The 63,599-nt window shown below is 38.4% G+C and overlaps 1 protein-coding gene across 1 annotated transcript; it reads right to left on the minus strand.

The window, feature by feature from the left end:
- Window positions 1-6,452: 6,452 nt before the first annotated feature.
- DCDC2 (doublecortin domain containing 2) lies at window positions 6,453-60,438 on the minus strand. The gene is made up of 10 exons (XM_005525247.3): window positions 60,109-60,438; window positions 55,825-55,876; window positions 43,404-43,480; window positions 43,153-43,284; window positions 38,447-38,590; window positions 37,555-37,609; window positions 35,857-36,052; window positions 21,868-21,968; window positions 9,884-10,228; window positions 6,453-8,972 (listed from the first exon to the last, which is right to left on the minus strand). The coding sequence occupies exons 1-10, from the start codon at window positions 60,399-60,401 to the stop codon at window positions 8,865-8,867; spliced, it is 1,503 nt and encodes a 500-aa protein (XP_005525304.1). The 5' UTR covers window positions 60,402-60,438; the 3' UTR covers window positions 6,453-8,864.
- Window positions 60,439-63,599: the final 3,161 nt, after the last annotated feature.

Below are 63,599 nucleotides of genomic sequence, written 5' to 3' on the forward strand. Positions count from 1 at the left end.
CACTGCTGTCAGGCTATCAGTGTGTGGGCAGCAGAGTCAAGCTGTTCTGGCCTTTTCAATTGAGTCTTTTTAATTGTGCATGGAGGAAATGTGACATTTTAAGTTTTACAGTGAAGTTCACAGGAGATGAGAGTGAGGGCTTCTGTAACTGAGTCCCTTCTCTTCACCTGCATTTTGTTAATACTGTACTGGAAGCTTGACTGAAATTCCAGCCGGAAAAGAATGCAGAGATTGGGGTAGTTCACCCAAGCTAGTTATATGGGTATATAATTATCTTTAAAACACACTCCACCACACATGCAAGTGTCACTAAATTTTCATCCAGAGGACAACTGACCAATCAGGTAATTGACAGAGTGGATCCAAACATCAGGTGCTCAGTCACATTGCACAGAGCTGAACATGCTTTGACAGTACAAAAGGAGATGAGTCATGGCATGGCATTACCCAGGTGCTAGGGGAAAAGAAATGCCCTTGAGGATTTTACTGAAGCTTGCTGGGATAGGAAATGCACTTGGGATTTATCAACAGCAGCAAAGCTGATAATGCTGTCATGGCTAACGTTGCCACACACGTTTCATCTCATTAAACCCTTGTTTCGGTTGCTTGGAGCTTTTCTGGAACTGAGACCTCCAGAGGCTGCAATCCTTCACAGCAGAAAATCAGTGCCACACACAGCTTTTGTAGAAATACTGAACAGAAAATTGCTCTCTTAAGAAGCCCCATACTGGAAAGATTAGGACACCTCAGGATCATTTTTAAGATCCGTTTTCTTGTAATGTTTTAACACCTTCACCCTTTGGTGCAAGAACTGAAGCATTAGCAAAAGGCAGTGGAAATGTACTGTGTGCTGTTCTTATGGAAAATGTCTGTGACATGGCCTCCAGATGGGGACCAGCAAGAGGAAGCCACGCTCCCTGGGAAATTTCTATTGAGGTTGAGGGCAATCTGTACCTGCACATATCAATTTCCCTACCATGTAACTTTTTCACTTTTCCCATCCCCACTAAATTGCAGCGCACACTCGACTATGGGACTGCCTGGGACTTCCCCTCCAAGCACTGACTGCCATCAGCTTTCTAAAGGACACATAAATGGAGACCCCAATGCAAAGGAAATGGCTTAAGCAGCCAAGCTCTTCTTTTTTCAACCCTTTGACCTCCCTGCTCCAGAGGCTCCTTTCAGTTTCTTCCTGCTCACCTTATTTCTTGCCCCTCTTCTAGACTCATTTGGCTTGAAATTACAGTGCAATGCCTCCCAACCCAACACCATTTTCTCTGCAATTTCAGTGAAAGAAGGCACAATTTTCATCTGAGTGGTAATTACTGGCTTCGTTTTGGTTAATAGAAGCTAACCTGAAGGTTAGCTCTGCTTCCCCAGCACACTGTGATGGAAAGGCTTCTGTTAGCATCTGCTCTGTCCTCCACTCTCCAGGCCGTCTCGACCCCTTTATTTTCCAATTTTTCCTGGTGCATGGTGAATCACAGGCAAAAGGCAGAGATGGAAACATTCCTCCTCTTGAGCTGCCTGTAAGCAGATTTAATTCCCAGTTTCAGCTACAGCCTCAGCCTGCCATTTCCAAGAGACTTTTAATCACGCACAAGTACAAGCAAACAGCTCTTCATGAAAGCAGAAGCAGCAGAATAGGGATACTGCAGAGAGAGTTTGGCAGGGGGAGAGGAGCAGCACAAGCTGCACACTAGGGAGGCCACTCAGAGGACATGAAATGCAAAGGAGTCAGCAAAAGACTGCAAGTACCTTAGCTGGATGCACTTTCCCAGCAGCTTTCTCAAAAGGGCTAAGAGTGGAACAATTTTGGTAAAATAAAGGAATTAGCACTTGGGATTATTCAGCAGTGCCCGGTCATCCTGCCATTACACAGCAGGCTGCCCTCTCAGGTCACTGCATGTCAGGGGTAGAGAGACAAAAAAAACACAAACTGCGTGAGCAGGATGTAGAGGCACAGCCTCACCCCTTCCCTGTCCTACCCCTTACACAGCTGAAGGAAGCAACATCTCTACAGAGCATTACCCTGTACCAGTCATTTGGGGTTAATGCCCATGCACCTCTTAAGAGAAACAACACTTGAGTTTTGTCAGTTCATCCCCATGGGACAGTTTATCCCAGAGGAAAACCTTTGCAAATGGGAAGACCCACCTAGTTTCCTCCTATTTCAAATATTTAGAGACCATGTGTGATTCTTCTGGAGCCTTCTGGTCTCTGGGCAAACAATCCATCCACCTCCTCATTTTTCTTCAGTTCTTATCTGGACATGTGGCAGACCACACAGTGTGCATTTCCTGCATCAGTTCACTTGATGCACATTAAGCAGGCCAAAGCTCAGTTTTACTGTCAGATAATTTACAGAGGTATTGGGATGAAAATAATCTCTGCATATTGACAGTAGGTGAAGCAAATACTTCTAACAGCCCTTCAGAGAAAAGAGCCAGCATCAAATAACCTCTTCTATTGTTTTTTCCTAATTATTTACAGCTGATTTTTGAAGGCACACTTTTTTTTCCATAATTTTCCATTCGGGGACTTTTGCAAATACAGATGGGAGGTCAGTTTTTAACAGTGCTAATAAGCTAGTCAATTTAACAATGTATGTTATGCTACTCAAGCAATTTCAGCCTCAAAAATTATGGCACTCATCTCTTTAGGCCATTTCCCAGCAAAAGGCACCCTTCAGCCTGAGGCTAAAAGGATGTGTTGGTGATGGTGGTGTTGTGGTCGTCTGTCAGTGAGTATCAGGAGACACAGTCAGTGAATATTGAAAGCATAGAAAAACTTGCTGCAGGTCTAAAACCTGTGACCAGAACAATGTATGTACAGCAGCTGAAATCTTCATGGAAACAGACATTAAAAAAAAAAAAAAGAAAGGAAAAAAAAAAGAAAGAAAAAAAAAAAGAAAAACCCTAACAAAAAACAAAACACATCAACTTTTGACATCAATATTCTGGCCCCCCATAGATGGCTGGACAAGCTTGAGGATCTTATTGTTGGACAAGTGCATTATCTCTAATGTGAGGACACATTTTTTCCCTTTGGATACTATGATTAAAGAAAAAATCTTCAGATAACTGTTGCTCAGAATAGATCCGGCTCTCGAATAACCCCTTGTAAAGGCACTTCTGAAACTGGAGCAAGTTTGTACCCAGACAAAAATCCTCACTTCAAAGACTGATAAACAGAGCCACTATCTCTGAGGAGCACAAATCGGAGGGTGCCCCAGTATCCCTCATGTACAGGCTGACTGGGTTTCTGGCTCCCTGCTTTGTAAGGTCAGAAATTAGTGGGTTCATCTGCATCTTCTCCAGCATATCAGAGGTGACTGAGAAAGCCCTGAGTAAGGCACACATCAGTGCAAATCAGAGCAGAGGTATTCACTGAAACCCAGGACAAGCCACAGAAGCCAGTGACAGCTTTTAGCTCTGGCCTATAGCTGAGCTTTTAAGGCAGAGGCAGCTCCAGCACTCTTCCAAAATTCACCATAGCAGCCATGTGAACTCCTTTGTGCCCTAAGAGCCAAGGTCCCAGATTTGCCCAGAGAGAGACATCACCATTTTAGGCCACAGGAAGAGTAGCAAGAGCTTGGTCCCTTGAAGTAAACACCAGATAAAGAGAGATGATTGCAGCACATGCAGCCAGCCTGTCTTTAGCTTAAAATCACAACAGAGTGAATGGCAAAAAGCTTGTTCTGATCTCCAGGTGACCATGTAACTGGAAAGTGATAAATTGAGTTTGTTGGTTTAAACGTGTCTTGTGTTTGACATAAGTCTACATGATATATAGACAAATCTTTGCCCTGACATGTCTGAGTCCTCTGCCCTTCCTCTGCCCCTCCAGCAGCAATGACTGCCCTCTGAGGAGTGCCTCAGCATTGCTCTCTGAACTAAACTGCTTGCTCTTGTGGCACCATGTGCTTAGCCAAAGGTATGACGGGAAAATATTCTCCAGGTCACACACAAGTTCACCTGCCTGGATCACTGGCATAAACCTTGAAGGCCTCAGCTCAAAAGCAACTCCAGACCCTATAGCCAAATGGTTTTGTCTCTGCAGATGCACTCATGGCACCCGTGTTGAGAAGGCTCTGGCCTCTAGTTGTCTGGTGTGCTGCCAAGTCTCCTCAAGCAGCCTCTCTGTGAGTAATCCAGAAACCAGGCATACACAAGGCAGGTCCCAAATCTCTCTCCAGCAGCGATGCAGACCAACCCATCAAGTCCTTATCTTTAAAACACCCAGCTGTGGATCACACAGATGTTGGATTAGAAGAAACTCAAAGTGTACACCAAAGTATCTCCAGATCTGCTTTGTAAGGAGGCTGCTGGTCATGTTTCCTGTGAATGCCAGGTCTGTACTGAGGCACACTCACAGCAAAGTGCAGAGAACGGAGGTGCCAAGGACTGCAGTCTGCATCCCATGTGTAAGGGAACTAATCTAGCACTGGCTCACTGCTTGTATGCAGGGCTGAGTAGTTAAAAAAGCAAAGCTGCTGGGAGCACCACATGGAGCCAAATATCCACAGACACACACACTGCTGACACGTGCATCACTTCTTTTGGTACAGGAGCCCTCGTAAGGCAGTGTTGTGTAGTTTTTTCACCTACTGGAAGCTTCTGGAGGAGTAGGCATTTGTCTGGGAGCAGTGGCAAACACCACTGGGTCAGTCAGCACCGTGATCTGCTTCCCACATGCACCAGCCATGGCACTGCCCAGCACCTGCAGCAGCCACGCTCAGGGGCCCTTTGCAGCACCAGGGCTCTCCCTCCTGTGGAACAGCAGTGGAACATCCAAGTGTAGGGAGGTGCTAGTGAGTGAAAAAAGCCTTAACACCACTATTAAAGCCTTTGAGATTAACTACCCATCCCCACTCTTGCCAAAAACAAACAAACAAACAAACACACAAACAACGCACACTTTTTATGCAAAAAAAACCTCTGCTTCAGTTTCCCCACAGAAAATCATACTTGGGAAGGTTCTTCCAGGGAAAGGCTCTAATCCCAATGAGCAAGTACAAAGCTTCTACGACAGTTGTCTGCCTGCCTTTGCACACACACAGGACCATGTGCAAGCATCAGATGTGCCTGAGGGTGAGGCCCCCAGCCAGAGGCACCCAAGAGGTTTAGCTACCTTACCTTCCTTGTCCTGGGAGAAGCCACCTACAGTCATGGGGTCAGGGTACTTTGAACTATGAACCCTTTGTTCATTTTGAACTAGGCCTTGTGCTGAATGAAAAGGAGAAAAATAGTCTTTACCTCTTTCTCTGCAGAATCTTGTACAATTATAGAAAATTGCAGTTACAACCAATAATATTTTCCCATCACTAACATCATAAGAAGATTAAACTATTAATATGCACATGACTTATGAGTGCAGTGTGTGTGAGCACACAGCAAATGCCTTCAGTTTCAGCACTCACACACATCTATAAGTTAATGGATACAAACGTGCACACAGAGAATAATCTACAAAGAGCAGATGGCTCCACTGTCTATTGCCGTGTCCACAGCACTTCTTTTGATTAAAACTTAGATTGAAAGCTGTCAGGCACCCAAAACAGAACCTCCTTGTGTGCATCCCATTCAATCATTCTGATTGAACTACTTAATAAAAACACCCTTCCTGGAGATACTTCATTTGGTATTTACATCTATTATCTAATGGTTATTTTAATGTACATTTGGGGTAGTCAATCAAAATATCCCAGCAACAATCCTTTCCCTGTATTTTCAAGTGATCAGAATACTCACTCTTTTATTCTTCCGCACACAGGTTTATTTCACTGTACTTTAGATGAAACTGAGAGGGGATTATATTCTCCTTATTTTCACCCATTTTTTCCCACAAACTAACTTTATTTTGACTCTGACATGTCAAGGCACCAAAGCTGTAGTTAAAATTCAATGAAAACTGCAGTCCCATGGGATTTAAGCCTATGCTTTAATGCTTGGCTGAAATTAGGAGTCTCTGCAGGGAGACATGTAGAAGTTTGGTAATTTTCCCAGGAATTGCCAGTGAACAGCTAAAACTCGTGTCATTTGCTGAGTACTGCCTGGACAGTACACACATACCAATAACCCAGGCCTAACCTGAACTTTGGCATTAAAAAACTCCCTGAGCAAGTTTAACTGCGCCACTAGTCTTGCATTTATAACTGTGTAACAGCTCAATTGTCAATGTATTTTCTTTCACAGTTGCAATACAAAAACTGCCAAATCCATTTTTTGTTGGTTTTTTGATTTTTTTTTTAAAGTACTGGTTATGGGAGAATCCTGTCAGCTGCAAAATCACCAAATTTATAAAGTCAGTAATCCAAAGACAGATTTAACAACAAACAGGCCTTGATATGAGAGAAAACACAGGAATGTCTGAACTAGTTCTCTTTAATAGCAAATTATTTTTAAAAACAAAAGCAAAACAAGAAAACAATTATTACAAAAACCCTCAGAATTGTTGCACATAAGTGTAATAAAATAACATTATATAAACTTTACAAAATTATGTATTTCTCAGGTAAAACTGAGTTAAGCAATCACACACAGCAGACCAAGACAGAAAAACTATTAGCAAGACCAAGGCTGTATCAGTTTTGTTTAATTTCTACTAGAATTATTTGTTAGGTATAAACTAGTTTCCCTAAATAAAAGAACCTGATAGACATTCATGTTGCCAGTGTAGCAAGGTGAATGATAAAATGGTTATATTTCTAATTCCAAAGTCAGATTTGCTTTTCTGAAGAAAGATATCCTTTCTTACAAGAGAACAGAGGGGGAAACATTTTCAAAGTCGAGTAACACTCACAGGAATTTCATGCTCCTATGAAGGAAAATGGTAATATTACATTTCCCTAGAATTTAGTTTAATCCTTTAAATTATTCTTATTGATATCTGTAAGTCTTTTAAGCATGGAAAATACCAAACTTTTGGGGAAAGAAAAGAAATTACAGAAGCTGGCACTCAGAAGCTATAAATAGAAACCAACAATAAAGGTACCTTTGTCATTTTACCTCACTGTCACTCACAGTTATTTTTATCCATTCTGATTCAGGTTTGTTTTGTTGTTGTTGTTTTTTGTTGAGGAGAAGAGCTTGTTGGTTTTTACTTCTGCTTAACTATAAATGCCTTTTAAATCCCAGAGAAATCAAATATATTTGAATATAGGTTTAATTGCCATTACAAAAAAAAGGAAGTGTGCATACTTTGCTTAAGAGCTTGGCTAAATTAGGAGTTATTTTGAACTGATCACAAATGCAATATTCCCTTCAATCTTAGACAGCTCAACAGAAGCTACAGGTTTCATAGAAGGTTTCAAGGTTTCACAGACAATTCAGAGATTCCACAGGGCAAACTGTTCTAACCCTGTTCATATGTTTTTTTAACATGTCTTTTATAGTTAATATTGCCAAAGCAGCAGAAATATGCTGAAGGATCTCCACATTTTCTACTACAGTGGAAAAATACACTTAATAATCAGTAGAAGAAGGGAAGATGTTTGAGTTTCAGTTATAGCAAGTGGATCTTCACATTCCTTAAACAGTGCTTCAAGTTCAATTTGTTCATAAATGTAATTCTTGTCTTAATGGCATGAAATCAACAAAAATGACATTAAGTTTAGTATAGTAATAATTTACTAGCATTAACGATAAGGAAACCCACTATTTCTTTTGTATAATTAATAAAATTATGCTCAGGGCTGTATTTCTATGAACAACAAATTATTCCCATAACTAACAGAGAAATGATAAGACCAATGGAATCACTGTCATTAAGTGAACTAATACTGTGGATCAATGCCTTATTTACTAATGCATATTAAGCCACAGCCTATCGGGAGATAGCTTGCTCAAAAGGATGATGACACACTTCCAACCATTAAGGCTATGCAAAGGGTTCATAAAGGCGATAATTGTTCCTGACTTTTACAGAAAGCTGGTGGGCTTATCCTGATGTCTCACATATTAAAATGGCTCCATCAACTGCAATGGTGTCATGGCAATTTCAGTCTGAATCTAGGCACATTCTTTTTTTTAGTTCATTAATAAATTAAGTTTCTCTTAGACTGAATTACAAATCCATCCAAATTCAACTTTTTAAACTAATCTACTACATACTCTTCCTTTGTTCATGATGACAATAACTCACTATTGCAGGACAATCAACAAAATTTTCTGTTTTAAATGGAAATAAGCTGCAATATTGTAGGCTGTCCACATGTATTAATAGTGTTAAGTAAGTGCTATTTATGTATGCAAAACCTAATAATTCTAATTAATATACTGAAAATAGACTATTTAGTAATATTGAACTGGCCCCTCATTATACTAAATCATTTTCTGTGGGCATAAATCCATTAGGTGAGGAACATATTGTAGTTATATCTTAATTTTATACCTCAAGATTATACCTTATACCTATGTGGAATTGTAGAGGAAAAAATACACATGTCCTAGTTAAAAGGTAAAAAATAGTTTCTTTTCCTGAACAAATCAACAAAGGAATTTTGACATTGAATATGGGTGGGTCTCTTTTCCTTTCCCTGGAACAGTGTTGTTTTTCTGGTTATTCTATTGCTGCTAACTATCTCGTACCACAAAATGGTTAGTTTATTTCTAATACTACTATAAAGTACTCCTGCATTTTCCCCCTCAAATCCTATGAGAAAATCTCACCTCCTAAAACTAATTCTATATTCTTCTAGTAGATATAAATGCTTGTTTTTCATCAGTCCATAGAGCATCATCATCGCATTACGTGGGTACTCAACCTGCCTCCCTAATTTAAGTTGCCAACGACAAAAAATAACATGGTTTATATTTAAAGTGTTTTCCGTTCTCATTTTCTGCTCATTACATTTTTCCTGTTTATGCAACTGCTGCATAGTCATTGCTCTGGTCGTTCTTTTCACTTTCCTGTGGGCTGGTGATTGTCACCCTTGGATTTGTTGATGTTTTTTCAAGACTGGGATCAACCTCAAGAAAAAGGACAGGCACTGTTAACGTCATTGGGTATCAAAGATTTCACTTAATTTCAATACAGCATTAAGCACCTCATATTAAAATTTCCACAAGGTATTCTAAATGTGAAAAAAATGTCTTCAAAGAGTGATGGTGTTAAAATTTTCATTTATTTTATACTTATATATCTTCCAAATGAGAAAGCACTCACATTAGAGGTCCCCCCTACAGCTCTTTCATCAAGCATCCAGTTACCCACATATGCATTTAAAGCGAATGCTCATTCACTTTCTCCATTTCCATAAATAACTTCAGCTTTTCTAAAACAAAAAAAAATTCAAATATATGAAGCACAGAATAAATTCAGAGCCCAAGAAAATGTCATGTTACTCAGCTCTCTCAATTGAAAAATATACTTGTGTGTCATACAGGAACTGTATTTTTCAATTTCTAAGAACAAGATGAAACTTCCACAACACAATGGCAAAATGCATTTATGAAATGCAACTTTTGTGAAAGTCAGTTCATTGAAATAATGAGGCACTGTGGGGTCATGAACACACCCATCTGCTCTGTCCTAAAAGAAAAAGTAATGTAGAAATATATAATGATTCTGGTTTTCTGGAAATTGCAAGAATTTTTTTCATTACTTTTTTTTCAAAATTTAGCACACTAAGGAAAGTAGAAGATGCAGATCCATCAAATAGTGAGAAACATCTGCTTTCTCAGTTGGAGGGTATATAATGTAATTACTGATGAAACTGATCTATACAGACAGAAAACAACTTTTCCACAAACTGAAGTTCTCATAAATGGTCTCAGGACTTTATCAGAAATTAACTACTTAGAGACCAGATGAGAAGCATAAGGCTGAGATTAATGAGGAGCAATAACAAGAAAAACAGTTTAAAAGAATTTACACTCACCTGGTTCTGACTGCCAGAATCCTCTTTTATTTCTTCTTCAGACTGAAGATCACCTTGGTAGTTCAAATGCTCCATTCCCTCACAATTTCCTTCATTGGTTTTGCCATTTAAATGGATAGGTTCCTTTCCCTCTGCTTGGTCAACATTCTGTGTTTCTCCTGCTTCATCTTCATAATTTTCATTTAATTTCTTTTTGTTTTCTTCCACTTCAATTCTTTCTTTAACAGTTTCCTCACTTTCCTCTCTATTCACTTCTGGATATTCTTCCTCTCCTTTATATGCCTCCTCTCCCCTGTCATTCTCCTCTTCTACATTTTCTTCTTCATCTACAGTTTCTGCTGGCCTCTGGTGAAAGGAAAAGCAGCAGCATTATGAGGCATTTTAAATCAGAATGCTCCATGCAATTCTGAAATGTGACAGACATCAAATTCACAATTACATCATTACTGAGGAATAAGTATGCTAATTTGAGGTTTGTCTACATGGACAGAAAATTATGCTCCCGTACTTACACCCCATAATGCCCTTTTATTCTTCATTTACAACAATTGTTGGTGAGATTTAAATTTATTACATGGGTTTTAATCCATTTGGCCACACTCAAAACAACTGGAATGAGCTAGATTTAATGGGCACAGTAACAGCTTAATCTGTTCCATCTACTCCAGGTTCTCTAACTTTCTAGCATTTAGTACATACTTGTTTATAAATCCTGTCACAAGAAAATATCATGTATTACTAGCCCACAAGCTGTTCCCCAAGAAGCATTTTACCTATGGACCAGGTCATGCCACGACCATCAGTATTGTCTTCTTTGAATACACAGAGAAGTAGCCAGAGAGATGAGGTAGACCTACCACTGGTCACTTCCAAGACATCATTCCCCTTTCCAAAGATCCCTGTATAGGGTGCCTTGGCTAGGTTTTGCTGGACATTTGGTAGCAATTTTTTCCTACACAGAATTGGACTAGCAGCCAGAAGGAACAAGATCTTGCCTGACCTTGTAGAAGAGTTATATGTATGGATAAAACTGCTGGCAGCATCATCTCACGACAGCCTGGGAGACAGTTGCACAAATTGTCTGGTCTTTGTCCTTTGCCTTCCAGTTTCAGTTTTGAAGGCACACCTTACTATTCAGTCAACCAATGCTCCCACCTGCCAAGATTACTTACATACTTCTGCTGAGGTATGAATCAAAATAAAGTGAAAAAAATCCCACAGGAGTGACAGGGATGACTCCCACCCATCTTTATCAGACTTTAAATCTAAAGCAAACAAGCTGAGAGCAATAGATTATCTCTTAATCAAAACTGCTTGGAATTTTACTGTCCTCAATAGCTCCTTTATGCAAGCTGCTATCTGCTACAGAGAAGCAAGTTGTCTTCTAAAAATTTATTTTCCTCACTAACCCTAACATTTCAAAAGAATTTTCTCATCACCTTCAACATATTAATAAGAGCCAGTTCAGTAAGATCAAGAATTTATTGAAGCCTCTTGATGAAACATCTTGATTTTCCTTTGATATCCAAGTTGCAACTTTATTATGCCAGTACACAATGCCACATTGGCACGGCTGCAAAAAGGACAAGTCATTGTGTTGCAATAATCCACAGAATATGGAATTACCAGAAATACTACGTGGCTACATGACCAGATAAATAATGGCTCCATAAGTGATTTTTGAAGTACGGTCATTTCTATGTGTTTTATTCAAGCCTTTCATCTAGTAACATCAAACTGGCCTTATTACCACTAAAATAAAACTTTAACAAGCCAGGTCTTTACAGAAACCTTCAAAGAAGGCACCATCCAAAGCAAATTTGATCCAACCTTTGTAACCTGCAGCACATAAAGACAGCGAAGAATCTGTAGATCCATAAATTCTCAGAAGTTACCCTCTACTCTTAGGCATGTTATCTCCTAATTTGCTTTCAGTCTACTAAGGAAATTAGCAGCCCTGGATTATGACCAGAAACAGGGTAAGGTGGGACAAATTACACCAGATGCCAGTAGCTAAAAATGTGTTCGATTTTTACTTAATGGCCCCTGCTTGCTACGACATTACACACACTAAATGAAGAGAGGATAAGAAAAGTCAACACAGACCTTCTCAGTTAACTGTTGTAGTCATCCAAGACATTACAATTTCCAGCTTTTTGGTAGTGGCTTTAGTATGGTGGCTTATTGTGGAGTGCAGAAGAAAGTGTGTAGGCTTTATGCCATGGTGTAAACATATGTATCCCAATGCTTTAACTGGTTTCACTGCTGTGGAAGCAGTCTTTGGCATAGAAGCACAGTGGACATGTGAGGGACAGTGACTTCCTGAAGTGCTATTCTATCTGGACTTATTTGACCTTATCTGTCTAAAATAGGTGTGGATGAAAATTTTTGAAGAGTTAAATCTGAGAAACGTAGAATAAAAACATAGCATTACTGAACTGTACCCAGAAACTCACTGAAAGCTCACAGAGCATAGAACTAGCATGAAATAACATTCAAATTCCAACTAATTTAACATGACCAATCAAGCTAAATTGCAAGAAAAATAATAGTAGAGAACAAGATGAGTAGAACAACTCCCATAAGTGCAAGTATAATGTTTTTATTGTAACTGAAAATTTCAAGATAGCTGAGCCTATTACTACAATGTCATTACTATTATAGACAAAAATAAAAAGCCACGTTTTCAGCTAATAACTGGAAAGCAAAATGCATTCTTCATTTAATCTCCTTTCAAGCTATGCTACGTAAGAATGGACGTTTCAAACAAGTTAAAAATACACATTGATCCAGAGGAAAAGACCTTTCACAAGGTAATCTAAAATGTAGTACGGTTCCCTCTGCATGTAGAGTCAAAGGTAGCCTTTAAAATGTGGGTATGACCACTGACTGTGCATTTCAGATTGCACAGCAGACCTAAGACAGGACTGGAGGGAGGAAATTGAAGGCCAAAACCACCCACCAAATAGTACATTGCTCTTTACATAAAAAAGTGTGATACTTCCTACTGAGATCTCATTGACCTACTCACCGTGCATAAATTAGCGTTCTCTATTTTAAGTACACCTTCTTCACTAAGAAAGAAGTATACTTAGCAAATTTTAGCTAGGGAACATTTAGGGAAGGAGAATGTTTATCTGCATATATAGATGCAGGGAAGAAAACAGAAAAAGGGAGAAAACCAGCGGTCTTAATAGTCCAAAGCCTGTAAATGCTGTACATGCTTAACTTTACCTTTTTGAACAGTTTCATTGATAGCAGTGATCCTGAAATAATGAACTGAAGCCTACATTAAAGTACTTGGTGGCTCAGAGTGTAATTTAAAGTCCCCTGGAGTCATTGGGAACCTTTCCATCGAATTTGATGCAGTCCAGCCATACCTCCACCTACCACTGTACAAATTGTCTATTATATATGCACCAAAATTACCACAAACTGTGCTTTCTCAGTCAGAATAAATCAGGATGGGCACACTGAAAGCAAAACAGGAATGCTGACTAAGACCCACCTATCCTTGCAGAAATTATCAGACTCAAGTCAGCAATGATCTTGTATACTGACATGGAAGCAGTGACACTTCCCATCTTAGTTTTTATCTTTTCATCAGTCACCTTTTAAATAACCAAAATATTCTCAGTCAGAATTTCCTGTATGGAATAAATTGGATGGATAGCCAAGACAGATGGGGGACTGCTCTTCCTGTTGTTCGGAAGTCAAGAGTTCAGCCTTTGGCCATTGTGATGGTTCACAGGAAGTTGTCCCTCACATTTGTGATTCTTATAAAAGCTCACGGCATCTCAAATCCAGAGAAACAGCTCTGGATGTATCTCCAGGCCTGAGTGCCTGAGGTCTATCACCTCTATTGCAACACAGTTATCATAAGGATATCAAAGATCGTAACAGAGAACAAAAGGCACATCAAAAATTCATGTTGGAAGCAAAAACAACTGTACAATTTCAACTTGGACTGGAGAAGCATTCCTATTCCTTAAGATAACTTTCACAATCAAGTGAGTTCTAGAGCAGAGAGCTTTTCCAGCCACTGTGCTAGATTATCCCCATTCCTCCTACAGCCAGAACTAATCATAATAAGGTTTGTAATTTTGCCTTTTGAATGGTTGAAATAAAATAGGAAGTAACCTTCCTTTTTGCATTGCTGGCTGCATCTTTTAAGTGAAGGTGATGCTTTTTCAGTTTCATGCTTGAAAGCACATTACTTAAAGTAACTAATTTTCAAACCATACCTTTGTGAATGTGAGAACAGTTCTTTGCTTGTCATGGACTAGCAACAAAAAGACTCACTGACAAAAGACTTGTATATGTACATTGAAAAGCATAGTCAACCAAAGGCACACAGTAAAACTGGAGCAATTCTCAGCTTCTTGCTGCAAACATGGACCCAGCTCGCCTTCTGGAAACCTCCTGACTTAACTAACAGGATGATGAGGAACAGAGCCAATTTCATTTTGCATTCAAGAAGTATGATTGCTTGACAGTATTTTTAATCTCAGCAAAAACAGAGCATTTAAAAAAGAAAGATGTATTCTAATTACACTCATCATGCTAACATTCATTAAGAGCTACATTGCCAAATGCCATCATCACTCAAAAGCAGTAAGTCAGGAAATCTTCAGACATTGAAGCATTTGGCTTCTTTTCCTCTAGGGATGCTAATGTAAACCTCTCAGTAGGTTTGTCCATGACTGATACTTAAAAGTGCAGTATCACAAATCATTTAAGGCAGAAATTATTTTGTACCATTAATATAAAACATAATTTTTCTTTATTGAAGTCATTTGGAAATGTTTACTTGGCTAATGGTCACGGCAGACAAACAATGAGATAGACAACAAAAATCTTAAAGGTCATGAAAAACAGCATAAATACATCTCACAAATGCACCAACAGGAACACTTGACTTCAATTGCACCAAAGCTCTCCAGAACAGAGCTCCCCTGCTCCTACCCGGGAATGTTTTGTAGCAGCGCTGCACAGATTCCAACAGCGAAACATTTTGTTCCTGAACCAGAAAGTGTTGCTAAGTGACAACAGCCCTCTTCTCTTTCACATCATTTACAAAACCCAGGCTCTTAAAAACAAGCAAATGAATGGTTAAGGTTCAACTGTCTTACACTTCCCACATAGTTCCCACCTTTGCACAAAATGCACTGTTGTTACTGAAGGCAAAAAGTCTTTATCGCCACAACATTTAAACCTCAACTTTTTTATTACATGGGTGCCATTTATTTATTTATTTTTACAACACTGTAAAATACAGTACCTGAATCCACAGAGTCTAATCTTTCATAAAATCACAGCACCCAGAAGTCCAGCTAGAATGAATGGAAACTAAAGAGCTTGAAGTGTAGAAGAAACAGCTTTTCAAACTCCCTTCATTGGTTTCATTGTCCAATAACTGGAAGCATACTTCATTCCTTAATCACAATGCAGCCATGGTAGAGAAGCCAACATCTTTGAGCACTGCCCTCTGGGGCCCCCAGAATAAGAGGGACATAGACCTCTCCTACGAAGACAGACACAGAGAGTTGAGGGTATTCAGTCTGGAGAAGAGAAGGCTGCAGAGAGATCTCCTAGCACTTCCCAAGGCCTGAAGAGAGCCTTTGTGAAATCCAGAGAGGATCTTCTTACCAGGGCATGTGGTGACAACACCAAGGCAAATGACTTCAAACTGACAGAAGACAGGGTTGTATTGACTATTGGGAAGAAATTCTTTACTATGAGGATGGTGGGGCACTGGAACAGATTGCCAAGAGAAGCCATGGATGCCCCATCCTTGGAAGTGCTCCAGACCAGGATAACAAGGCTCTCAGCAACCTGGTCTGGTGAAAGGTGTCCCTGCCTGTGGTAGAGGGGTTGAAATGAGACAATTTTTAAAGTCCTTTTCAACCCAAACCATTCAATGGCTTTATGACCTTATCAGATCTTTACTTTTCTAATATGTACCTAAGTCAAAAATACCTTTTTCTATCTACTTCAGACATCTATGTTTGTTTTTTCCCCAAAGCATTTTGCACGTGTTCAATAAAATTTGCCTAAACTTCCTACAATACAGTATGATCTGCTGAGCATACCTGTAGATAATGAGAAAATTGTTAAGCATTTAGAAATAAGTCTTACTGAGACTGCAAAAATACAAAAATAATTTTATAAGTTCTTCCATAATTAATTAAAAATGCCCTTTAAGTTAAGCAGTTTTAGAAACTGCCTGCTCAAGGGTTCCTGAAATTTTTGAAAACAGGGTTACACAGAGAAAACTTTTTTCAAAGTGGTATCAAACTAGTTTTACAAGAGCTTTTAATTTCCAGGCTTCACTCAGAAGTGAAGGCCTTTCAACTGTTGGCCACACAGGCCTCTAAAGACAAGATCAGCTACTGCTACTACAACTTCAGAAATCAGTCACCCAATGTAGAAACCACAGAAAGATCTCCCTTCTCATTCTGAACTGCAAGGAGCCAATCAGAGTAAGTTTCCCTATCTCACACAGACAAACAATAACAACATTAAGTGTAAATCAATGGAGCTGAAAGAAGAATATACAGTGGAAAATATTATCTGCTGGCTTGTCAGCACTCAAAATTCATAAGGCTTAAATTACAGCTGCATCATTTGTAGTGAAATTTGAGCATAGGAAGTCCTGCATGTGTTCTTTCCAAATGCCATTTTGAAATCCTTAATGATGTAGTGCAAAATGTTTTCTTGTGAAAAGCCGTAGCCTTTTTAATCAAAGCATGTCTCTTAAAGCAGTCTGCCTGTTGTAGTGTTGAATCAACATAAACTTTAACATTTTGCCTTCAGCAATGGGGAAGATAAACATTTTATTCTGCTCACTGAGGTGAATCTTGAGTCTCTAAAGCAAAATGTATACTCCATAATGAAAACTGCAAATGAAAGGTGAAAATCTTCTGCTACTGATGATATACTCCAGCTCACCTAGGGGAGATACACAATCTCACATCACATCACAGCCCAGGAAATGGAAAATAATGAGTGTAGGACTGCATCAATCAGTGGACAAGTCTATCAAAGTGGAAAGCAAATGGATAATGAAAGAACCAAGAATGTGAACATCTACAGAAAAACTCCAAAGCAGTGCCTATTAGAAAAATTTATCATCAACTAAGTTTTACAAATAAACACAGAAGCAGGTAAGCAGATGGGGATGATGAATCTGGAGGGGGGAAATAACCCAAAGAACAAACCAAAACGAAAACCCAAGCAGATACTCTTTCTACATCACATCTTAATAGCCAGTATCATACACCCCATGGCAAAGCAGGCTGGCACAACAACATGCCCAAATTCCTTATGGGGTCATGCACTGGATAACTTTGGGTCTCGTAACTCTCATGCTTACTCCACCTCCCAAGGGCTAAGCATGGGAGAAGTACAACCACTGCAAATGGATAAACCACTGCAAATTTGCAGTGTTATTTCAGTATTATCACTAGAAACTGCTGCTTTTGTATTTTAGAACTTTTATAGAATGAAAGAAAAAGAATATTTTTTTCTGAAAGCTTTAAAAGTTAGAATTTTTCCTCTCGGAGTTACTTTGAATATATTTGCATTATTACCAGAAAATTCAAAGTAACACACATAATTACTACCTCCAGTAAGAAACCACTATTATTTTGCTGCCTCCCTGTCAAGAACCACCTTGTTCCCTTGCTATTTGCACAACTGATTTCATAGTCTGTCATCAGTCCCCACGAATGTTGACACAATGATGCAAACAACCGACTTGGAGTAAGCCTGCGTGTCAAAAGAAGAAACCAATCATTTTGTATTTGGGAGCTGAAGTCTTGGTAAAGAATATAGAACAGAAAGGTCTGGTTTGGTTTAAGGCAAAATACTACTTTCTTTCTTCCTTGATGTTCAATTACAACTGTCATCTAGTCTGGAGTAAAGCAAACCCTGTTCTTTTAATGTGTTTTCAGCTGGCAGACAGCATTTTACAGAACGGGACATAAGTGAGAGTCTAGCCAGTATAACGGTAGGTTTAGTTAATGGCTAATCTGGCATTTGTTCAACTGTGTACTTCAAACAGCAAGACAGAGAAGGTGCATAAAAAGAAAAAAATATGAAGCTCTATCTTCACCACCTCATTTATGTGCCTGATGGAAATGATAGCCTATCAGAAGTGTCAGTATTCTAGTGAAAGCTGGCATGTAAATATTTATGCATTATGCAAGACAGTCAAGCCCTGGCTGGCTGTCCTTTCCCATATTTCTAGCAATAACAGAAACTCTGGTGCAGATAAGAAAAAGCTAAAAAGCTTCACATCACAGAATTTAAAACAATTTTAAATGGTCATTAATATGAACCTGAACATGCAAAATGCTAAATGCTTCTAAGGTTAGAGTGACCTTAATTATCTGGGAATAAAAAGTACTCTGTGCTACCCAGAAGGACATGGCTTCTTGCCAGATTACCAAGGAAACTATACATGAAGTTTTAACATTATATATAATCCATGGCTCAGATTATACAGTGTGCATGACTGATTTTTAAATCGGTTTTTTCCCCATCAACTACACGTGCTTTCAGTTCCTTGTCCAGATAGCAAAATCTGTTGGTAGCAAGTGAAAAATATTTCTATCTGAACATGATGAATGGACCTTGGTACATGAGCTTAGAGGTATCCAGCAAGTTCCTAGCATTGCAAGCTTGCCAGCACATCTGATGCTCACTGGCAACTGTGTGAACAGTTCCACTGCCAAACAGAGAAGTGGTAGTAGAGAGTTTTTCCCCCTCCCTAGGGATGGTCACCATCAGCTGGCAGAGGCAAACTGGTGAGACACACAGAGCTACTGCCTGTGCTATAGGATCTCTGTGGAGAAGTAAGGCAGCTGACTCCAGGGCTGGATTTCTTTGAATTGCACTCAGCCTAAAAACTAAGGTCTGACAACCCAATTTACACAGCCAAATGTCCTACGTTGCCCAGAGGAATTCTTTACACACCTTCAGAGGCCAATAAACAGGCTAATAATTTCTGAATTTGATTATTACACTGTCAAGACCAGAGCAGAATGTGCTTCAGGATGTCATAAGAAACTAGGATTAAGAAAACAGCCGGCATGTTCTTCCCCAATGTCAGTGCTATCAATATAACACAACACATCCTAATTATCATGACACCTCACCAGGACAACCACAATTAACAGGGCTGAGCCCAATGCTGCTCATCATATAAGACTCTGAGGGTGGGGCAGGTATGTGCTGTGAGAAGACACAGCTGTATCACATCCCTTCTATCAGGAGGCAAGACAGTCATGTTCTTGTTGTCTCTATCACCTGATTCATGTGTCTTCAAGAAAAATGTCTATAAAATAGCTGAGCAGCAGTCCTCCCCATTAAAGTGAATAAATAATGAGAATGATACTTCTAACCAACAGGAGCCAAGGATAAAATCTGTATAATTTTTTAGATGGTATGGTGTCAGTCTTCAAACTGGCTAATAAGTTCACAAAACATCTATTTCACCTCAGGTATTGTTTGTAAAAGCAGAACACAAGCTAAAGGCATGCCTAGTATTCTTTTAGACATTAAACATGAAAAAAAATCAGCCAACTAAATAATAAGCAATATTTAGTAAGCAATTAAATAGTGACATAAGCTCTAGCCCCTAAACTTTTTAATTTGCTGCTGTGCTGTTTCTTGTTTCTAAATATCTCTCTTCTGCTGAGAAGGACTCAAAGCTGGAAAAATACTCTAGATGCAACCTCAGAGACGTCCAGTCAAGAAAAATAATCAGTGACCTTGATGTGCTGGCTGTGCTTTTACTACCCCATCCTACACAGTCCACCTCATCCCCACAGGGAGCACTTGCCAGCCATGGGAACTTGCATAGCCCTTTCTACAGCTCCTTTCTAGCCCACCTCTGTCAAGACTGCACTGAGACAGTTACTTCTTTACAGGTGCCCAACTTTGTACCTTTCTTTCTTGTTGAACTTCATGAGGCTTAAGTCATCCTATTCCTTCAAGCTCTGAATGACAGCCCTGCATTCACCTGATAATGACAGCTGGGCCTGAATAAGGCTGTGTCCCATACCATCACCTATGTTACCCATGAACATATTACAATGTCTCAGGTACAGTACCAAACCCTAAGGACCACCATCTGTAAATAGGTACCAGATAAATCTCAACCAGCTTTTAAATCTAACCAAATACGCCAGTTTTTCACCTACCTTTTAGCCCACAAATCTAGTCTCTATTCTCATTAAGGTTATTTTCCTCCCTATATTTACCACACTTCTTCCAATTTCTCCTTAAAATATGGAAGTCTATGCTGAAAGCAAGATAAAGGACAATAACTGCTCTCCCTTCCTCCACAGACCGACTTATTTCATCACTGAGGCAATGAAAATGGGTAAAGTATGATCTGTCCATAGTACATCCATAGTAGTTATTCCCAAGCACATGCACCAGTTTCCATTTCTCAACAAGCTTTTCCTCTCTCAATTCCATTTCTGCATATCCAGAAAATGCCTCTATTCTGCTCTTTAATAATCTATCCCCCCCCTTCTGCCTCTTTTAGTTTGAGGTCAGGAGTCCTCTGCTCAAATTGGCCTCCTGTTATGCTTGCTTGTTATCTTGCACAGTGGCCATAGTTACTGTAGTTCGAGGAAGTTTCTCCTGGAAATCAACTAGATCTCCTGAATTCCTCCACACTTCAGGGCAGCCTCACACACGATCCTGCGGCCAGTTTCCCAAGCAAGCCAAAGGCAACTCTCCTAACTTCTAGGGTTTTTTTATTTTGTTATTTTCCACCCTACTTTCTTCAGGGGCTTAAACTCTGACCATTTCACAGCTAGTGCAACTACGGCTTCCACTGTCAGATGTCAAACAAGTTTCTATTTATTCTTGAGAAGTAAATTCAGCAGAATGATTCACCTAAATATATCTCTCACTACCAACATCAAAAACCTGTCTCAAACACACTCCAGAAATCTCATAGATTTTTTTATGCTCCATTGCGTTGCCCTAGGTAATTGAAGTGCATTTACAAACTCTTATCTTTAGCTCCCTCCCATTTTTTACAGACTCACATAAACAAGCAATCCTCAGCTCTGCTAACCACCAGTATGTCATAAAAATGCCCAAGATTCTTGATGTTACTGGGATGATTTTTTGCCTGAGAAATCCTTTGGATAAACTGTGATTCCTTACATCAAAGCATGGATCAGAAATACTATTTTGTGGCCAATGTGACAGGCTCCAAGCCATCATCAATGGACACCAAAAGCACAATGCAACAGGAAACAAAGCTGAACAAAGCTGGCAAATTCCTACAAACACGTAAGATGAAAAAGAGGACTGTCTTGTGAGCAATTCATTAGCAGAAAGAAAGCACGTATGTTTTCTGCAAATAGTTTGAGCAATTCTACTCTTCCCTTCCTTGGAATAAGCTTCAATTTACCTATTCCTTGTATTATATCAGTTAGCAGGAGCACAAATCAAAGTACAAAATAGGACATATAATCTTATGTTTAATTATCATGACCTATTTATTGCACATAAATCTTCGGATTAAAAAATTGGCCAGCAAAGCACCATGTTGCTCCAACAGAACTAAGTGCTGTCAGCTTTAACAAAAATCAGATAAATCCACACATGTTGTGGTCCAGAGCTGGAGGAATACTGCTCTACAGCATAAAGAGATTGCAATTCAGGTGAACCTATTTGGTAGGATGTAACAGCAGGAGCCCTGATTCACTAAGGCTCTGTAAGAGCTCTCAAAGCAGTTCTAAAGCTGATGAAAAGGTAACTGACATTTGACATATTAACACAGAAAGGGAGATTTGCTAAAGCTGCCATAAAAAAAGCTGTATTGTGGAGCTTACAGTCATCCCCACAGAATTATGCTGTACACTTGAAAGAAATTGAGGAAAGAGAATCAACACACAATCTGTAATCCTAAGAAAAAAAAATGCAAAGCCATTTATTTAAAGCTTCATCACTACCTGGTCCAGTGGAACTTCCACAAGAGTATCTTCATCTTCTTGCACTTCAACTGCCCCCCACATTTCAGACCCCTCTTCTCTGGCTTTGTAAATATCTTCACCTATAATGGGAAAGACTGAGTGTAAGGAAGTGAAGTCCAATGGTGACACAGTGTGGCTCAACTGCTGAACTGCACATTCAATTTTGCTTCTGAGAAAAGCTTTCTGAGCTGACCCATCATTCCCCATACAGTTCTTTCAAGGAACTTCAGTCTCACATTATTGTCAATTTGTTTTTCTTTCCTTTTAACAACAAATACTTACATAGTACACCACTTGGGGAAGGGGGAAAAAAAGAAAGGGAACTGAAAGGGAACTGAACCATGTCCTGAATCTGAAGTTCCTTCACTTTGGGCAAAGATCCAGAGCGAATCTGAACTAGATACATTACAACAACAACATAATACTTAACGTTTCTACAGTCAATTACAGTATCCTTTAGTAATAAGCATAGTAATAACATACATCTATCAAAAATTTCAGTCTCTGAATCAAAAACAAACATGCTGAATCAGGTCAGGGTTAAAAGATTAAGAGCAACAGTTGGATTAGTTCTACTCCTCAACTCTGGGCACATGCAAGTAGCACATACAGCTGAAACTCCACATACACATTAAAAAGCAGGTACTCCTGGACAACAAGGATGTTAATTTGCATTGGTATTCAATTTTGCAAAGATCTTATACCATTTAGTTTTAGTAATTCCTTTCCTCTATGTATAAGGAATAACTAGGGGTTTCAGAAGTTTCCAACACAGGACTTACAGTATCAGCTAATTAGAAAAGTGAAGATAGGTACATATGTACCTATGAATAGGTACGATTTCCAAGTGATGCACGATGCTCTCTTTTTTCCCCTGAACTGAAAACAGCCCAGAAACTAAAGGCACGGGTTACTCCAAATTATCTCTCTCCACTGATCAAGGAAATATGAAGATGTGCCCATATCCAATGTAATATGTAACTACAGTAAGAAAGATGAAAAAGTGTTTCCACTATTTCTGACTGCCTCCTAGCTCTTCATAGAAGGATCTGAACTTGGTAATATCAACCAATACAAATTGATTGACATTGCAGGATGCTGCTAAAAAACCAGCTTTAGTATAGCACAGAACCAGTTTGGTGGGAAAAAAAATTAATAAAACCACAAGACCCAGAGAAATCCAGCATCCAACTGCGTAAAAAGTCAGCACTGACTACGCTGTCTAGTTTTCCAGTTACTTTCTTATCACTGTGAGAGTCAAGGGAAGAGTTTGCCCTGGGAACAAATTCTGAGGCACCATACCTCAAGTGTAAATGGCTGGAGGGGAGGTGCCAGATGGGCTTAGGAGTTGCCTGACAGACACTGCCCAGAGGACCAGAAATGAAGGCTGTTCTCACAGTCTGAAATGAAGAGGCAGAATTGGGGGTTTCTATGGCACATCACAATGAAATTCCAAAGTGGTGCTGCTGGGTGCATCTTAGGAGAGAGATTTCCTGATGGACAGGGCAGCTTGATTACCCAGACATCAGTCCTGCTGGAACTCCCCACCCTACCAAAAGATCTACAGCACTTGTCTTCTGAAAGGATCCCTGTTGGAAATACCGGAGGTCTCTTGGCATCATTGGTTGGATTCTTATCCTAAATAACTCAGAGATGTTTTTCAAGGCCTGATTTTCATATTGCACATGAAAATAATAATTTTCTTTTTTAATTTCCTTTTTCTTGGGAAATTATAATAAATACAATGCATGTGCATGGATGTTCCATTGAAACCAACTAAGGACATTCAATACTTGATGACAGTATGATAAATCTTGGACAATCTACCTGCATGTATCTCATTACAAATCCCCTTTGACACAAGACTTGTTTGGGTTTTTTGACAAAATCAGCAGTAAAAACATGGAGTGGCTGAGAATAACAACAAGATGCATCTGAACAGAATGTTACCTGTACTTTTTCAAATAATCAATGCACTTCACACTTGCCATTTTTCTGAGCTCTCTAAGAGACAGAATGCTCTGCTTCTTTTACCTGGTATTATCAGATGCCTCTCATCATAGACATTAGAGTTATAGATTTCCACCACACTCTGAGAGAAAAATGTTCCCTAAAAGCCACCAAGAAGACTCTGCTATTTCAAGGCCTCCCCTTAAGTACATAAGAAAATAACCTTGCCCTAGATTCCTTGGCTCACTGAACTATAAAAAGTCAACTCAGAGTCTGAAAGAACTGCATTTAATATCACCCTCCTTCCATTTAGACTCTGTAATAACACCTTTGCCTTCAAGGTCCCCAAGTCTTTCAACCAAAATGGGGACTCTCTGGCCTCTGGAGGTAAAAAGGATTTTGGTGCAGAGGCAATTTTCATCAGGTTTTTACTCCAGGGCAAAAGGAGGAGTACAAGGGAGATGAACATGTGTTAGCCCTGGAAGCCAAATCCACTCAAGAGTTGAGGATTCTCAATTTTAAAGCACCTCTTCTTAGAAGAGAGATCAGGCTCAGGGCTACGCTGAACAACCCAAGGAGACAGACATGCACTATTTTGAAAAAACTTAATTATGGAACCAGGAGGGAGCAGGAGAGAGGAAAGAAGACTGTAAGTTTCAGTAAGGAATCATATTTCTCTTTTAAAAGAGCGTGCCCAAAAAGGTTTTTGCAGGGTTTCGATGAGCAAAATCTGAAATCTCAGTGGAATTTCCTCCAAGCACTTTCTAGCAGGTGTTTGCTCAGAAATCTGATCATAAATGAAAAGCTACTAGTTGAAAAGAACTCTGCACAACACTCTAGCATCTCTCGGGGATACCACTGTTGTCTTGCACAGAAAGAATTCTCAAGAGAAACAGCATTCCTGTTCTTCCACAGACTGCAAATATTATTTAAGGATAATAGAACATGTACAACAAAAGGGAAATTATTTACCTCTGCACAAACATAAGAGAATGGAAGACAGATGTCCAAAATATGTGTACAGTCAGGGAAGGAATTAAAACACTTAGGTCTGAAATGTGCCAAAATAGATGAAGAAAAAAATGACACTAACTGAAAGATGGGGAAATTGTAATACTTGAACAAAAAATTTGAAAGGTAATGGCAAGGGATGCAATTAATCTTAAATTAGGGCACACACTGTTGTCTTTTGTTACAAAAAGTGAAAAGAAATACAAAAATTGCAAAATAACTTATATAAAATTGATTTGAATAAATGGAGCATTATGAAAATAGCTTAAAATGTTAATTGCAACTCTACAGCCAGAAGTATTTAAACTTTCTGCATGTGAAGTTACAAATATTTGGAGGATGGAAGCTGAGTGAAAGGCCAACACCTTTCTTGTTTATGTGATTCTGTGTCAAGATCTTGTCAACAGAAGTTTTCAGGCCACATTAATCACAATTATTGGTGCTCTGAGTTACTTCCAAGGAAATGTTTTCAGTTGGGTAACTTTGCCTCATATTTTATAGATAATGCTTTTTAGTTTAGGAAAAAAAAGTATGAAAAATCTTATTGATGCAATATTTCACATCTCTGTGTCTGAATCATTAGTCAATTTCTTCAATGTCTCTAAGGGAGGAAAAAAAAAAACCAAGAAAGCATTTTAGAAAATGCCATAAATTACATGTAGAAACATTTTTGCACATCTTCATCCTGTATTGTTATGGGCTTCTATTGCAATCTGCACTGAAGCAGAAATATGTGGTGTACCGTGCCAAAAAGAAAAATTCCAGCACTTCTATTATGGAACATTTATGACTACTACAAACAGTTCATACAAAATTGTAGATTAAACATGGTCCTCTTTTATGAGTCAACTCTGACTTTCTTGTGCCTCAAACTACCTGAGAACTGACCACAGACAAGCAACCCTGAAGCAGAAGAGCTCTGAAAGAGGGTAAGAAAGGAAGGTATGTCTCCCTGCAGCTTTGCTGGTAAGTATAAACAGAGGATTTATTTCAGTTCGGTTCTCAGTTCTCCATGCCACAGCAAGTGCAGCTTCTGTCAAGAGGCCAAGCAAAAATCATTGAAAATTTTGTGATCTTCTATGAGGGCATTCTTACATGATGTCCAAACAAAAAGAAGATATTGGAGTTTTTCAAGTCTTGCCAGTCACTGTGTGACTACCTTGAGGCAAAAATCAGCACTATTTTTTATACTCTAAACAGAGAGTTAGGTAAATTAAACATGTCCTGTTATTTCTGATTATTTTAAAGCAAGGTCATGTTCAGCAATTTAGGTAAAAAGGGGGAAGAATAACCTGCAGAAGGGCAAAGAACAGATTCATTCAAAAGGAGCAGCCAGGTGGAAAGAGAGAATATGCAGAGGCTGGAGGATATAGACACTGAAGGAGATAGTGATGTTAGAAAAAATATGTGGAATGAGGAACTGTATAAGAGCAAATAGAAAGCTGAGGAAATACTGGTGAAAAGAAAGGGAAGCAACAGGGTCCAATGCTCTGACTGGAAGGCAGAAAAATGGCTTTTACAGACCAGAAGAGTAGAAACTTGAAAGAATGAGAGAAGGGAAGAAAAACAAGTCTGCAGGTACCCAAGCCAATTTAAGCTTCCTAAAGGAATCTCCCTTCAGGAAAGCCTTCAAAGAGGAATGCTGCTGGACTATTACCTACCAGCAATTGAATGTTTATGCTGTGATGTTACCACACACTCAGAAGTGCAGCAGGAAAAAAAAAAAAACAAAACAAAACAATGAAAAAATGCTCCTTGTTTTCAGGCAAGTATTTTTACTGAATTTTTGTTCATATTTATTTCTCCAACAAACAATACTTATTAAGACTCTGGAGACTGGAAAGAATTCTTACAGAACTTTTTGGTTTCAGGCTAAAGGGATGAATGAAAACTGCAACCACAAGTGCTTTCCTATGTTCCTATGGAGTTTCTTCAAGAGTTGTGCTCTCTCCCGCCTCTTCTCAAGCTCCATAATCCCACAGAGAGAAAGAGTGATGAAATCTCAGGAGGATCCAGATGGCTTAAAACTCTGAATTCCTCAAAGCCTTGTCAGGGTTACCAGGAAAGGGAACATTTGGAGCATGGTAACAGCCCTGACAAGGAAAGGTATCTACTGCCTCAAAAATGCCAAGGACCAACTCAACCCGCCTCAAGTAAATTCAAATGACACAGGTGTTGAAACACTTACTGGCACCTACTTTATGGCCAGCTTCTTCAGAGCTAGGAGCAATGAAGTCACACAAATAGTAAGAACAAGAGAAATTTTCAGCTGAAAAAGGCAGTGAAATTACATGAACAGGATGTAGTCGGAAACAGTCTTTGGTAATCACGTCCAGAGGCTATGGGTGAGAGAAAGGCACTGTGGTCAGGTTTGGATGAGAAGCTTGGAAAGCATAATGACTGGTAAGCAGGGGATGAGGTTTCTGATTTTGTCCTTGGCCAAGGTCTATCTCAAAGTAAGCAGCTCAGTACTCAACTGCTTTCACCAAAGATAGAAGGTGGAACTATATTCCTGCAGAGCTTTTCATCTCTGTGACTGTTGCAAATAGACAGATAAAACAAATTCAATTTAAGACTATTTTAAAACTTCTTAATGACTTGCACAATGACTCCTACAAGTCAAAGATCTTCATTTTGAGAGTTTTGAGAGTTACCTACTCTGTCCTGGCCCTTATCCATGCCAGCTCTTGCTGGCTTTGCAGCCCCAGGGAATTAATTTGTGTAAAAGGGATTCTGCTGCCCATTCAGGAGAATTTTCTAGATATTTCCTAGATCTTTTTTACTTCCTAATCTCCTGATAGGTACAGAACAGAGAAGTTACCAGCAACAGCAAATTTATAAACGCCCAAAAGATTTTGACTAGCAAAATTTCATGTTTTAGTAGTTGTCTCAATACAGAAGCATTCAGTGTATTGTGCATTCAGCTCAGTATGTAGAGAAAGAAACCACAAATTGGTGCATGTATAACCAAGCAAGTCCTGGCTAAAATGCAAAGATCATTTTCTGTTTGATGCCAATCAGTATTTCAGCTGGAATTCTTTATCTGCACTTTGATAAAAAAGGTTATAAGACTTTATTAAATACTAATTAAGTTATGTATTAAACTAACTCATAAGAAATCTGAGTTTATTTTTAAATAATTAAGTTTAATTATTTAATATTAATTAAATATTAAGTTTAATTAATGAGTTTAAGTATTTTTAAATAATTAAGCACAGAATAAATGGCTTTTATATAAGCTCCTTTCCTAAACATCATTAACTGCAAAACATTTATTGCAGTGAAAATTACAAAATATAGAGATATTAATGCATTTCAGATTTTAAACTGAATGAAATTTAATAGTAGAAATTTTAAAAGTCATTGTAATAAGTCTGTCCTGAGTATTTTGTGAAAATCTGAGACATCTATTAACTGCAAGCCCTATACATAAGGAAGTTAATGTGACTATAAAAAAAAATTAATGTGACTTACAACAGAGGCTGCCTCATAAAAACAGTAAGTAAAATCCAAAACCAAATGTAAAAAAAGAAAAAAACGTGGCTCATAAAATTGAATAGTTTGCTATGAGGAAAATGGAAGACATCTGTTTATGCCTGCATATAACATAATTTTATTTTGTAGTTTTGTGTGTGTTTTGGGGTTTATTTAATTTAAAAGCATCACTCTTGTACAAGGCCCATTTCCAACAAAAAGCCACTGCCTTCTTGATAGTTTTGCATGTGTGTTCATGTCTGTGACTCCTGTCATCAAAAAGCAATGGAATTGAAAATAACCTGCTATCAATATACATATAAAACTGCTGAGAATATTAAAAAATACATTTTTTTCCCTTGATACCATTGTAGCCTCAAGCTTTTAAGCAATTGCTTCCTCTCCTTCGAGAATTTTGAATTCGTAATACAATTTGATGGTATTAGAGAATGCTGACATCCGATTGCCTCAACAGAAACTGCAAAAGGTGCATCTAGAGGCTGCCCTTGTATGCAGCATTCTCCCTTACTAATAGGAAATATAGTAATGCTTGAGCAAAGGAAAAGCTCACTCATCTTTATACATTAACAACTACAAAAATAAAGGACTGAGTGTCCCTCTCCCTGTTTTGGTCTTTCATCTCATTTACTCGCCATCTTTCTAAGCATTCAATTTATTATTTGATTTAAATTACAGCTCATTAAGACCGTTCACATTTTGAAATTAAGAAAGCAGTGGTCATTCAGTCACATCTTTTTTAAATTCCATGCCTGTTCCATAACCCACCCTTCTCTTGAGTATAGCTGTGTGCTAGGGGCTAAACTGTCACAAAGCAAATGCAAAACCCTGAAATGTCTGCCCTGGTCCCATCATTCCAAACTGAGCATCACTACACTTTTACACACTCCTGCTGGGAATTAAGCAGCATGCTTTCCTGCTGATAAGTATATATTTTCCCATTTAACATTTTGTGAAATATTCACTCACTTCCTTAAAAGCAAACCCAAAGAAACTCACTGTGTGTTTGAATAAAGTGGCTTCAAGGTTTATCATCATCTGAGTTCCCCACTGGCATTAGAACACTCTGGCTACCATGATTCAGCACTGCAACAATACACACCTACAGCAAAAAGGGTTCTCATTTCTTGCTACAGATTTGTCTCCTACTATGCAAGGAATAAGCCAATGGGTCTCATAAAATCTCTGCAAATGAGAAGCTCTTTCTTCAGCAGCCTTTTCATCTGCTTTGACAGTGCAGAAATTATATGGTCTGTGTGTTAATGGCAGATAGGTTCTTAATCTTAAAAGTTATCAGCAGGAAAACACAGACAACAGTTTTAGTTCACAATCAGAGTGGCTATTCAGCAGCCCAGGTTTGTACTCTTTGGCAAGTTCATAATTTTACTGTAACCATTTCAGAGCAGGACAGCAATACCTGGAGTTCTGTGCAGCTTTCCTTATAAATAAGGGTTGGCTTTTTTCTTCCTTTTTTTTTTACCCAGTAACAAAACCAGGAAATTGAAATGACCACTAACTTCTAAGACCTCATAACAATCAAAAATAGATCTGAAAAACTGTGGAGTGGCTCAGCCCATCTCTAGTCTGTGACTTCTCTAAATCACAGCAAAAACCTCAAACTTCAGTCTATTAACTCTAGAATTATTTTTTTTATAGTTTATGTAGGGCGTTACTTTGCAAACCATGCAACCACAATTAAACTACTGTATTTGAATGGAATAGACTTTAAATGAGGGCTCTCCCCTGCAAGAATTTTCTGCTACACTTCTGAATTTGCTACTTTCCTGATCAACTTCCTACACAAACTCTTTGCAGGATGTGGCACAAACCAAAAAATTAATAGGCTGGGGGTTTTTTTGGTGGTTTGCTCTCTTTTTTCTTTTCTAAACTTCAAACCAAGCAGCTGATAATTAAATGTACCTTTGGTGTCACTTTCATAAACCCAAATTCTGCTGAACCTGATGCACTAGTCTAAGCTCTAAACCTCACATTTCCAGTGGCAATTACTGTTGCATACAATATATTCCATGTTATTAAGGCTTCTGTGAGTGCAGTGGAAGCCTGATCATAACATTTGTAGTGTGCCTCATAAGTTATAAACACCAAAGCATCAGCTCGCAATCTGGATTTGCCCTGAGAAGTGGTGAATTAAAATCTTGCACAAAGAGCATTCAGCTCTAAGAAATTCTTTAATCATCTTGATTTAAGAGGATTATGACATGGATCAGTTGTAATATAAATGGCATGCTGGTGAAATTCTCAGTGTATTAAAAAAAAATAAATTCAAAGTAAATACACAGCTAGCCCAACTAAGCTCAGTTGAAAGATTAGGTTAAGCCTTAAATACACTATATGCATAATTCTTCAGATGTTAAGACCCAGGAAACAATTACTTTCTAACAGTCTAGTGCTCAAGAGAAGATTCCACATAATGCTAAATTGGAAGGGAAAAGGACAGTAAAGAACATAGGATACATTCACTACTATAAATATTTTCTTTTTTCTATTTCCATACACCCCAAAATATGCATGTGTAAACTCACTGTGCATTTTATTGGTTTCAGATTAAAACTTATTAATCACTTATCAGTGACAGCCAAATGCAGCCAGATAAAATGCCAAAAGTCTTTTTCACTGTCAATCAGGAAAAAGTAAAATTATAATTAAAATTAAATAAAATTCCTAAGATAGTGATAAATGCTCCCCTTATTAAGTCCAAAGCCTTTGAATCTGAAAGACTCTTTTTGGAATAAAACTGCAAAGCAAATTTAGGAACTGCAATGAGCCTTCAGAATAGACAGTGCAGTTGATCAAAACTGTACTTGGGAGCCACCATTATCACTGTGTTCATGGAAATGGCTTCTAGTTTTCCATGAAGAGAAAATCTCCATTTCAGAATAAGACTCCTCACTCTAAAATGAACCTGAAAATTTCATCATTCAAGACAGCAATTACATACCTACTTCATGCATCCAATACTTCAGTGCCCAGTCTAAACTAAATTTCTAATTTCACAGTCATCTGAATAATAAACCAACCTGATTACCAGCTTTTAAGGTATTTTAATCAGCAACCCCACTAGTCACACAACCACTGCAGGGGTCCATCTCACTGAGAGACAAGGTGACAAACCAGGACAGAGCAAGGGAGATTCTCTGCTGACAGGGAGACTTTTCAGAGCACTAAAAGCACACACATTAGGAGAAGGGGAAGAGCTTGCACAGCCTGTTTTCAGGTTGGACTGGATGTTAATGCAGGTCTTCAGTGTATGAAGAAGTACTGAAAACAATAGGTGAAGCAGTGCCCCCAAAAAAGGGAACATACTCTTTGCCTGTGCTTTGGATCCCAACATACTGTCCCGGCAGCATAAATTCCTTCCAAACACAAAGGGAAGCATGATGGGTCCTCAGCAGACATGTAAGGAAAGCATAAAGACACAGCATAAGTACATGTATGCACAAAGCATGTCTCGCTGCCAGAAGAAGCCATGCCCACGTATTGGTATTCTAAAACCCAGAGGCCCAGCCTCCTTAATCCTTAAACATTAATTTCAATGAAGTTTTTCGGGTTTTTTTTTTTTTGTTAAAAACTAAACAGCTCTTTGGCTTTTAATAAGATTTGTCCAGTTTGCCTGTTGGCTTTCTTTCCTTTTAACTAAATTAAAGATTCTTGTTCCACATTTGTAGCCCAGCATTCACATTAACTTGTAATGAATGCTTAAAATGCTTAAAATGTAAAAAAACCCCAATAATCTTTGCTCTGTTGAGGTCTCAACACACTTCCATCATTTTAATACTAAGCACAATAAATTTGTCCAGGTTATGCTTAAAGGCTGCATGGCAATAAAGAGAGCAAATTATGAAATAAACTAAGCATGTGAGATAGTAAATAAAGGAAAGAAAAATTGTCTTTATGGTATCAAAATGACCAGGTAAAACAACAGTTAAAAGAATCCAAGGGAAAGCAAAAAACCTTGGGAAAAAAAAATCAGAGTTGACATTAAACTCACCAATCCCCCAGCTGTAAGAAAAATCCAGAAATTAATAGTATCACCAGAGGATTGAAATGGTGGTGTTTGGGAAAACCCTGATGAAAATGATGGTGAGGGAGGATGGGACTCCAGTGAAATAAATGAATCTTTAGCTCCTCTTCTAGAAAGGAAGCAGTTCTAGAATTAAAAATTATATCCATAATTAAGACTGAAGTGTTCAAAAGACCTCAAGGAGGTCAGGAAATAAAACATGGTCAGAACTACTCCCTGGGACCCTCTGCAAGTAGCAAACATACAGGAAAAATATGGATGAAAACCAGAGGAGTCAGAGACTGAGCAACTGTTGAGAGTGAGTCCCTCAGGAGCACGTAGAATATTGCTGGACGGAAGTGGAGCTGATGGATACCGGGGACCAGGAGTCTTATTAAATCTAGGACCTGAGCCTATCAATCAACCCCATTCAATAATCAGCAGGGTTACATATTGGGCAGGAGGAACAGAGGTTATGGGAAGAGCAGGACCAGCTTCCATACCCATGTGTTCATCTTGTGAAATATTCACCACTGTTACAACACAATGTACGGACACTCAAACGGATATATCCCAATATCCCCAGAAGCTGATCCTAATATGCTGAGACTTCTATTGAAAGAAGCCCTGATAACATTAAAAATGTTTTCAGTTGGGTGACAAGAGAAAATGAGAGGAGATGTAATAATAATAATGAAGTGTTACAAGATCCCCAAGATGACCTGTCTTCTTGGGCAAGACTCTTTCATGACACCATGCAAGGGAAATGGGCTGGGAAACCACCCCAGAGAACAAACTTGGGCCTTTGAGAGAGGCCCAAAAACTGAAGGGCAGAGACTTCCTGAGTGCCAGGTGAAGACTTTTAAAGATACCCAGCCTGAATAAAAGAAGGATCAAAACACTCCTGGAGCAAAATTAGTTTTGGAGGACTGCAGTAGCTTTAGGCACTCCCCATGCAGCTCTCAGGCAACAAGAAGAGAACACTTAGTGAAAACAGTGCAAGGGGGAAACATGAAAAACAAAAGGCTTTCACAGAAAAAACATACCTGCAACCCTTTGAGGAGAGGAAGAGAGAGGAAAGAAAAAAACCTCACTAAGTGCTGGGAGAACTTTAGGCTTTATCACCTGGTCCATTATGACCTGTCAATGGACTGATAAGGACAAGCCCCATATTTACTTACCAGTAGGACCTAGAAAACAACCTTTGAAATAAATGATTGATAGAGAAGCTCAAATTTCAGTAAACACCCCAATGGATGCTGAGAAATCAGACATAAGCTTTAAAAGAAATAGGGCCCACACACCAGAATTTAATGGACAAAGTAATTTATGTTATTCTGCCAAAGTTTGTTTATGTTTACCTGGAAAGACAATGGACCTCATACACCCTTGCAATCATGAAGCATGAAGAAAGTACTTTAGGATACAGTATATTTAAAGGAGAAGTTTGGCAATTGCCTGATGGGAATACTTGGTCATTCAGGCCCACAAAGACTCCAAGTAAGTTTTCTGAAGAGAATCAGAAAATTTATTCAACATCTAATGGTTTTAATCATGTACTGACAGGAATGGAAGTGGTATTCAGACTGTTAGCTGTCACTAAAAGCAGGTATGCTAATGCCAAAGCTACTGTTTCAGGGCTTCTGTAATTGCTTTTCCAGTCTTCCTTTTCCACATTACACACAAAGTGACAATGGATCACTCTTGACTAGAATGATTGGGACAGAAAGGAGGGTATCAAAGGAATTTTTCATATTATGAAAATTTATGAAATTGTTAACTTTATTATCGCCCAAGCAAACAGGATGGTGGGATGTGCTGATGGTTTGTTGAAAAGCTACTTTACACCTCACACATCTGGATGGGATAAGTTTACCCTCTGTATTATATCAGATGGATAAATGACAAGGACCACGGTATAATGTGGACTTCCTCAATGCTGGCTTTCTGTCAATTGTCTCTTTGAGAATGAGGGTTGGCTGGGCAGGAGGATACTCACAGAGCAGCACAGCTCAGAGCTCCTACGGCCTGCCTGGCCTGTGCTTCAGGTCACTCCATCTTGAGGTGTGACCGGAACAGAATGCACAAAAGACAGCAGTTTTGCAGAAGGTGACCATTTGGAGTCACTGTAGTACCTTTTATTTTAACTACTTCACTACAAGCTACCAAAGTTCTGACCACAGTGGAGCTCCCACACTCCACTGAGTGAGTGAGTCAGGAGTGAAAAGACTAATTTCTCAAGAGTTAGAATCATAGAATAGTTAAGGCTGGAAAAGACCTTTAAGATCATCAAGTCTGTCAACCCAGCACCACCACCATGTTCACCATTAAACCTTTCCAAGAGTGCCATATCCATACTTTCTTGAATATTTCCAGGGACTTAATTCCACCACCTCCCTGGACAGCACGTTCAATGATTTACAACCCATTCTGTGAAGAAATTTTTCCTAATATCCAATCTATGCCTCCCCTGGTGAAAATTGAGGCCATTTCCTTTCGTCCTGTTACTTCTTACCTGGGAGAAGAGATTGAACTGCACCTGGCAGCACAACTCCATGGCCCATTCTCACTTTTACTAACAAGTCTTCATATATGGAGGAAAAATAGAGGATCACAGAACGAACCAAGAGCTTCTCCAAAAATACACTTGAGCTCAAACTAGACAATATGCTGCCTTGAACATCTTCTCCTAGGTACACAAGGCTAACAAAGCATGGGAAAGCTGAAGTGAGAAGCAATCAGTCACTTCTTCAATAAACTTAGTGGCTTCCAACCAATTCTGTCAGCAGGTGGAGCAGCAACAGCACTACATACAGAAACATAAATATTTCCCTATATATGTCTATCTATCAAATAAGGCTATACGTATATTCTATCTTTTTTTAAAAATAGGGGGAAATCACACTATAAGATAAGAAAAATAGTTTTGCAAAGAGGATGTTTATGCCTAAATTTGCAAACTGCTGCCACTGCTGTGACAGCACAGAGAAGGGCAAATTCTGAAAGGGCCTCCAGCAGCTCTGCTGTAGGATTAGCCTCAACAGCTACCATCTAACTGGAGTTTTTGCTTGTGTTCTTCCCCCAGGGTCTAGTAGTTTTGTTACACAGAGCCAGGCAGGTAATCAGGGATCCTTAGGGACAGCAAGGGGTCCTTTGAGAGCACCAACTCCTTTTCTTCACCTTATTGCAGGGCAGAAGAGGGGGAAAATGGCAAAAATATATTTTTTATTTTCCTTTACCAAAAGTATAAAGATAGAACCATATGAGCTTAACTTCCAAGGTATACTAAAAATATACACTGCATCTTGTGTTCTGTAAATGAAGCCAGGAATGTAGTGGATATGCACAAATACATTTCCTAAGCAGAAAGAACTTTGGCAATTCCAGTTAGCCAGAGTAAATGGACAATTCAAGAACTATTCAAGTATGTTATTCTACTGTTTCACTTGTTTAATGAAAAGCCACTATGCTACAATAGTGTTTATCTCACTGACCATTATCTTGAAGGACTCCTGTGGAAGCTTTTACTGTCTGTTTTACTTTTGTAGAGTGGTTAGAAAAGTGTTGCCTGGACACAGAATTCTCTTGATTCTGGCTTTTTTTGTCTTTCCTTTTGGGAAGCTGAGGTGAGGAACTGTTTTCTCCCCAGTCACTGGATCCAATGGTAGATTTAGATTGCCCATCATTTCCCTGAAAAGAAGAGGATGTATTTATCAATGATGTAAATTAACCAGCTTATTTTTAAAATTTCATTAAGAACTGGTATCAGGTGTTAAAGAAGCGTAATAATTTCCAATCAGTACATTTAAGTAATATCTTAAATTATCCAGAACTATCTTATCAACTTACTATATGATCTGACCAATTAAATTCTCAACAGCTTCCAGGAGAAAAATCACATCCTTATTATAAGAAAATAATGTTTCATTTAATGAAAAGAATGGCTAGATGAGTCTATGCATGCATGCATATTACATGCAGCTATCTCATTCATATGTGTGGACAGTCACAAGACATAACACATGACTTGTTAATATGACATAATATGACTTGTTAATAAATCACTGTCTGTGTAAATGAGACCTGGGCACTATTCTAAGTGCCAAGAGAAGCTGGAGGAGAATGACAGTGTTCATGGGGCAGTAACACATTCAATAGAATAGAACAGAAACTTGTATATTTTATTAGTGGCTCCAGAGACTTGTTTGTTTGTTTTGTTTTGTAAACACAAAATGGACATGATCATGGTAAATGGACATGATCAGCTACCACAATTATAATGACAGACTGTGAGTCTGATTTCCTGATGTCTTGTACTTGTACAGTAACCTGCATGTGTGAAGAACTGGTGAAAACAGATACTTATATTCTGTTTTGGCACTAAAATTAAATCCACAGAGGACTCTTGTAGCAAGGTGGGGTTAGGTTCTTCTCCCAGTCAAAAAGCAACAGGACAAGAGGAAAGGGCCTCAAGCTACGCCAGGGCAGTTCAGGTTGGACATGAGGAAGAATTCCTTCACTGAAACAGTGATTAAGCATTGGAACATAGGCTGCCCAGGGAAGTGGTGGAGTCACCATTCCTGGAAGTGTTTAAGAAACAAATGGATGTAGCATTTTGTGCTATGCTTTATTTGACACGGTGGTGATAGGTCAGAGATTGAACTCAATGACCTTGGCGGTCTTTTCCAACCTTAATGGTTCCATGACTCATTTTGTACACATAAAAATAGCTATACAGGACACAAACCAGTGAAGGATCAAGCTCTGTATAAAGTGGTTACCTCGAATAAAACATATCAGATTGCAAACTGGCTTAGGGCCTTTTTCAGACTCAGCGTTCAGAAACACAATTTTCTGCAAAATGTTTGGTAAAAAGTTCTGTCTTTTTTCTTTAGGTATATAATTTGAAAAAATAAATAAATACACAAATATATGTGATCAGGTTTATAGGAAAGACCTCAAGCCAGCTGATCTTTGCTATGGAAGCTTTTATAAAAAACAAAGCAGCCCTTTTCACAACAACATTTTCTCAGATTTCTTCTGTCTAATTGACACTGCAAATAGCTACAGATTCATCAAGCTCTAATAAGCATGCCACCAGGTGGCTGTGGATTTTCTTCTCTTCAGAGAGCCCAAAGGACAGGGACTTTCCATCTGCCAGAATTTAGCTGAATTAGAAATTTGATACTTACACTGCCTTTAGATTTTCGAGATCCCACAATCGGAGGTAGTACAGAGGTTTTGGAACTGCAGAAATAAGCCAAATCTTAGAATTGTGTACACTGGCACTGGCACAGACACTACATATCTATAATCAAGTCAGATAACACCAAGGTGGCTACAGGAACAGAGGTAATTGTTTTTTTCAGTGTGTTTTCACTAAGTATCACTCATTCTGTGTACTAGACTATGCTTAAGTGCATAATCATTAACTTACTCAAGCAAATGCATGACCCCACAATGCATATTTTATATTCCAAAAATATTGCAGAGCAGTATCCAGTGAATTACTATGTGAGTGCTCCTTACAATTTCCATTTCTTTCCATTTATTTAAATGAAATGGTTCCAAACTTTCATGTTTTCCAAAGGTTCAAAAAGCAAAAGTTTCTCCTCACAGACACCCAGTTTAGGACTCTATTATGTGATTGTTCTAGCCCACAAAAAATAGACCCAAACATAAAACAATCTTAAAGGAGTACATGTTTCACAAGACATTACTAAGCAAGAGTAGACCTAAACTGATGTAGCTGCACATAATCTCATTCAACTGTAGACATTTGTATCACAAGGGAAAAAAAAAACCAAAACAGGATTACTTTGACTTAGATTAATTCTTCTCTGATGCTAATTTTGTGATACATTATCAAGGGAATGCTTACAACATGAACTGGTCTTCTATATTTCCATTTTTGCTTTTCTTATTTTTATCTCAACTTTCTCAGAAGCTGCCAAAGAAGTTTAGCATCCATACGAACCCATGCATCATTCTTGGACTAATAATTTTGTACATTACTAGTGGCACTTTGTAAGCAAATTGATACACACAAACACAGGAGAAGTATCACACACCTCTAGAACTTACCCCTGTGGCCTTCTTGTTGTAGATTTGGACAGCAGATCACCATAAGGCAATTTCTTAAACTTTTCTCTACCCACTGCAACATAAATTTGCCCATTCTCCAAGTCTGACCCATTTTGAACAAGTTTTCCATCTACAGTGTACAGTCTGAAAAATACAAAAAAGGCCTATTTTAATAAACCTTAACATTGTTAGCGCATTAAGAGCACTGAAAGCTATGTTAATCTAAACTTACTAAATATATGTTGAATTTCCAGATATGAAACCAAATAAAGTACAGTGGACACCATACAATGATCAGTAACTACATTTTTTAAAAAAACCCAACCAACCAACCAACCTAAAATCCAAGAAAAAGAATAAAACAAACAAACCACCAAGGAAAAACAGCAAAATAACTACTTAAGTCACAGTTTATATAAAACTAAGTATGAAGTGCTATAATGGATTAAATACTCTCATAATTTCTAGAAAGAAATAGATGACTTTATACTTCTAAGGTCTTTAATACCTTTTACCTGTTACCTTGGAAGGAATCTATTCCATGAGTTCCTGACCCCCCTCTCCTACCAAGTTCCACCTTCTATCTTTGCTCAGGGAACTATGCAGTATCCTGGTAAGAACAGGGCATTCATGACTGAAAGTCCTGTCCACCTAACACATACCATGCCAATAATATTGCATTTATACTGTTATATTGTGCAGATCAGAATGTTGGAACCTGGTGGGAATAACAGGAAATACAGTACTACATTAAAACAAGAAGCCATGCATCTCGGGCACCTACCAATAATGACTATGCCTATTACACCAGGTGTATTTTTACCATAATAACTTCTTTTTGAGAAGAAAGAGATGCATCAGGGACTGGTTGGGGGAATTTACTTCCTTGTCAAGTTTGTAATTTTATTCTAGGATGGTCAAAACAGTAAGAAGTAACATTCAATAATAAATTGGCTCTTTCCTACAAAGCAGAGATCAAAACTCAACAATATTTATATTTAATTTAAAAGTCAACAATAACAAGTTTCATTTAAGTCTTAAATAAAGGAATGTTGAATGGGTATCTTAACTGCCTTTCTAGAAGGCCTTCTACAGGAGCTATACAATGTACAAATTTATTGTCACAAATTTCAACCCAACACAAGGATACATAAAAAAATACACACAACCATACTGATGCTTGACTTCTCAAGGCATCAGTTCAATGAACATTTGGGGAACAATATCAAGAGGCTACCTTGAGTACACACTTGACTTATAATGTGCATAAATTTTCAGTTTAATAGAGAAAGAGCTTTTAAAATTGATATATATGGTGGCATAACCTTGAACAAACACAGAAGAAAATCATGCCCTTTACTGAACCAGGGATCGCAGAATACGTAAGGCTGAACAAGATCTCTGGGGACCACTTAGTCCAATCATGCCTTGCAGAGCGAGAGCAACTACAGTAGGTTGTTCAAGACTGTCTCTAGGTATGTTTTAAACACCTGCAAAGATGGAGACTCCACTGCCTCTCTGGGCAACATGTTCCACTTATATGATGACCATTACTTTTTTATTATGTTCAAGTGAAATTGCCTGTATTTCCCCCTTTCACTGTGCACCACTGCAAAGAGCCTGGCTCTGTCTTCTTCACTCATTTCCACCAGGTATATACACACATTTAAAAGATCCCCCTGAGCCTTCTCTTCCTCAGGCTGAAGAATCCCAGCTCTCCTCACACCACAAGTATCTTCAAGCCTTTCCTCTCTGCAGCCCTTTGTTCCAGCATGTCCACATCTTTCTTGTATTACCCTTGTGAAAGTACCTTGATTTTCTGTGTCTCCTGCCACATGGGAACATGTTTCTACGTGCAAAGGCTGAAAATTTTGAAAGGTGAAATTGCAGCTATTTTAAATCTAGATCACATTGCTGCTTCCTTGAGAAGAGGTATGCTAACTGGAGCACCTCATTTGTATTACTCATATTTATTTCATAGTGCAAACATTCCATAGGCATGCCAGCAATTCAAAGAGCAATTTATGTTTCACTACCACAGAGTCAACATCAGTTACACACAAATAATGAAAATAAAACAAGCTATCGGAAAATCAGCAGGAAGCCTATTTCTGAATTAATCTCACTGTGTTCTGCTAGATTGCACTTTGCTTTGGGAACTCAGGGGAAAAAACAGCAAATGAAGTGTGCCACAGCTTAAGAATTATTTATATATTTGTATGGGGCTGCAGATATAGAGGGGTACATTCAAAATAACTGGGTGGCTTTTTTTTCCTGATCTTTTGTTTCGCTTGTGCTTTAATGTTATATTTAAAGCACAGAAGTTGTTTGTTTAATACAACTCAAAAAAATGTTACAGATTACCCAGCAATCTTTAACTGTATTTTTCATCCTGAAAATAATAATCACAAGAGCAAAATCAAACATAATCAGTTGCTGAAGATGGAAGTGAAATCAAAACACATTTTTTAAAAATGGATATTCAAATAACTAAATTGATTTAACAAGCATACACAAATTTTGTGACACTAATTTCTGAAGCTACGTTTTTACAATTTCTGAATTTTGAAGCCACAATTTTCACCCACCCACTTTGCCACAACCATTCACAGACCAGCTGGGTTCTCTCTGGCTTGTATAATGTAACAAAAATATCCTCATAGTCACTTCTTACGAGGATGACCTAGGTTTGCCTTGTGAGATGTCAATGGATTTCCATTTTCCCTCCTGTATCCAAGCTAAAAAGTGACAGCAAAAAGAAAGCAAGCATACAGGCTGACAAAGGGAGACAGCAAAGACACAATTTCTGGGAAATCCCAAATTTCCACGTGCTAATGCACCAGGTACCTGCCCATCCTGCTGCAGCCCATCCCCACCAACAACCTGGCAAGCAGAAAAGCTGCTTTCCTATCATCTCCCCTCTCATATTTCTTGCTTGCATCCCTATTCTGATCAGGGTGATCGATCATTTCTTTTTTAAAAGCCCCATGTGAAGCTGTATGACTTGGTAGCTTTTTAAGTCTTTTAATAACATGGAAAAGAAAAAGCTGCCATGTACATAATTCAGGTTCATGTAAGTCCACTTATGCTTCTTTAATGAGAAATTTTGTCTTCCCAGAGTCAGTGGTTTTAACAAATCTCCGCTAATGCTAACATAGTTTCAGTAAAACTCAGCAAGTAATGTCTAACTTATTAGAGAACTACGATTACTTTACTAATATGTATTTCTAAAATTTTAAGGAAAAGAAAATTAAAGTGAAAAAGAAATTAAAATGGAGTTAATAGAAAACCAGCAAGGGAAGAACATTAAATAATTAAAAATGTCATGTACATTATCTTATTTTTGAAGGATTAAAGATGAGCACTGAAAGGAATGTCTCTAAAGGAATCTTAGTTATATATTGAATGCTTTCATGTACAACATTCAGTTTCACCAGAGTGACACCAAGTAATGAGAATAAAATGTGAAAGATTTTTAAATTGCTAAACAACCTGAGAGCAGAAAGAATTGGTATGTTGTAAATGTCTCTTCTCACTTTGTTCACTTTTGAATTACACTAGCTGAGAAACGGATCCAGAAACCTTCAACACATACAGGTTTACTTTACTGCAAGTGAAAGTCCTAAGTAGCCAGCTAATAGGAGCAAAAAAGTGCAGGGCTGAGAGGAAAAATTTGAGAGCTAATATTCAACAGCATTACCTTAATCTTTTCTCACCCATATCAAACAGGAAAACAAGCAGAAGAACTAAAAGACTGCCTTATCTTCACTGTTTTGAGAAAGATTTTGCAAACTTAGCCTCAGACATTGCATAGGCTCTGAAGAATGATTTTCCACAAAAGGTCCTGTCCCATCTGATGAAGAGATTTCTGTAATGTGCTCTGCATGGGGCAACACTGGAATGTCAGTAATTTGTTTGCACACCTTGACAGCCCACTTACATGGCAGTGTTTCTCACAGACATCACATCTATGATTTTGCTCTAAAACTTGCAACAACTACCAAATGCCATTTTAGGTAACTTATTTCACACTGTAAAAACCTTAAGGGACTGAAACCTACCTATCCAATAGGTCACCTCCCACTCCTTGGATACCACAACTCAGACCAGGTGAGATACTGGAACAGGCAAACCCCAACACCAACTTTTGCCTTGGCTTTTAATAAGCTTTTATTAAGAGGCTGAGAGCTGAATATGAAGCACATCCTAGTCTTGGCCCAGGTATACAAACCCCAAAGAATCTATTATATTTTCCTTGAAATTGCTTGCCCCAATGAATTTAAAGAACTATCAAAATTAAAAGGTAACACAAATCATATGTATCTCACATTCCAAACATCTTCACCAACTTCACCATGCTCATTTATTTTAGCATGACATGTAACTTAATTATTTGTACTAAGTGTATTGCATTAGTATTGTATTATTACAGGCCTGCTAACTAAATAGTTAATTCATTAATATTAATTTAAAATTAACAGCTTAAGCAAATTGCAGTTAATCTTTTTTTCAATAGCAGTTGAAATGAAACCTGAAGGTTACTTGGAGTCAACATGTTTCCATTTTGTTGCCTTTTGACATATTTTAATTTTCTTACAGTGAAACTTCCCATGAAATAGGAATTATCCAATATATCTAACTATGGAGTTTTAGAAATATATCTAGGCATATAAAATGCATCTTGCAAATATTTGGCTTCCTTATACCTGTGAACAGCTCCACTTCTGAGGGTAACTTTTCCAGTAACCATTTCAAGAATATGATCCCAGTGATTCAGTGTTTTCCTGGGAATGAGGAGGCGCACTGCAGGGCTAATAAGGTCTCCATTAGCAATCAGGCTGAAATAAAGCAAAGTAAAATAACTTGGAGGAGCATTTTAAATGAAGCTCACCTGAAGTGAACACACTGCCACAATTACCCCTGAAATGGCAATCTGCTAAGTGAAAATCCTACTCACAAAATAGTGTAGGGCTCCTGGAGAGGCTTTCGAAACCGTGCTGATGCGGTGATTCTACTGTGAGTGACTGGCTTGACCTGCAATAACAAAATAAGAATTAGAAATTACAGTCTTCACAGACAGAAAAACTGACTGTGAAACCCACCATTATGTCTTTAAAGCATGCACTTTATTCCATTCCAGCTTTACCTTCTACATAGCACACATAATTACTTGCTGCAGGTTTATGTGTGTGATGAATAACAACCACAGCACAGCATACCACCATGTGCATCAGGGAACAATACATGGTTTGCACTGAGAGGACAGAATTGTATGGACATCATTGCTTGTCCTACAGACCCAAAGAGATACTCCCAAATGCTGTTTGTGCTTAGTCTTTATTGCTTATAACCATGACACAGGCAATTAAACTATCCTCTCTTTTTAATAATAAATGCCATTGCTAGATCTCTCTGCTGTTATAATAACTTTGGTCTTGCTATTATAATTTTGGTCTTGTACAGGCCTTTAATATAAATCTATCAGTAATTTATAAAGGTTCCTGAATACTTTGCTCATTTTAGAGCAATGACTCAAAAGTGAGGTGAAGTGCAGATTTTTTGCCTTCAGAATAATACATATGCTACTTAATTCTCAACATTATTCCCTGTACTCTTTTGAACAGACACAGAATTGAGATCAACATTAATGTTGCTATTCTAAACTGAAAGTTAAAAAAAGGAAAAAGATAAACCCAAACTCCAAAATCATTAGGAAGATTTTTTTTTAAATTCTTCATCATTAGCAAATAAAAATAAGGTGTTAAAGCCAAACATTCAAAAGTTATAGTACATGCATTAACAAGTTGTCTACATTTCTAAAAAAAAACCAAACAAAAACCATAAAAGCTTGAAGGATTAAATAGCCAGCATCCAGAGAGACATGCTTTCAAATAGATGTACAAAGTTTATTTAAACTGGCAATTTTCCAGTCACTGTGTAAAGCAGTTTAATGACATGGTATGTTGCAGTTTTATCACACACGGTGCTAACTTAACCAGTACTTCTTATTTAATTTGTGGGAAATTATCTGAACTCCTGTGCTTTTAGTCTTTGCTTAGATTTTCACACAAACTCATTTAGTAATGACTGGAATTCTTTCCAGATCTTTCTCTTGTGTACACTGAAAAGAAAGGTGCTCAACCTAGTAGATATTCCAAATCGGCTAAAAATTATTATTAAAATAATCAAATCTGACTTCCCACATGAGTCAAAGAATGTCACACAGCAAATTCTGCACCAAGCTCATAAATTCTAGAGGTGAGATAGCAAACTTAGGAGAAAAGGAACCAAAAAACCAAAAGCAATACTGGCACTCAGTGTACAATCATTTCAAGTAAAATACAAGAAGTAAATATGTTGAACAAAATCTGCTTTCAATGTCTGCTGAAAAAGAAGCATATTTATTCTGAATTCAACTCACTTCAACTTCTTGCATTTTTCAAAGGCCCTTGTGAGCTGTGTAGCTCTCTCAAACATTTTTTTTTTGAGAGACTCAGAGGACAAAAAAGCCCACAGTGGTCATGGAGGGAGAAAGGCAGAATCAGCCTTTGCACAGCTACATAGACTAAAAAGACTAAACAGATGCAATCAGCCCCAGAAGGGCATGGTGATTTGAAGCTCAGTTCAAAGGGATATTTTAGCCAGAGACATCTAAAAGAGGAGAGACAACAAGGAAGATGTGACTACTGCATTGTGCCAGCATTGCTTACAGACCAGACTAGGAAGCAGACTCCTGGCATGGCTGGGGACCTTCCCTTAACACAAGCATCTCACAAGCCATTTGCATTTACTCCTTAAGATCTGTTTTGTAGATGCATGATTGTTTTGGCTTCATACAAAGAGAAATTTTGTACTAGACTGTACATTAGCTGTGCACTAATGCCTAAGGTAACTGCAGTTCACAGTCTTGCTGTCAATTCCAGCGTGATCTGAGAGATTCACACATACTACTACAGGCTTGGAAAGAGAGTAAGAAGTTGTTATCATACAGCTCATTAGGAGAGGCAGACATTTTTTGGGAACTGCCAAATAACTTAGGAACTCAGCCATTCTTGCAGAAACATTTGAAGCGTACTCTTCAGAGCATACCTGGTCATTTATGTCACCAAAATTTGAAATGAAAATTTACTGGAAAAGAAATAAAATACAGCTTAAGCTTCAACATCTGAAAACATTTATACTGCTGGTGTCAGCCATTAAAAGGGTTCTTTTCTCAGTGTAAGCAATCTAATAAAGACCTTCAGCATACAGGGGGAAAAAAGTTAACTTTCCAAAGGTTATGCTACTGGAGGACAAGACAATACTGATTTACTTCCATAGCATCAGGTCCTAATATTTAGGCTCCAAACACAGGTTGCACACAAAATGGGAGTTACGGAATCTTGGATGCCCTTACACCTTTCTTTGTAGCTGGTAGGTTGCCAGGACAATCCCCTGTAAAATATCCAATACATAAATACTAAAAAAAATTGATTCCACATCCATTCCTGATGCTCACTTATGCTGCTCAAGCTCTCCCAGTCTCTCCAAACATTCCATCAGACTAAGTTCTCTGATGCAGTCTGCAACACTCAGGTTCCAGTGCTCCACACCTTACTGGAACAGCTAGAGTTCTAGAAAGCTAGAAAGTATTCATTAAGCATAAAGGGGCCCTTAAGGATAGTACCAGGTGGGCCCTATTACTTAATTGTTCCTGCAGGCTGATAAAACCAATAATTTTGGTATAGGCTCCTCAGAAGTCCATCAAGCGATTTCATGTAGCCCAGTAACCAAACCCTGGAGAAAACAATAACCTGACAGATGTTAAGAGCTCATTTATTATTTGGAGGATTGTATTTCTGCCAATAATAGAAACTGAGGCATCAACTTGGAATTTTGTATTTTGGACTTCTCTCTGAGGATCAATATTTCTGACAGCCTTCTGCAGCCTTACAAGTTTAGGTTTGTTATTAAACAAGCAGACTGCAGGGGATTATAACATTGGACCAGCTTGGGCCAAGACTAAGTATTTGTCTGTTCAACCTAAACATGGCCTAAACTGGAACAAAATATCAACTTGCATTGTTTATCTAAGCCTGTTAAATCAATGTACCTTCTTTATTAAAAGAAAATGAAGAGAATATGTTAGTGCAAAAATATGTTTTATAAAGTGAAACTACAAAAATCAGAGCATGCTCTGACAGCATGTTTTATAAAGATCACACTACACTGTGATTAAAAAAGAAAAAGCCCACCACTTCCTTACTATGCACCCCTCTTCTCATTAATCTGTTCTGTTCATAGAGTTTAGAATAACTTCTGTCTGATCAATGTTAAGCTATTTGTGGTTGTGAAAAGCAAGGTACCTAACTTCAAAATACAGAAGTATACATTAATAAAAGATCAAGTGCTCAGCCACAGTAAATCAGTTTAGTTCCTCTGAAGTATTTGGAGTTCCACTAAACCATCCCAGCGGAAGACCAGGTCCTGGGTTTAATTAAAGAATACATAGTTCTGCTCCTATTATGTTTGTAGGAGGCACCACAATGTTGCAGTGTCTGGAATAGCCTGACCCCTCTGGCACTGCAGAGTTACATATTAACAACAAAGTGGTCTTGGGTGAAAGTTTGTGCTTACATTAAGAGACCAACATCACTAGCCCCCTAACCCCTTTATTTTCTTTTCATTTCACCAGCCACATTCTCTGATGATGTAAATCAGCATTTTCCAATTTACGTCAGCAACTGCAAGCAGATTTACATTAACCAGTGGTCTGACCCCATTATGATTTTATCTTTAAATTTTGTACATTTTCAGTTTGTTTGAAAAGACCCATTTAAGGGCAGCTTCCATGTCCTACTGACAAATGTTGCCAACAATTCATAATTTGTGACGAGATACTTATCTGAGGTATTACACAACAACACACAGCAGCAACACAAAGTGTTCAGGGGATGAAGGAGTAACTCAGAGAAAACTTTATGTAAGCTGGAAGCAATAAATCTAATGACAATTTACAAAGCAACAAGAGCTACACACAGCTGTAAATACACCATGGGAGCACAGACACTCAAAAACACCATAATATTTATTTTCCTATTCTTTAAAAATAAAAAATAAATTTATTTCACACAGAGCCTCTTACAGCAGTATAGATTTTACTTACTTCAGAGAGGAGTTACCATCTGTGAAATGGCTTTGCAAAGTCTGGGGAAAACAAAACAGCTAAACTCAGCACAGGTTAGGTTCTGGGAATGAGAATCACCCTGCAGTGGTTGAGGACTCTGTAAACACTTCAATCTCAGAACACATTTTACAGGGTCTCTTGGAGTCCAGCTTTCATCTTCAGTCATAATACACTGCGGTTGAACTTGTGATTAGCTCTGAGTGTCTCCTTTGTAAACACAAACACACAGCACATCGGCATCCAACTGAAACAACATAATAAAATCCATGCCCTCACAGCTGTTCATTTTAAATAACAGCCTATATATTTTTCACTTACAATATATGCTAAACATAGTTATTTTTACATTAATATACATTAATTTTACATTAATTTTACATTTACATTAATTTTACAAAATTTAACAAACACAAACATAACACTTAAGAAACATATACAACACACTGCTCAACCTACTTTAGGTACTTATGTATTCCAGTGTTGATTGTTGGGAAAAAAGCCACAAACAAAGCTAAATGATCAGCAGCCAAACCCTTACCTCAGTCACACTGTCATATTTTTGTAAGAAAACCATTTTAAATTAGTCTGTGTGTATCCACATGTATATTTAAATATAATGTCTGTGTATGCATAAACATAAATACACTTTAATACAATTTTAATTTTAAAAAAGAAGTTACATTTATGGTCAGCTGACTATATGAAAACAAATTAAAACAGTAAGTTTTCTAAAGCTATTACAGCACAGGAAACATCTGTTTCATAGAAACATGACTTTTTCTTTTTTGTGAGGCATTTTTAGACACATTGACAAAAGAGAAAGAGTCAAACATGCCACTCCTTTTTAGAAGACCATGGATGGGCCTGCTTATGCAATCTTTCTAATTCCAAGAAGTGTTACATTGGGAAGAGAATGTCACACATATGGCATTAAATGGAAATCATCATTGAGAATAGCTATTCATGGAAGGACTCATGAAGGACACAGATAAAAAATAATGGTTTTCACTTCTTTCTTCAGACACATGCTAACCAATAAAAAGTAATAAACATAATATCTAACATGGAGATGTATCAAAATTAAGTTTATTTGTTTTGGTTGGTATGAACCTATTTGCTGATCCCCATGAATAGAGTTTTTTGCTTCTATGAATGCTGCACTATATACTTCTATAAAAATATAGACTGGGAAGTGGGACAGGCTCTAAAAACTACCTAGCCTCCTCTTGGCTTCTTAGGACTTGTAAGAGGCACGGGACACTTCACAGAGTCAATCCTTGTATACAAGAAAAGTATAGTTAATGAATTAGTCTTTTAACTGGCCTCTGAACATGCCAATCTACATATTCAGTTTCTAAAAAGGTGATTTTTATGCACTTGAGAATAGCTTCAAATAGAAATGTGCCATTCTTAGCTTTTCCTTTCAGTGTTCATTAAATAATTAGACATAATGCTAAATAAAGAAGTCTGTCAGAATTTTCACAGTGCTGCCATGAATACATACACCAGTTACCCATAGCTAAGAAATGGTATCGCTGACTGATTTATTTCCTTCCCTTACCAGAAGTGTCCCCCCCATCAAAGGGGGCAATTAAACAGCTGCATGATTTATAGGATAAGATGTATTTACAAAGCAACACTGGACAGCAACAAAGCATGAGCCAAAAAATTAAATGTGTCTCAACCAGATGCTCTGTGATGCTTTGATTTTTATGGGTATATGAGCTGGTCTTTCTTATTGCTACCAATGTAGTCCTGGGTGCTACGCACATCTCACTCATTACTCACGTCACTTTATAACTAACCTTTTGAAGCTGTAAATATTTCAACACAATGTCACATTCCAAATTTATCAGCTCATGCAATGAGCCATGGCCTTGCCAGTTTGTTACAATGGCCTGTTTGTTAATCAATGTGCTCAGGAAAATTGAGACCAAATATTTACATTTCCCTGGGGCAGAACTGCAGTCAAAAGAACCAAAACCCCATTGATATACACCATCACCACCCTGTGATGTGAAAGAAAGGAATGTTCAAGGTTCAGTGATCAAAACCAAACTAGAACAATAAGTTTTCTAAAGCTATTACTGCACAGGAAACATGTTATCTATTTCATAGAAACATGACTTTTTTTTTTAATGGACATTTTTTACACATTGACTAAAGTTGCAGGGTCAAACTCACTGAGGCATTTGCCTAGTACAAAACCATTTCAGTTATCCTTTGCAGTAACTAACCTGGATAATCCACATTTCCCTGGCTACTTTGCCCTGCTAGATGGTACTCTGGATAGTACAAAACATCCTTGAGCCAGAGACTATGAGCATGTATACTGGTGTGGATATAAAGCAACACCCAAACTTCTATTAACTGAGCAACAGGCCACAAGACTACAGCTGCACACAAACTTCTCAGCTCACATAAAACACGGATGAGCTGGACATGAGCTATTCCACAGCAGACAGTTGTGCAATGACTAAGGGAGCCTTCTAGACTGCAAAGCTCCTACAAAATTCACAGAGAGTTGAAACCTGTTCACCTGCAAGGTAAATCACCCTCCTTTTCACACATGGTAAGTGAAATGGACTTGGATATTGGTACATTAGTGAGTAAATCTCACTCTAGCTAATTACACCCTGGAAAGAAAAATTTTTCAGTCTGGATCTCCCATAATTTTAGGACATTGGACTAGTGGCCAAATCTTCAGCTGGGGTAAGTCAGACAATGGCATGGCCTTACCTACCCAGAAACTTAGCCTGTGCAATGCTCCAAAATAGATCACATCTGTGTTCCCTCTTGATGTCAAGAATAGATCCCATTCCTTCTCTGAGTTGCATGATTCTGTACCCACACTGCTTACAACACACACAACAATGGTATCAATAATAGAGTTTAGTCAAGCAAAATAGATCCTGACATTAATTTCTGACTCTGACATGATAGTGACAATTCTGGTTCCGACTGGTCATGCCTCTCACATTTTGTGTATCTTCTTCAAATTCATTAGACTAATTAAACTAAAAGGAAGTCTCTGGTCTTAACAGCTCATCAGAAAGACCTGAGGCTAGGAGCAGCCAAAAGATGAAGAACAAAAAACAATCCCCTTAAAATATTTTTTTTTCACCATTTTTAATCAACGGTAAAAATTGTTAATGTTTCAAGTAAGTCAATTTAATATACAGCAATAAATTATTGATGAGACTAACACATGCTTCATTAAAAGCTTCAGTATTGGCTCCTCTTTACTCTCTCCTGGTCTCCTCACAGGCCAGGAAGACCAGTTACCCTACTGAACAAGGCAGGTGTTAAATCAGGAAGAGAACCTTCAAGTTTCAGATCAAACTCAATACAGACCATGGAATTCTCCAGTAGCATGAACCAAACTCTTTCTGCTGCTCGAAAAATCACTAAATCGATCTGTAAGCAAACTTCTAATCAAAATAACTGCAGCTGCACAGTTTAGGTGAAACAGCAGTATGTAAAGAGAAATTTTATGCATCCACAGCTCAAATAAGGAAAAAATGGGCACAGCTTATCTTCTAACTGGATGTCTGGGAAGTTCTCTGATTCCTCCTGGTCTTAGGCTGTGAACACTCAGGAAGAGGATTTGTTTTGTATGTCTTGTTGTGCTAATTATGTTACCGGGATACTAAATACCAAACAATGGCATACCACGTTTAACTATTAAAGATGTTGTTCAGGAGATTAAAGACATATATCAATTTTTTTCAAACTTTGCATTTTAATAGTCTTATTCCTTAAAATACACTTACAGCAGAATTACAAATTAATTTAGCATGAGAAAAGGAGAAAATTCTTGCCCAGTCTGTGACACCAGCAATAGAAGAAATCAAATGGGTCAGATATAGAGTAGCAAGAGGGTTTAGTTTTGCATTCTGGCAAAAGAGTATGAAATAGACTTTTATACACAACTTGTTACCAGCCATACGGCATTTTGTGTTTAGCAATCTTGGGTAGCACAAATAATGTTTGAGTTTTTTTAATCCTTAGGAAAGAAGCTGGGAAGAACATCTTATGTAGTTATATTGTTTTGACATCAAAAGGCTGTAATTTGCACAGCCTGGGATAATTTCTAGTATCTATTCAGTCCCTTTTACAAAACTATCTTCTGTACAGAGAAAATATCCATGAACCATTTCTAGCTGACTGTTAGATGCTAAAGTGAATCAAGAGCCCAACAATTGAAAAATGACAAGATTTTTCTTATGATTAAACATGTACGTTGTCAAATACGACAAACAGTAGTTTTAAAATAAAAAATAATTATAACTACTGTGATTTTTCATGAGAAGGTACTTGAAAAAGAATTACTCATGTTAAGTTAGATACAAGGTATATCCAGCATGAATATACCAAAATAATTTGTGAAACCGGGACAACATCATAAACTTCCAAAATATAATTTTTACAAATAAATCAAATCACACTACTGCTGAGAGATGAGTGGTGACTTTGTCAAGCAACAAAGGATGAAAAAAATCCAACTGCCATGAATGATACTAGAATAATTTAATTTTGAAATATGGGGGAACAGAAGGAAACACAGGATTTGCAAGTCTTCAAAATATTTTTATAGCATCATCTTAGATGCTTTTGGGGGAAATTTTAGTGCTAAGTTCATATCTACCAAGTCTCGAACATTGTATTTTCTATCTCACACTCCCCTCTCATGGTGCTCGCCTCTTCTGTCAGCACTGGACAACAGGGAACCTTTCCTGTCCCAGGACCTCACCAAGAACACAGTGGCCAGCTGACCTACACTGAGATTTGCCAATCAGCTATGTCTGGTCCACAAGGTCCCCCAGCAGCTGCTGAGTGATGGGCTGCACCCAGAGACCACCAGCAGAAGACTTTTTGACAGTCACATTTTCACCCTGCAGTCACACTTCAGCACCGGCACAAGCACGTTCTGTGAAGCTCCCTAGCAATCAAAAGCGCTTTACTCCATGTCCTAGCCCACGTCAGTGTCACCCAGAATGTGACCAGTGTGAGAACTGATTGGCACTGGACCAGAAAAAGAAGTTTTAAATTTAAAAAATGTTCAGACATTCACTGAAATCCTTGTGATTAGTAAGTGTTTTCACCAGGGAGAGATGTTCTGGAGATGTATACAGATACAAATATGCAGGTAATACATGTAGGAAAGCTTTGAGGAATCTTCACTAATCCTCTGAAGAATCATTTGTAAAAATATTGATTATTCTATTCAACAAATACTCCTACAAATGTGATGACACCTAAACAAAATGATAAAACAAGAAGTTGCAAACAAAAAGGAGTTATGGAGCAATAAAATAAGTTTATGTAAAACAGTGAAAAAGTGATTTGTCACTGGGAAAATGTGACATAGTTGTGTCAGAGCTGCCCACACGATTACCTTTTCCTAGAAGTCCAGGAGAAAAAGTGAAGTGCAGACAAAAAAAAACCTCAATGTTCTTACTACCTAAGAAGATCAACCAAGGGCAAATGCATCAAGAGTAGAGTAGCTTACTGCAGGGCTACTATGGCCTTCTGATAACAGATGCTGTCTCATACAGCCAGCATAACTTTCCTTTTTTATCTCAGTTGCAAGAGACTGGTTCTTCAATATCAAAATACTTCTGCTTTTCTTGGGAACATGTAATTCTTTGCTGTTACAATATCACATGGCAAAGTTCATGTATTACAGTGTGCTCATAGAGTAGTTGGTCATAACAAGCCGAAGAAGAAAGGAGGTTCCAGCTGGATATATTTTTTTGAAGCAAAGTGAGTTTAAAATAAATAGCTGGCTACAGGATTTGCAAATACAAAAGCTCAGTTGATTCTTCTTCAGCTTGCCCAGCCCCAAAAGCAAGTAAAATTCATCTTTTTTGAGTGCAGAGGGAGAGACCATCTAGATCAGACAGTGCCTAGAGAAATATAAATGTCCACACTTTCCACATTATAATTGGAAAATAACATTCAGTACCTTTTAAAAACAATTAAGCTTATAATAAACAACTGGTAACTCTGTTGGTCCGTATTTTCTCAAGAGATTAATTGTTAGGTTCCTCAAGCACATCATTTAAAGTGTATTTGGACTTGCACATCAGCTTTGGTACAAAAGGGATCTCTCTTGCAAAACAAGAAGCTCAGTTGCCAAAAGAAGTGATGGATGAAAACATACCTCAGAAAGAGTTTGTAACAAAGCTTTACCTTGGGTAAGGATGAAATATTTTTACTATTTTGTCTACCACTAACACAACTGTTAAAACTTTGAGACATATTATTACATCATGATGGCTCTGCCAGAGGATTTACGTCATATCTTGAACATCAATTTTTTCTTTGCTTAATTCTATTTTGACACACATTTTCTAGTTATTTGCAAATTTAAAGTAATTGAGATGTTGCCTTGGAAGAACAACATTAAAGTGCTCCCAAAAGCAGATGTCAAGCATTTGGCAGTTTTAACTAACACAAAAGAAAACATACAGCTGCATACAAATGCACAGTGTACAGCTGCTGCATAAAGTTTTCTTCATTTTAACTCCCTGAACACTAACCAAAATCAGAAATAGGTATTTGTAATCGTTTTAGTGGAGAAAATGCCAAATTACATGTGCTTGATGGAATTGATACCTTTGCACTTAGGCACAATAGGAATAATGCTGCCTTTCTTGGTCCTACAACAAATCTAGGGTTTTGATTTCTAAGTGAACATCTGAAAAAAAAAGTAAAACCAGGACTTTCTGCCTCATATCATTTTAACAAAAACTAATTTAGGCATTAAAACTTCTGTTACTAGACCCTTGAAGGTTCATTCCTAGGATGAAATTATTAGGTCATGAAGACAATTGTGTTATTCGTAAACCCACATAAAAATCTGTAGACTATCAGTATGTTTCATCTTATTTTTATGACTCCTCTCCCTAGATAAATCTATCATGTTAAATCCAGCACAGGGATTTAAATTCAGCACAGGGAAAGTGGAGATTGCAAATGTAAGTCAAATATGAAGAAGAAAGCTGAGATAATGGAGGGTTTATGCTGGGTTACTTCAAAACCCTGAGACATGGCTGGAAGTCTTAAGATAATATACAATGAGCACTGATTGCAGACAAAATAATAAATGCATCTTTTATCAAACATGCAACTGTAAGTAAAAAAACTCAACTTCTACAACTACTTCTCCAACTGCACAGACTTTCTGTTACATCAAAAATATTCTAAGGATTGCAACAAAATAATCAGCCTTAAAATTAGCCTTGAAAAAGTGAGGCTGTAGTTGTACTGACTATCCAACTAAGTAAATTTACAGAATAGTTGTAGCAGCATATCAAATCTTCAACTTGAATTTGATCTTTCTGTTCATGAGCCCATTCAATAAAATACAAGTTTTGCTCAATTATAAAACTGTTGTATTTCACAGCCTCTGAATAAGAAGTATCTGAGTAGCATGGTAAAGGTCATTAGGACAATTTTGAGGATCTTCTGGTACAAGGTGTCCTACTGTCTGAACACACCTGCTATACAAACCACTGAATTGCTGAAAATGTGGACTGAGAGCACAAGGCAAAAGAAATTGAAAAACAAGTGAGCTGATGCTTCTTGCGAGCCAGAAGCTGTAATTCAAATGTTTGTTGGGAGTCACTGTTACCTCCATACACAGCAAAAGAGTAAAAATAATGCAGAGCCACGCATCTCACACAAATCCACATATGATGCTTTTTGAAGCTTGCAGTTTTCTCCTCGAACTACAGTGTAAGGACTGTTGAAGAGAAATGACTGAGCTTGGAAAATTATGGACTAGAACTAGTTAGAAGTTTACCGCGGCATTTTTCAAAGAAAAATGTCCCTTCTTCAGAGGAAATACCAGGTTTTGAAGAAAATTTGTTGGTCCAAAACTCCCAAAATTCTCATTCCTACCATTTTTTTCTGCAAGTGCAAATCTCCCTTAGGTTTACAACCAAATTCGATGAAGACAACAGGAGATATTTTTTCTTACCGAGTTTTTAACTGGATATGACAATTTAGAAAGCTGAGAAGACAGTCAATGTATCATGCTCAGACCAACCAGAGTAATAATCAGTGAAGAAATATCTGCAGAATGGTAGCTTACTTTATTATTATAAAATTTAATTTTAAAAAAATGTATTAAAAAAGTCAGGCATAAATGCAGGCATGTCACTAACATAAACCACAGGCTTACTTCAATATTTTACCATCCTACCTCATTATTGACTTCAGCAGGTTTTTTCTTTGTTTCTCCAATGTCTAAATAGCTGTAGAAAGAAAACAGGTTTGATTATTTACAGAAGCATCTAACTTACACAATACAAATATTCTACACATTTTTTCATACATGAAGGTTTTAAAATTTGTTATAGTCAAAATAACAGAAAAAGTAAGTAATAATTAATACTAATTAACTCAATATAAATCTTCAGGCTAGCCCTCTGGGCTAATATAAAAGACAGGGGAGAACCAACCACCTATCTTCAAGTCACTGGTGATTAGAACAGACTGTCAATAACCCCCTTGTCAAAAAGAAGCTCATATACAGCTGTGAGGTGGATCAATAACTCTCAGCACAGCATCACCTTACCGGAGTTTTCAAAGTCATCCTCTTGCCTCTGAGTTTCTCACAGTAAGTCTCTGATAGATTTAAATTTTCCTGCACACCCGAGGGACTCAGGTGTATCAGCTAAAGTTTAAAAGGATCTACATCACTTTGGTTTTAATAGAATGTGGGCACTTCTGAACACTCATTTCTTGTGGCTGGATGAACCAATAGTAGCTTCATAATTATTTTATGGATAAAATACAAGCCTCAACTGGACAAGCAAACAAAATACATCTATTTGGACAATATTATGTTATCCTTGTAATGTTCCCTGATTTCACTTCCAGTGGGAAGGTGCTTTACCAGGCATTTCAGACTAGAAGACCTTATCTGAGAAATCAGGTATGCCTAAAGCCAAGCATTGGTGTAGGCTCACCAAAAGACCTCAGATCTCACAACACATCTGCAGCCCTTCAGCTGGGATCAGATTCATTTGCCAGAAGAAACTTTCCTACTTGGCCAAAGTTAAGAATTGGTGGGACTTGAATGAAGGTGCAAAAGCAGTAAAGAGAGGGGGAAAAAAGAAAGAAAAGCATCATTCTTTTTTTGAAGGAATGGCAATCATTTATCAAGGCACCAGAGAATGGCCACAGGGATTTCAAGGCTTTGTTGCGAGAGGACAGTTGGACACAGCAAAGTTGCCAGGCCACGCTTGAAAGTGCATGCCAATGCTTTGAAAAAGGTAAGTGTAGCAACATAGGATAATATTTTTTAAAGCCTCATGTTTAAAAAAAAAATAATAACAACTGTTCCAAGCTCTCAGTTTAAAAAGGAATGAGTTCTCTTTAGACCAAAACCAAGAAGTCTTACGGCCTGCAAGACTGAGAAGAAATGAATGCCTGAGGCAAAATGGCTCCAACAGCCTGTAACAACAGCAACAGACTTCTTGTTTCCCAAACACCTGTGAATTACTTCACCAAAAACTAAGAAAAGTGAAAAAGAAAAGCAAATACATAGTCAAAGGCTTAAATTCACTGTGTAGTAGTCTGGGAATTCAATCATGAAATTTCAAGGACCTGCAAATCTGAAAAATTCTAAATAGGAGCAATAGGCTTATTTTTTTGGATGATGGCACCCAAAAAAATGTCAGACCAAAAATTTTACAGCCCTATGCTCACTTACGAAGAAAGCAGAAATGCTTCCAAACCCATGGCTAGCCAAGTCAGCGATGAAACTACAGCATTTCTTACAAAGACACAGCTGGAGAGAGGACCATCTACCATTGATGAATGAGCACAGATATAAATGGGAAAAGGAAGGAGGATGGAGGATGGCAAGCTGAAAAAACCTATAAAATGGAAACCAGCTCCAGCATAGAGAGTCTTCTTTCAGGAAGCTGAGAGCTGGAGAACTCCACAGGGGAGCAGCCTACACGTGCATTCTCACTCACCACTGTAACAACTACAATACACCAACACACCTTACTACATATATGCAAAAAAAGGGGTGTGTTAACTTAGCACACCTCTAAATGGCAAAACAAGCTGGAAAACTTGTTACATGTTACAAAAGTTACCAACACTGACTAAAAATTCCTTCATTAAAGAAAATGTCTACATTTTTTTTCCTAAAATCAGAATTTCTAAGTGCTGATTGTTTTATTTTATTTAAATAATTATTCAGCAGTTTATCTAGAATATACACCCTCAGAACTATCAATCTCAAAATGTTAAGAGTCAGGGTTTGTCTCATGTGCTAAAGGTGAGCACAGCTTAGTCTTGAATTCACTGTGAACAGGAAAGAAAAAGATTCACTTCTCAGTGAAAGGTATCTGAGAGGAGACAAATGCACTGCTTGAAGCTGAACAATGACACTTTCAAATTCTGCTACTCCTTGGATACTTCCTCCATTACACTCCCACAGCTCTCACACATCAGTGCCACAAGCCTCCATTTCAAAGTTCAGCCCCACACAGTTATCATAGCAATTAATATGTCCAATAAGAATTAGTGGGAGAAAAAAATAAAAAAAACCTAGTAAATAAATAAATAAATAAATAATGAAACTTCTTGCTGCCATCAGACCAGATTCAGATCCTTTAAGGCAGATGCTTTGGTCTGTCACACTGTAACTGTTTACCTGTGACACATAACACAAAAATACACACTTTTTTTTCATTCCTTCATTTCCTTCCAAAAATCTGTTCCTTCCAATTAACTCTTCCTCTCTGACTTTTCTGTCTAAGATATCTCCCTAATTACCATTCTGTCTACACCCCAATTAAGAACAATTTCAACATTTAGCCCTTCAACTTGTCTTTAATGCTTATAAAAGCACTGCCAACATTTCCAGCACTATGTAAACAAATACTAGTAAGTGAACAACTCCAATTCTGAATTGAAATGAAAGGGACCTCAAGTCATCCAATTTATCCAGTCTACAGCACAGAACTAGGACATATTATCAAGGGATATATAAAACAGCCTCTTTTTACCCAGTCCCTTAGGTTAGCTTTTCTTAAATTATTATCTTTATTGGCTTTAAATAACAAGGTACCCTGTTGCATTTTTCAACCATAAAAGTCTGAAAAAGTCTCACCAAAAAACTCTGACCTTAAAATGTGAACTGACAAAAAGAAATGCTTTTCCCTATGCAATATAAATCCAGAGAGCCCAATTCTCTAAACAGTGTGTGCTAATGCCAAACATTTACTTAGTTGTAGCCTATCAAACACAAAACACATTTAGAGATGTGTAACACGATGTGGTGATAACCAAGAATTTTAAGCTATCCATGGAATCACAGAATTTAATTTCAAAAGGAAATGGTACCTCTCTCTTAGAGTTGAGCACCGCATTTGACAAGGAAAAGAGTAAGTATTGTTGGAAAAGGGCTTATATTTAGCCTGCTAAATATACATCTTTCTCTCTGTTTTTCCTACTGAAGTGCAAGAAGTTTTAATAAATCTTTAGAAGCAGCTAGTGACAGAAAAGGTAAGGGTGATGATAGAGATCCTGTTCATTACACAGAGAGTTTCGTCCTGAAACATAATGAGCCACTAATGAGCTCTCCTGAAAAATAAAGTGCCCTCAACTCTACAGAAGCAAGATGAGGAAGACACTGTAAAGGTCTTGATAACATAAGTTGATGATATAAACTGTCAAACACCTCCAGGAAGGGATTGTTAATTTTGAGATTATTTCTATAAATTCAGCTATAGGAAAAATGCCCACAAAGAGCAAAAGACGTAATAGTCAACTGAGAGCATGAAATTCACTGACAGAATTAAGAATATCTACTGATCACATGCAGAGCCACTCTGGAAACACACCTAAAAGCCCAGACCTCCCTCACATTATTCTCCCAGTGACTCACTAGAAAGCAGACAAACTGGCAGCTTAATTCTTGGTGTCCAGGTAGGAAAAATAATTTAAATGGTCATCTTTTAAATAACAGGAGGGAAATTAAAAGGCTATATACATACCCAAAATGAACAGAAGTGATGGAGATGCAGATAGCTGTGTAGAATACTTTAGATTTTTTTAAAAATAACCAAGAAAGGAAGCACTGGGAAATGAATTCACAGGCTCATCAACTTTGTAGCAGGACTGTCAATACTCCACCTTTTACTGCTTTCACCCTGTTACCCCTGAGCACAAATACTGGCCCTTCAGCTAAGCACAGGCATCACAACATGTTATTCTGCATGTCCTTTGGGTTAAAGGGCTGTTTCTCCTTTTCTACTGTCTTATTTCCACTCTTCTACTGAGCCCTTCTGGGGCTCACCTCTAAAGCTCTTTTCCTTTCAGCCTAGATCACAGCTTCTAAATTCTCTTTCCGCAATGACTAATAAAAGGGACAGGGTGAGGGGTCGTCTGAAGCACTGCCACAGTGCCAAAGCCCAAATGCTGATATTCATTTCTGTATAAATCTTACATTTCAGACACTCACTTGAGTTTCTTGAAGGCCTCCCTGCCACCAGCCACGTACTGTTCCCCACTCTGGAGCTCCTCCAGCTGCCGGACACGATGCCCACCCCGGGGAGTGTAGATGTTTCGCACAGCTCCAAAGGGCGCCTGCACCCCGCCCGTCACCTCTTTAAGGAACACATCAAAGTTGGACACTTTCTTCTCGTGGATGACTATGCGGCGCCCCGGGAAGAAAGGGTCCCCGTTGCGATACACCAGCACGCTCTTCACGTTCGGCTGCGAGAGCCACGACGCCTTAGTGCCAGGACTAGTCATGCCGGTGTCCCCGCGCGTCCTGCGCAGCCCCAGCCGCGCCGCCTGCACCTGTTTGCTCGGGGGAGGCTCCTGCCCGGGAACCCCTCTGGCCCTGACACCGCCCACGCCGGGCACATGCCGGGCACACCTCCCGGGGAGCGATCCCGGCTCTGTGCAGCCCGTACACAGCGGCTCCTCCCAGGCAACCAGCGCGCCGCTCCCTCCGGGCGCCGGGGGAGCTCGGTGCGGGGAGCGCCAGCGCCGGCGGAAAAACACGGCGGGACACCCGAGCTGGCGCACCAGGGACACGGGCTGCCTGGCACCCGCGGCTTCGGGAGCCTTCACCCTCCGGCTCTGCCATGAGGGGAAGCCCTACCCCCTGCTTTCCTAGGGAAACTTTACCCCGCGTGTGCCCGGCTCCCCGCTCTGTGCTCTGCCCGGCACAGAGCCACCGCGGGAAGGGGGGCGAGGGCGGCGTGCCCAGAGGCGGGCAGAGGGGGCCGCGGGGGCAGAGGGAACGGGAACGGGATCCGAACGAGGGAGAGAGGGAAATCCCCGCTCTGCCTCCTCCTGGCTGACCGCCGCCTGTTGTTCCCACGAGGGAAGGAGCTGCCCTGGGCGGGGAAGCGGCGGTAGCGGGGAAACGCCGAGACGGCGCAGCGCCCTCAGAGCACTCCGGCACACCCTGGGGACAAGAAGCCGTAAAACCTGAGAGAAAGTAAAACAGAAGGGCCTTCAATACAATTATAATTCCTTTAACAACCTCTTTACCCCGCCGATAGCCTCAAGTTTAAAAATGTATTAGAACTTCCTACCAGAATTCGTGTAGTGTACAGTAAGGATTGTCTTTTCAAATGGGTTTAAACACTCGGGATGGAAGGAATTTGCTTTCCTTTTAGCTTACCTCCTTTGATGGGAAAATGACCCCCCTGCTGTGAATTACAACAGAGCAGTTAACCATTACAAAAAGAGCAATTTCAGGGTGAGGGCAGTCAAACGTGCTACTGTTATTGGTTAACAGCTGAAGTTCCCCACTTGCTGCCGGTCTCCTTCTAACCAATAACGGGGAGAACCAAGCGTTTACCATCCTCGAATTGATACTGTTTAACATTGAACTTGAAATTTTTGTTATTAAAGATATGCTTTTGAGTAAAGCCAAAAATGATGACCCTCACACTGCTCTGCATTCAAGTAGTGGTATGTCAACTATGTGCTATTTTATACCAGATTCTACCACATTTAGTTATCTTAGGTCTAATTTGTAGTCACACAACGTCTTTGACAATGGAGTAAGACACTGAATATTTTACTGGTGCACACATTTTGACATGTTTGATACTTCAGAATACTGTTGGTCTTTACTTATGGCCACACTAGTTACATTCACTTTATGGATTGAAATAAAATATCACTTGAATGGTACCGGAGCACTGCTTGCCTTAAAGCAGCCTAAAATTGGTGGACAAAATCTTGGCTTTCCACCTCACCTATGTACAATCGCTGACCAAAAGCTAAGAAAAGGTTAGACACTTCAGTCCATAATTCATGCCTTGAACCATGACAATTTGATCCTCCTAGCTTTTCCAAGGTCTGACCTTTTATTCCCACTATTGTTTCACTTTGTAAGCAATCTCTTATCACATTCTCAGCAGCAAGGAAACAAGCTGCTGAACCCATTGACATGATTAAGACGAATGCAGAGACACATAATCTCTTTATGATGGAGCAACATCAGACCTCTCATCTTACATGAGGTTGGTGCATGACACGACGTCTGTCAGGCCGTGTGTCAGGATCCCCTGAGGTCACACAAGGAGCATAACATACCACAATGTTAGGGGATGTGATGAGATCAGAGCCATGGCATAGTGTAGCATCAAACAGGGTCACTTTCTCTGCACCAGAATGCCGTGAGTTCTCTGCCATTTCAGAACGGGGAAAGATTTTGCAGCTTGTTGCAGAGCCTTGCCGGCTATGCTCGGTGACAGCAAAACATAAAGTCATGAAGACAGAAATATCCTAGTGCTGAAAAAAATATCAACAAAATGGACAGAATGGAAAAAGGATAAAGTTTCTAAACACAGAATTAAATTCAGCTTATTCTATTGCACACACTGCTGAGAATCACATTTAATAAGTGCACCTCTGTGCAGCTTATCAGAAAATCAGACAAAACAATAGCAGCTACTTTATTCCCAGCCCTAAGTCTGGAGTAGACAGGCTGTTTGCACTCACAGTTGAAAGCACAGAAATACCAAGTGGTTCAACTCACATGCATACACTAGAAGAAGTAAAATACCAATGCAGTTGTAAATTTTAAAGCCCAGTTATAGCAAATTCATCTGTTTATTCAATTGCCAGATCAAAAACTCCTTAGAATACCACGATCAAGTATTTTTGCTTTAAAAAATAACTTAGACTATAACAGTTTAAACTACAGCTTTTGATCACTGAGGTCCTGTTCTGTTCTTGAGACAGCCAAAATGCTGAAGGATTATACAGGGAAAAGGTTTTAGCAAACCCTTAAGGCACAAAAGGAAATGGTTCTCCATGGGAAAAAAGATTCCAGTGGGTTACCTTAAGTAAGGAAAAGGTTGAAAGATACCTTCCATGTGGTCTTGGTATAGATTAATGAAAGTGAAGTCATCCTTCTTAAGCAAAGATTTCTCAGTGTGTTACTGTAGCTACCCTTTGATCAAGGAACCTGAGATAATCAATCAGGTATTCCTGATTCATTCACGTAAGAGCAATTACTGTAAACATGAGTGGGTTTTTTGGTAAGTTTTCTATGGGGTCTTTTCTATCTCTCTCTTCTTGTGTAGCTTCACTGATCATCCACAAAACACTGTCTGGTAGTAATTGTGGGGTGGGGTTTTGATTAATCTGGCTTTTTGTTTGTTGTTTGTTGTTTTGGTTTTTATTTTTTTCTCAATGTGAATAAAATTGCACATTTCTTTTAGGAGAAGAAACAGATTATAGGTTCAGGCACATATTTGTGTATATTAACAAAAAAAAAAAAAAAAAAAGATTGATCAAGTGGTTAAGCTATACATTAAGAATTGTCTTTAGACCAAGATGCCTTTTTACCATAATTTTACCAAAAAGTTCTCTGAGCTTTTCTTCAGAAGAGATTTATAAGGACCCCTCTGATAAAACCTATGGTTTCCTTCTCTTTCTGTTTTTCCTTGGTGTTTCTGCTCCTTCTTTGCACAAAGCAGA

The sequence above is a fragment of the Pseudopodoces humilis genome, chromosome 1, assembly GCF_049639895.1.
Source record: "Pseudopodoces humilis isolate 2021_Gansu_Grassland_sample_001 chromosome 1, ASM4963989v1, whole genome shotgun sequence".
In the NCBI taxonomy this organism is placed as follows: domain Eukaryota; kingdom Metazoa; phylum Chordata; class Aves; order Passeriformes; family Paridae; genus Pseudopodoces; species Pseudopodoces humilis.

Bases quoted from the DNA above. Each gene is read 5' to 3' on its own strand.
- DCDC2 (XM_005525247.3), bottom strand. From the start codon at position 60,401: ATGACTAGTCCTGGCACTAAGGCGTCGTGGCTCTCGCAGCCGAACGTG. The intron at 43,481-55,824 runs GTAGGATGGTAA...TTGTTATTGCAG, and splicing joins CTGCTGAAGTCAATAATGAG to GTCAAGCCAGTCACTCACAG. The intron at 38,591-43,152 runs GTATAAGGAAGC...TGTATTTTTCAG, and splicing joins AGAAGTGGAGCTGTTCACAG to ACTGTACACTGTAGATGGAA.